General features: G+C 37.4%; 3 protein-coding genes across 4 annotated transcripts; 1 reads left to right on the top strand and 2 right to left on the bottom strand.

Annotated features, from left to right (window-relative positions):
* On the top strand, nucleotides 19,213–30,961 carry LOC109231920 (phosphatidate cytidylyltransferase 1). Of its 2 annotated transcripts, XM_019397507.1 has the most exons (13): nucleotides 19,213–19,530; nucleotides 20,662–20,807; nucleotides 21,136–21,389; nucleotides 22,956–23,107; nucleotides 23,332–23,473; nucleotides 26,857–27,013; nucleotides 27,292–27,339; nucleotides 27,430–27,516; nucleotides 28,705–28,833; nucleotides 28,934–28,990; nucleotides 30,055–30,138; nucleotides 30,223–30,330; nucleotides 30,514–30,961. In XM_019397507.1, the coding sequence occupies exons 2-12, from the start codon at nucleotides 20,733–20,735 to the stop codon at nucleotides 30,310–30,312; spliced, it is 1,275 nt and encodes a 424-aa protein (XP_019253052.1). In that variant the 5' UTR covers nucleotides 19,213–19,530; nucleotides 20,662–20,732; the 3' UTR covers nucleotides 30,313–30,330; nucleotides 30,514–30,961. The 2 variants fall into 2 exon arrangements, with proteins under 2 accessions (XP_019253052.1, XP_019253051.1); XM_019397506.1 differs by having other exon boundaries at nucleotides 30,223–30,961.
* LOC109231919 (magnesium transporter MRS2-I-like) lies at nucleotides 31,936–42,098 on the bottom strand. The gene is made up of 11 exons (XM_019397505.1): nucleotides 41,529–42,098; nucleotides 40,267–40,296; nucleotides 37,654–37,804; nucleotides 37,387–37,508; nucleotides 35,671–35,745; nucleotides 33,779–34,003; nucleotides 33,625–33,669; nucleotides 32,846–32,890; nucleotides 32,732–32,761; nucleotides 32,489–32,608; nucleotides 31,936–32,380 (listed from the first exon to the last, which is right to left on the bottom strand). The coding sequence occupies exons 1-11, from the start codon at nucleotides 41,778–41,780 to the stop codon at nucleotides 32,294–32,296; spliced, it is 1,182 nt and encodes a 393-aa protein (XP_019253050.1). The 5' UTR covers nucleotides 41,781–42,098; the 3' UTR covers nucleotides 31,936–32,293.
* LOC109231918 (protein transport protein SEC23) lies at nucleotides 48,015–53,731 on the bottom strand. Its single transcript, XM_019397504.1, has 2 exons — nucleotides 52,836–53,731; nucleotides 48,015–49,830 (listed from the first exon to the last, which is right to left on the bottom strand). Exons 1-2 carry the CDS (start codon nucleotides 53,502–53,504, stop codon nucleotides 48,175–48,177), a joined length of 2,325 nt encoding a protein of 774 aa, XP_019253049.1. The 5' UTR covers nucleotides 53,505–53,731; the 3' UTR covers nucleotides 48,015–48,174.

The following is a 63,041-nucleotide window of genomic DNA, read 5'->3' as shown; positions in this document are numbered from 1 at the left end:
TATATATAAGTAATCCATGATTTTGGAAGAAAATTTTGTTAGGGGAAGAAATTACTTTTAGAGGAGTCAAAAGAATGAAAGATAGACAACTTAAGTGCCGATGTAGAAAAAGCAGTTTCTTTGTTGGATAAAGCCCCATCATTAAAATTGGAAATGGATTGTTCAAACACTTTGAGTACTTCCTTTCCTTTAAGTAAGTTCACTATATATACTTGATGGAAATTCTTGAAACAAAAAAGGGAAAAAAAGAAAAAGAACCATTTAGACAGAAACTTTATGAAAAAATCTTTGTGGAAGCTTCAAAGATTTGTTGGGTATCAGAAACTAAAAAGCTGCATTACTATAGCAATAGTGAAAAGTGCAGATTTAAGTTTAAACCTTTTACTTTTCCTTTTCTCTTTGTTTTTAGCTTACATAGGCATGATGTTGCTCATGACATAAATAAGTAGCTCGACCAACAAGGGTTGTGGTGGAGTGGCAAGTACTCCTTCATCCTTAACCAGAGGTCTCGAGTTCGAGCCCCTGGGTATGGAGTCGCCTTTGTTAGGGAGCGCTTTACCCCCCAATGTGGGACTTTCCGGCACGAATCCGGATTAGTCGGGCCCCAATGTGGGTACCGAATACCGGGTGAGAAATCAAAAAAAAAAAAAAAGTAGCTCGAACTCTTCACTTTCATGTTGCGTAGACATGGATATGGATATGAGATTCGTACCGGATCTGGTCACTGATTGAGTACTGACCAAAATTAATAGAGAAATTCGCGACAGATGTTAAATTTTCTAAAATCAAAATAAAAGCTAGGTTTGAAATTGAAGAATATGAAATACCTTGTATATATAAATTTTTATGTCAATCGTTTTCTTTTTATCTCCTTTTCGGATTCTCCTCTTAATAATTTTTCCTTCTCGGAATAACTTTAAGTTTTACACAAAATGCCACATAATTTATACATAAATTAATTCTATTTTAAATATTTGAATACTTTTTAGCTGAATCTTCACATCCGTATCCGTGCCCGACTATTAAATTTTAGATTACGAAGGATTTTACCTCTAAATTCGCACTTGTATTAGATTCTTGCACTCGAGCCCGAGCAACTTAATTACAAGTAAAAAATTTACTGCCAAATCCTTACAGAATAATTGATTTATAATTGACAATGATCGTCAAATCCTTGACCAAAAAAAAAAAAAAAACCCTATATTTTGCTTCTATTTAGACCCAAAAAAAAAACATCAACTAGCTGTTTAGGCCATGGAATTTTAAAGATCATGTTAGCTTCAATTTAGGACGTTCGACTTAGTGAAATAGTCTGATTATGGCCATTAAATTATGAATAAAAGTAGTTTGAAACTTGGAATTATGGATACCATGAAGAAGAGCAACCGAAGTTGAGAATGAAAAAGACATCCATATTATTTATGTAAGTTTAAGTTTTATACACTAATAAAGTAAATACGTTTTACATTATAAGTATTTTATAACTTGTTAACAAGTTTGCTACCTATTTGTCAAGATGCTTGTTGTTTTAGTTACTTATAATTGCTTGTATTATGATTAAATTGTGTAAATATATTTGTTGCCCCGCCAATACAAACAATAGCAATAGCATGAATCCTATACGACACGCGAATGAAAGGTTCCTATCAAAGGACTACTATGACTACATCATCGCCGAAGCGTCCCGATCTGAACATGCTAGGTTGGTTGACAAACCCAAGGGCAAAGCTGGGGGGTGGGGGGTGCAGCCGGAAAGGATAGTTCCTAAGGTTATTCATAATAAAAAATAAAAAATAAAAAATAAAAAATAAAAAATAAAAAATAAAAAATAAAAATTATAAGTAGGGAATGACCACAAGCTTGGTAGTGATATTTTGGCCCTTTTAATGGCGTAATGTTTATCTATTTCCAGTAGGGATTTGTTATATAAATTCATATTTGATCATATTTTCCCATTTAAATTCATCTAGGCCAACATGCATTACCATCCATCCTTGCATTGAAATTAAATTAAAATAGTTTACGAGCACATAACTAGTAGATATGACACCAGATAGCCACTCTAAAGGTCTGCTATTTAAAAATTAGCCATTGCGTCCTGAATTTCAAGTTTTCAGTTCCAATTTTCAGGACATTGTTGTCCTGAATTATTCTGAAGTTACGATTTTTAGTTTAAAATTTCAGGATAAAATAAGTATTGGTTAATCTCTAAATAACATTCCTGAGAATGAATATCTATGCACTTGCCCCACATAACTAGGCTTTGGGTTAAGCCGAAGAAAAAGAAGGAAAAATGACACTGTATAGCCACTGTAAAAATAATAGCCGAACAAATATAAATTTGTATATTTTTTGTATATATATGTATATTTTTTGTACATATATGCATTATGTATGTTATATACAAAAATTACACAAGTTTTATATACTTTTTTGGTTACCAGATGTAAATAGTTTATGGCGCGGGCTAAAAGTGATAATAGCCCCAAGAAAGAAACCCAACAGGACAATTGACTATGTTACAATAAAAGCTCAAATCACTTCTGAAACCAAACCTAGTTATAAAAAGGGAAATTACCAGCTATGTCCATTTATAAGTAGCTCATTACAAAAATTAGCCAATTCATGAAATATTACTAATATTAGCCAAATATTACTAATATTAGCCAATTAGCTATTTGTAGCAAAATTAGGTCAATTTTTTGCTTTTTTTTAGTGGGTGTTATAGAATAGATTGGATACATCTTAAAGAGTTCGAATCTCAGTTTTGGGATGATTTGGTGAAGTTTTGAGGTGGTTTGAATTGAAAATTCGAACTAAAACTTGAACATGAAAAAAAATGATATGTGTATCACACTGTGTATCATTTGTGTATCACATATATATCATATTTGTATCAATTATGTATCACATATATATTCATGTATACCTGTGTGTGAGATACATGCGTGATACATTTTTGATACATGTGTCGCAGAAGAACTTTTTTGAACTCGATTTAATTACGAATTTTGATACAAAATCAGTCCAAATCACCTCCAATCTTTCTCAAATTTTGTATATTGACTTATCTATATGTTTTCAATAAATTTCAACTATACCCATTGAAAAAAGTTCTTTTTTTGCTTAGACTTTTGAAATATTATATTTTTTGTATTTCATGATCTTATTTGCTATCCCATCCATGAAATTTCCTTTCCATCTTGCATCTAATGTTGCTAATCACGCTTAAACATATGGAGGGAGATTTTTGCATGTGATTCTTTGAGATAAAGAACCTTATTTATTTAGTTTTTCAACTTTTATATGTGCTTGGCTAGTTTTGGTAAGTTTATGACTAATGGCTAGAGGTTGGTAAGTTGAAAGTTATATGGGACATTTGTGTAAGTTTCCCTTATAAAAATGCATGGACTGAACATTAATCAATAAAATGGTTTAAAATATTTGTATTTCATTGACTTTACTAGTAAAAGTCTCGTCTATTTATTCCATTGAGAAGTTGCTATTTAGCATCTCATTTTTGTGGTTTCTAATTAAAAGAATTTATTCTAAAGATGTGATTTGTGTGGAGAACACAATCTTAAAGTTCCTATAAGAATCTCTTACAATGTGAAATGCACTCACTCAATCTATAAATTTATAAGGTATATCAAGCACATATGAATTAATGGACTTCCGGTTAAAGGAAAGTACGGTGCACTAAGCTCCCGCTCTGTGCGGCTTTTTTCGCTTGTTCGTCAGCGAGAAAGGGTCTGATTACAAGGGTTTATTGTACGCAGCTCTGCATTTCTGTAAGAGACTGTTTTCACTACTCGAACTCGTGACCTCCTGGTCACATGGTAGCAGTTTTACTAGTTACGCCAAGGCTCCCCTTCAATTAATGGACTTCCAGTTATTTCGTCAAATTTCTAGCAAAAATCATAAAATGCTACTCCTGATCTTAAAACTCTAATCTAATTTCAGTAATATAGGATCACTTATTTCAAAATAATACGAAATTACAAATTTTATTCTAAATTTATTTCAACAATAAAGTCATTAAGCATTAAGCAATAAGAGAGACTTGTTATATAGTTCCAACAATTTAACCCTTCATAGATGTGTTCTGATGTAAATTAATCTTACTTTTGCTTGATTATAAATGAGTCAGAAAAATATTTTATTTTGATAACAAAACTATAAGAAAAAAGAGAGGAGAAGCATATTGCATTTTCTATTGCAATAAATATTGTGATTTAAGTCGCATTTGTAAATTGCGATTTATAAGTCGCATTTGACAAATCACAAATCTTGTAAATTGAGAATCAAGTCGCATTGGTCAATTGCGGTTATGAGCATTTGCCAATTGTAATTTATAAGCCGCATTTGTTAATTGCGAATACAAATCGCAATTTTAATTGCAATTTACAAGTCCCTTTTGGCAATAGCTATAATATAAGTCGCATGTGTTAATTTCGAGTATGACGTATTTGTCAATTGTAATTATAAATTGCATATGTCATAGCATTTTATAAGCATCATTTGTTTATGAGATTAAGCTCTTAGCTTTTCTAAGGATGGAGAAGTCAGATGCCGTGTCCATTTAATAAATTAAAATGCTTTCCAATAAATTAATTAACGTGAAAAAGCATGGAATTTATCCTTTGACACGAATAAAAGAAAGAAGAGAATAATGCAATATAATAGACACTATAAAAAGAGTGACATCCCTAAATGCCCTGTAGCCTCCTGCTTATAAGTGTGGTGCATGACACACTCATAAACAAGACTCTACTAGACACGGTTTGTAGACTCCCAAAACAGAACTGCTCTGATACCACTTTTGTCACGACCCAAACCGATGGGCCGCGACGGGCACCCGGTACCTTACTCAATCGAGTACCAACATAACATATCTTTCTTATTGTGCTTTCGTTGGCAAATGGGCCAAACGGGCCGTCATGGGCTAACCAGAATAAACATAAGGGAATACTCAATATAGAATGACCAATCCTGACATAAAAACTTATACATGTGACATACGGGCCTATAAATCCAACATGATCATTTGTGAACTCAAAACATAGGCCGGCAAGGCCATACAAGCATTCGTGTACATGACATCTGTCTACAAGCCTCTAAGAGTACATACTTATCACAAAGGTCGGGGCAGGGCCCAGCCATACCAAACAATACACGTCTAAATCATACTGACCAAACAAGCTACTCCGGAGCAAATGGAGCGCACCAACATCATCCGCTGATCTGATGACCTACTTGGAGGACTCTCGACCTGTCTATCGGAACCTGCGGGCATGAAACGCAACGTCCCCAGGCAAAAAAGACGTCAGTACGAATAATATACCGAGTATGTAAGGAACATAAATAAGTACATAACAGACATAGAAGAAATATAGAGTAAATGACTCAATCTGTAAGTCAGGATAACTTTATAAATCATGAAATAATTATAGTGTCATGCATATGCGTATGAATGTCATGTCATGCATAGGTACATGTTTCATAACATCATCGGGCCTCTGAGGGCATCCCATCATATCATCTCGGCCACTGTGGGCAAAATCATCAACGTATACCAGCTGATCAGGTGGTGGTGCGTGTATAATGCCACAACCTTTTCCCATATCCCATATAAATATAATATACATATATACGCGTATATAACGCCGTCTGGTCATGGGTCAATGTGGATATGTAAATGCATGAAATGCACGTGAAAATAAGTTAATAAAATCTCTCGGTACGTCATAAGATCATTATGCCTCTGATTAATATCTTGAAATACACTTTACCAACTTACGTATTTTTGAGACCCATGAACACATGATAGAATAATATGACAAATGGAAGAACAAGAATATACACATCTCTAGCATTTCTATGAATAGAGTAATTTATGGAAGTTGTGCATTTGCTCGTTTCGTTCGTTCGTATAGATCATGCCAAAAAGAAAGAAGGGATAGCCTTAACATACCTGAGTCGATTCTCTTGATAATCCCTCTAACACACGTTAATTGCGACAAAACACGTGACGACAAGATCAGAGTAGGAAAAAATACTTGTGAAATTCTTGGAAAAGACTGCACCGAACTTTCTTAGAATCACAAAATCCCGTTGCATTTTCACTTGCATTCTTGGACGTTGGTGGAACTTGTAGAAGTGGCCAATTGTTTGATTTGTATGTTATAGGTTGTTTCGTGGATTGTCTTTTTTTTTTTAGCTTGTGTAAATTTGATCCAATTCCACATAATGGATATGAGTAGCAAGAATGATATTGAGCAACTAAAGGGAAACAAGGTTGCTGCCAATTTTCAGTTACCTAATGTGACGTTATAGTGGCAATTAAGTGGCACCAACTTTGATGACTAAACCAACAACTTTCCATTAATGTGACACCTTGCTAAAATGGGTAAGAGTCACCTATTTATGCTTAATGTGCTGCCAGGTGAGACTCATTGGTCTTTATAGAAAAGACTTTAATTATCCACCACTAATTATCAATTAATTAGGTAATGTCTCATTATTCAATAATTAACCAATTACCCACATAATGAAGAATTATTCCAAATTACTCAAAGTACTACTTATTTTTAACACACCTTATACACTTTTCTATCATGGTCATGTGGTACCTTGTATGGTGCTATTCCATAAATATTGGGTATTAATGCTCAGCCCGAATTCTATCCCAACATGCCAAACTTGGACGAAAATTCATTTTCTTTGACTTGCTTCCCCTCTCACCTTCGCGAATTTACTCATTACTTGTTTGAAATAGCACAATCTATAAAATCCCTAAATAATCTTTTTCTTAGACTGATGCCAATTACCTTACGACAATTTCAACGTACAACACTACAGGGTGCAACATCATCGTAATGTAGTACCGCGAAGCGTAACATCATCGTAATGTAGTACTGCGGGACGTAATATCGACGTAATATTGCGGGGCGTAACACTACAAATGTCTCGTGGAAATGTTCTTGAGTTTTTGGTGACATGTGTAGCTTGGACGAGCTAATAGGATTCAGTCATGACGGTTTGGTTTTGTGCAAATGGGATTCGGAGAGTTCTTGATGGTTTTCTACCACGGTTAGAGATGTATATTTTCTGCTGGCGTGAGGAGCATGTGACGTATAGTGATTTTCTTCTAGATGAGATCAAATGGAATGTTCTTGGCTAGTTGAGTACATAATTGTTTGTGGTTTAGAGTGAATTATGAAGTTCTCACAATTATCATAGGATGTCATAGTGACGGTATGTTGTGTAGGATTGAGATTGGCATGTGTAAGGTCACAGTTCAGTTCTGAAAGGAAGGTCATAAATTCTTAGACAACACGAGCAGTTTCAGAGGATTAGGAAAATGATAGTACTGATTGGTATGACTTGATGAGGGTATACATTTCAGAAAGGCCGATGTGTTTGAGTTATGGATACTTTATTAGCATTGCGGCACTCTCTTGTTAGGTCGACTGCTGATATTCAAGTTTGCTTGGCGGCACAGAAGAATTATAGGAGTATCCCTCGTGGAATGATCGAGTATTAGATGTGTGTTAGATGTTCGGGCAGTGGAATTGGGATCGGATATGCTGATTCCTGTGCTATATGGATTTGGAGGCTGGGACTTCTCATAAACAGGCTATGTTGTAGTAGTGGGTCGCGTGTGTCGGCCTTGTATGGTGACTATCGGGGGTTTGGAGACCCGAGTGGATCATTTGTTGCTTAGTATGTTAGATCTTTATGTGGTATTGGGTATGGACTGGTTGTCTCCGTGTCGTGGTATTCTGGACTGTTACGCTAAGACGGCGACGTTGGCTATGCCAGGGATGCCACAGATTGAGTGGCGGGTTCGGCAGATTATGTTCCCAGTAGGGTAATTTCATTTGAAGACCCAGCGGATGGTTGGGAAGGGTTGTCTTCTTATTTGGCCTTCGTGAGGGATTTTTTTTCGGATGTGGTTCCTGCGGCCGGGCATGCCGCCAAACAAGGTTGTTGATTTCGGTATTCATTTGGCGTCGGGCACCGTATCGTATGGCACCGACGGAGTTAAAGGAGTTGAAGGAGCAGCTTCAGGAACTCCTTGATAAGGGGTTCATTGATAGGCCAATATGGATGTGTGTTCTGCATCGAGTCGGCTTTGTTGACTTCGAGTGGTTATTGTTGAGGGATATGTTAATTCGATTGCTATTGAATTTATTAGTGTTCGGGAGTGATCTATGATTTACCTTTCAGTATTGCGAGGCGTTATGATTCGTTGGTTATAGGCGCATATAGTGCGGTTCTATTGGGGTTTCAGAGTGGAATTGCGGGAAGAGTATTGAGTATTGCTCGGTGGATGGCGTATCGGTTATGTCCTTTCGGGTTTGTGTGGTGTTATGTCATTTGTTTCACCGTGGTTATGATGATTTGCTTTTGGTACTAGACATCAAATTGTGCGTGGTTGTTGATTTTGAGCATAGTGACTTGAGATATTTCATATGGACCAGTGTTTGGATAGGGTCGCACGTTGCAGCGAGGTTATGTGGAGATATGATCCTTCGGGTTAGATTCATGTGTTATGGTTCTACGATGTGTGATGAGTTATCAGCATTGTATGGTGGTGATACTGGTGAGCTTGCGGTACAACTCTCTCATTTGAGCCATTTTTCCATGATTGGAGTACATTTGGGCTGTTACTTATTGGTGCGCGGGTCGCACGGGTTGTGGATTTAGATTGTATCGATATGTCATGTCACTAGAGTAGTCGTGTCAGATGAGATGAGGACATTGGGATCTAGGATGAATACTATCGGATTCAATTTCAGCATGTTGGAAGGATAATATCAGGATTCGGCTTAGAAATTTATTTCAGTCATTGCAGAAGGATAGGGAACTCCATAACTGGTTGATCTGAGGAATGGTTATGATTTCTGCGTGTTTGATTCATCATTGGCAGTATGTGAAAAGTGTTGGAGTAAAGCTTTAATTCATAAAAGGTTTATTACCGGTATTGAGTTGAATGAGCAGTTGTTGCGATTAGAAGTTATCACTATGGGTGTTGGAGTTGTGTGGTATATTATGTGATTTTCATCTTGGATTGCGGTTATGGCTTGATGCAGCGTGTTCAGACTTATTCAGAGTATAGATGTGAGTTTCTGACCTTATAGATAGTTTCGGAAGTGAAAAATTTGGTTCTAAGGTTTATGGGCTAGGTTAGATTGTAAATTTCAGTTACATGGTGTTATCGGACCTATATGAGATAGGGTAACGTGGGATCACCCCCGGGTATGGGCAAGGTAAGGTTACACAGCGATTTGATGGTTTTCGGAACAACTCTGGGCACGTTCGAGGACGAATGTATGTTTAAGTGGGGGAGGATGTAACGACCCGACCGGTCATTTTGAGCTTCTGCACTTCGCTCGCAAGTTCTCGGGCATGACTAGCCCCGTGTGATGTATTATGCCTTATGTAAATCGTCGGTTTTGGTTTTCAAGGTAATCGGAATAGATTAAGAAGAACAATTCTCAGTTTGAAGCTTTAAATTTGAAAGGTTTAACCAAGTTTTGACTTTTTAGCATTCGACCTCGAATTCGGATTTTTATGATTTAGTTAGCTCCGTTAGGTGATTTTGGACTTAGGAGCGCATCCGGAATGTGATTTGGAGGTCCATGGTAGATTTAGGCTTGAATTGGCGGAATTTGAAATTTAGAGTTTTCCGGTCGGCAGTGGAAATTTTGATGTCGGGATCGGAATGGAATTCTGGAAGTTGGAGTAGGCCCGTTGTGTCATTTGGGACGTGTGTGCAAAATTTCAGGTCATTCGGACGAGGTTTGATAGACTTTTTGATCGAATTCGGAAGCTTTGGAATCCTTAGGCTTGAATCTGAGGGTGATTTGATGTTTCGATATTGTTTTGGGCGTTCCGAAGGTTGTAACAAGTTTGAATGATGTTATGGGATGTGTTGGCATGTTTTGTTGAGGTCCTGAGGGCCTCGGGTGTGTTTGGGATGCTCAACGGGTCATCTTTTGGACTTAAGGAGTTGCTGGTTTGCTGGTGTTCTGCAACTGGTGTGTTCTTCATCGCGATCGCGGGAGGAGGTTCGCGGTCGCGTAAGGCAAACGGGAGGCCAACTAGGTTAACTCTTCGCGATCGCAGAGAACGGGACACGTTCGCGTAGGTTAGTCAGGTTGTGCAACGCGAACGCGTGGGCCAGGCTGCGTTCGTGTAGAAGAAATAAGGCGGCAGAGGAAATCTGGTGTTACCCTTCGCGTTCGCGTTGGGTCAAGCGCGATAGCGTAGGTCAGGGGAACCACTGCATCGCGTTCGCGTGTGGAGTAACGCGGTCGCGTAGAGTAAAATGTTGAGGCAGCGAAATTGTTCTTCGCGATCGCGAGGGTGTTTCCGCGATCGCGATTAAGGAAATAATCCTTGGGCATAATGTTTAAATAGAGGTCTTCGCGATTTTTGGCCATATTTCACCACTGTTGAGCGATTTTGGAGCTTTTTGGGAGAGATTGAAAAGGGATTCAAAGAGAAACACTTGGAGGTAAGATTATTGCACCTAAAACTCGATTCTATGTTGATTTTTAATTATTTAAACATGGAATTTATGGAAATTAGTGGTTAAAATTGGAGGTTTAGGGCTTGAAATTGGAGAGTGTAAATTGGGGATTTGAGGGGCCATTTGAGGTCCGATTTTGATGTTCTTGGTATCTATGGACTCGTGGGAGGATAAGGATTCTAGTGATGTGATTTTTATCGAAATCCGAGATGTGGGCCCGGGGTCGGGTTTGGCCAAATTCGGGATTTTGGAGTTAATTTGATTATTTTCGCTTGGGCTTTGTTCCTTTTTCGCGTAGTAATGGTATGATACTGATTTTGGTTAGATTTGGAGCATTCGGGGGCCGGTTCGAGAGACAAAGGCATCGCGGGCTAGAGTTTGGACCGGATTGAGGTAAGTAATGATTGTAAATATTGTCCTGAGGGTATGAAACCCCGGATTTCACATCGTTGTGCTATTTTGAGGTGACGCACACGCTAGATGACGAGCGTGGGATTGTGCACCATTGGGGATTGTGACTTGGTCCGTCCTGTACGAGTGTTAAGTCGCGCATTTGATTGAAAGCCGTTTGATTATCATTGTGTTTTGGAAAGTATTACTATGTTTTGGGCTGAATGCCATATTTGGGCCTCGTGCCAACTGATTTGGACCTTTAGAGGCTTTTTACTACTATTCCTCACTGTTTCGATTTATTATCTGTACTCAGTCATGCTGTATTTTACTGATTTCATAACTCAGCCGCATTTACTCCGTTTTGATGCTTTAAATGATATTTTGAGCTGAGTTTCCTGTTTTACTGTTGCCCGAGTGGCTTGAGATATTTTTGACTAAGTGCGGCCGAATGCCTGTGCTGTGAGGATATTATGGGATCGGGCTGCACGCCGCAGCAGGTTGTTACTGATTCATGATATTGTGAGGCCGAGGGCCTGATTGATTATGCCACGAGATGGCTTGTTATAGCACTATGGCTGTAGGAGCCCCTCCGGAGACTGTACACCCCCAGTGAGCGCGGGTACCCGTTGTGAGTGATGTGATGTAGCCCGAGGGACTGTTGTTGATTCATGTTGTTGCCCGAAGGGCTGATTACGAGTGATTGTGAGGTAGCCTGAGGGGCTGGTTCTGTTGATATTTTGCCCGAGGGGCTGGTTCTGTCGATATTTTGCCCAAGGGGCGGTTGATGGTATATGTTTTGCCCGAGGGGCTGTTTATGTTTCTATCATTTTCTTTTCTCACTGTTTTTTCCATCACTCGTTTGAAGCTAGTGCAAGATGTTTTAAAAGGAAAGGTTTTTACTGAAATTGAGTTGTTTTTACGAGAAAAAAATGGTTTTTTGTACTATTTTTGAGCAATGTACTGTATTTGTTGTAGTGTTATGACGTGGAACTATGTGTTTTCTTACTGCTCAGCTTTCATTTACTTTTATTACTTACTGAGTTGGCGTACTCACATTACTCCCTGCACCTTGTGTACAGATTCAGGTATTTCTGAACCCGGTAGCGGGTGTTGATTGCTCAGTGGCAGAGTCATCGGAGTTAGCAAGGTAGCTGCCCGGCGTTCGCAACCCTGCTCTTCTCCCTCTTGTCTTCCTTACACTGTTTTTAGTATATTTTCAGACTCTTCGTTGTATTCAGACTTTAGTAGATGCTCGTGACTTGTGACACCCCGATGTCGGGCTTGTGTATTTATTCCGCATTGGTCATTTAGACTTATATTATGAGATTTCTTGTTACTTAATGGCTTAAAAATGACTTTTAGAGAATAATGGTTTGATTTGGGGATTGTGTCGGCTGACCTAGTTTCACGATAGGCGCCATCACGACCGGGTCGGTTTTAGGGTCGTGCAAATTACCATCCATCCTTGCATTGAAATTAAATGAAAATAGTTTATGAGCACATAACTAGTAGAAATGACACCAGAGAGCCATTCTAAAGGGTTGCTATTTAGGAATTAGCCATTGCATCCTAAATTTCAGACTTTCAGAATATTTTTGTCCTGAATTGTCCTTAAGTTACGTTTTCTAGTTTAAAATTACAGGATAAAATAAGTACCGGCTAATCTAAATAGCATCCCTAAGAATAGTTATTGCGCACTTGCCCCACATAACTAGGCTTTGGGTTAAGCCGAAAAAAGAAACCCAATAGGACAATTGACTAAATTAATTACAATAAAAGCTCAAATCACTTCTGAAATCAAACCTAGTTATAAAAATGCATGGACTCATAAAATGGTTTAAAATATTTGTATTCCCTTGACTTACTAGTAAAAGTTTCGTCTACTTATTCCATTGAGAAGTTGCAGTTTAGCATCTCATTTTTGTGGTTACCAATCAAAAGAATTTATTCTAAAGATGTGATTTGTGGGAAAGCACAATCTTAAAGTTACTATATGAATCTCTTACAATGTGAAATGCACTCACTCAATCTACAAATTTATAAGTTATATCAAGCACATATGAATTAATGGACTTCCTATTAAAGGGCACTCTGGTACACTAAGCTTCCGCTATGCGCGTGGTTCGAGGAAGAGCCCGACCATAAGGGTCTATTGTACGCATCCTTACCCTGCATTGCAAGAGGTTGTTTCCACGGCTCGAATCCGTAACCTCCTGGTCACATGGAAGCAACTTTACCCGTTACGCCAAGGCTCCCCTTCAATTAATGGACTTCCAGTTATTTCGTCAAATTTCTAGCAAAAATCATAAAATGCTACTCCCACTCTTAAAATTCTAATTTAGTTTCAGTAATATAGGATCTCTTAATTCAAAATAATACGAAATTACAAATTTTTATTCTATATTTATTTCAATAATAAAGTTTTATTTCAACAATAAAGTCATTAAGCATTAGGCAATAAGAGAGACTTATTATAAAGTTCCAACAATTTGACACTTCATAGATGTGTTTTGATGTGAATTAATCTTACTTTTGCTTGATTATAAATGAGTCAGAAAAATATTTAATTTGATAACAAAACTAAAAGTATTATTAAATGAAAAAAGAAGAGGAAGAGTATTACAGAGAAAAGTAGAGAGAGAGAGAAATATTATTGTTTTTGGATAAATTACAATGGAATAGGACCCCTCTATTTATAGGGAAAGAGTGACTTAGCCACCAAGTAAAATCCCTAAAATCTCTAAAATATAGACATTCACCTTAAATAAAACTCTATTTATAACACTCCACCTTGAATGTCTATTCAACAGATAATGTGACTCGTTAAAACCTTAACTAAAATAAAACCTAGTGGGAAACAATTCTAGTAAAGGAAAAAGAGTACACATATCTAACAATACGCCTTTTGGTTGCCTCGTTAAAAAACTTGCAAGGAAAACCCAGTGGGACAAAACCTAGTAAGGGAAAAAGAGTACGACGCGTATTAACTCCCCCTGATGAGAGTAACAATTCACATCCTTGAGCCTTCACATTCCAATCTTGTGCACTAGCTTCTTGAAGGTTGACGTCGGCAGAGATTTGATGAATAAAAATTACCCATATTAACTCCAATGATTATGTTGCACCTTGAAAATTTTTTCTAGCACATTATCATGCTTATAACTATAGCAAGATACAAATGTGCACAAATTGTACTTAGGATGTAGTACTTCATGACCAAGAATTTTATATGCTTTAAGCAATTTAAATTCTTCATGGATTGTCATATAGTTAAATCATATAAGTCATATAATAGACTTTAATTCGATGCATATCAAGTTTTTATGTTATGCTAGACAAATAAGATATCAAAAACTGATTGCACATATCATTGACTTTATACTTTCAAGTGTTTGAACTATATGTCTTTCATATGAAATCAATTCTATTCGAATTGTGTCTCCTCCATTTGGCCAATATTTTTGTGTTTGTATTCGACAGACTTAAGATCCTCATCTATACTTAGCGCTATTTTATGTCCAACCTCCTTATTTTTATATAGACATAAAATAGAGATCTCTCCATTCATATATTCATGTACCTGAACCTTTCCTGAGATTTTATGAAGTATTACGTCATGTGATCTTCTATATCACTTGCCTCCTTTATTATAATCATTTCGATCATTTGCTCATCTTCTTTATGAAGAAGTTTATTTAAAACCGATTTGTCCATACGCTTTAAGCGTACCATAGACTTTGTCCTTTTATGACTCAATATGAGCATTTGCAATAAGAATAGTTACTTTCTTTGGGTCAGCAAATGCGCCCGGCATACTTTGCAATATATTTCAAATGAAATATCTTTCTATGAACTTCAAGTTCATATTATTTTATTCGAGGATCTAGATGTACACATGATAATTCCACATAACTTTTTCTCAACTGTTTAGCATTTCTCCCCCATCATGTTAGAAAAACTAACTTGTTTCCTCAACTTTGAGAACCCATCTTTGTGCATTATGGTGTTAATCAAAATATACACCGAACATCAATAATAACAAGATGAAATTATTTGGTTCCTGACCCTGAACCACTTGTGAGGGGAGAATGTAATATACTTTCGTATATAATATATATCAAACTGATATAGATAACTTTGTTCTCATAAGCAATAGTTTAGCTATTAAGTGGAGGCACTCAATAAATTATTTTGCTAAATCAGTTGTGATGTAAACCAACTTATCAAGATAAACTATCTTGAATGGAAAATCTGAAAATTATGCTCGAAATTAAATTACTGAGCAAGTCACCTCGCAAACACCAGGTTGCGGGTTAATAATAATAATCTCACATGTAACCATCTCATAGATGCATCTTATGTGGTATACATGGCAGATGAATGAGCCCATATTCACTTTTGATATTTCCAGCATTCATGGGATTCAATCCCAATTTTAATTGGTCTATTAATTAATGAGACCAACATAAGAGAATTCGAACATAATTTTCTAGTTATTTAATATTTACCCATGTGAATTCTCTTTTATTTTTGCACATCATACTATAATTAACATGGCTAAACCAATTATGTCAACTGAATAAATTATCAATATTGATAAACTTCAGGTTTATACCATGACGCGTACAATTATCAATAAACTCCAAGTTAATTATGATATGGGTTTTTATATCAATAAACATCCACTTTAGTGTGGTATTCTTTTGTTTGTGTAGTACAAACGGGAGAATAAAGCGGGTAGCTTTTCACATACATATTATCCCGCTACAAATTGTAGTAATAGAAGATATTAAATCTTTCCTTTATAGTCTCAATATAATCAACCGCTTTCGCGTATACTTTGGAAACTGAATAAGTTTCTTTGAGACTTACTACAACACAATACCTTATTGGTAATCAATTGTGTTTCTTCAAAATAATATAATTGGCTCTTGCAGAGTTCTCAATTAATTTTGTACTACCACGTATTTATCAACATCCATATGGTGAATATCTCTTTTAAAGAGAAAGTTATACCATTATGGTTACGGTCAAAATTATATGCAAGATAAGTTTCTTGCATTAATCTTATTATTTAATTATATATTACCAAAATATTTTGGCGTGCAAAAGGTACGTGACCAATGACCATTCATGCCATAATAATGACATTATTTCTTATATCATCTCAAACCTCCTTGTAGAGGTGAGTGTATTCACTATCACTAGCACGTTCATATTCTTCCAAGAATGAATATTATTCATAAATCAGATGTTGTCACATTCACATCATGAATGGACCATAATAATCTATATGTACATTATAAAATCTCATGTCAAATCGATGACAAATATTACTTTCATAGAGTGAAGGATTATTTTGAGAATCCTTATTATTCTCATTATCACAATGATGGCGATTATAATTTCGTCTATTGTCACGTCCACATCCATTGATACCTTCAGGGTAGTAATTTTGTCTCCTTTCAGACTTACATATTGCTACCACATTCTCTTAAGGGAATGAGAATGAAGCAAATTCAATGGGACAGATTTCCACTTCTTGTGCTCACGATCATACATGACTTTGATCATGGCAAGACATAGAATTTTTACCACTTCGAGTGGTTATAATTTCTTACTAACTCCATCAGAGTTATAATCAAAATTTATTGTCTTTTCTTGTATTTAAAATCAAATTATAGAATAAAAGAGAAAAATACAGTAAAATACATACTTAAATCTATAATTTAATCATGAAGGAAATTCATGAAACAATTGATAATCATTATGCTCAATCCCAAAGCTCCTACTCAATTGGTTAGAGTCTTGTGCTGATAACGTGTTGTAAAATAATAAAATAAGACGAAGAATATTACAGAGAAAAGTAGAGAGAGAGAGAATTATTATTGTTTTGGAATGAATTACAATGGTATAGGATAGGGAAAGAGTGACTTAGCCACCAAGTAAAATTCCTAAAATCTCTCTAAAATATAGACATTCACCTTAAATAAAACTCTATTTGTAACAAAAAGAAAATTTAAAAGAGGAGATAAACGGGCCAGGGTAAAATTTTGGGAATCTTACAGAAATATCTCAAATAAGTCTCAACTTACCAACTTCTAGCCATTAATCATAGCCTTAATAAAATTAGTCAAGCACGTATAAAAATTGAAAACTCAAATAAATACTTCAAGAATCACATGCAAATATCTCCTTCTATATTTTTAAGCGTGATTAGCAATATTAGATGCAAGACGGAAAGGAAATTTTATGGGTGAGGTAGCAAATAAGGTGATGAAATACAATATATATATATATATATATATATATATATATATATATATATATATATATATATATATATATATATATATATATATATATATATATATATAAAAGATTCAAAAATCCAAGCTAATAAGGATCTTTTTCAATGGGTGTGATTGAAATTCATTAAAAACATATATATGAGTCAATATAAAAAATTTGAGGAAGATTGAAGGTGATTTGAACTGATTTGGTATCAAAATTCGTAGCTAAAATCGAGTTCAAAAAATTCTTCTGCGACACATGTATCAAACATGTATAACGCATGTATCTCGCACACATATATACATGTGATACACATTTGATACATATGTGATACACAAATGGCATACAGTGTGATACACATATCATTTTTTCAAGTTCATCTTCTACTTCGAATTTACAATTCAAACTACCTCCTTCAAATTATCCCAAAACTGAGATTCAAGCTCCTTAAGGTGTACCCAATCTATTCTAATAACATCCACTCAAAAAAAAAGTAAAAAAAGTTGACCTTTTTTGGCTACAAATAACTAATTGGCTAATATTGGTAATATTTAGCTAATATTAGTAATATTTTATGAATTGACCTATTTATTTAATAAACTACATATGAATGGACTTAACTGGTAGTTAGCAGGGAAGACTTAATCTGCCCGCAATTTATAAGTTGCATATTGCATTGGTAATTGCGATTTATAAGTTATATTTGTCAATTGTGATTCATAAGTCACATTTGGGAATTGCAATTTATAAGTCACATTTTCATTAAGCCGCGTTTATTTCGATTTATAAGTCGCAATTGAGAAATAAGTCACATTCGTCAGTTTAGATTATGAGCAATTGAGCATTTGCCAATTGCGATTATAAGTCGCATATGTAATTGCTTTATAAGCAATGTGTATATATAAGTTATTTTGATTTGTATGTCGTATTTGTCAATTGTAATTATAAATTACATATGTCATATCGTTTTATAAGCACCATTTGTTTATGAGAGAGTAAGCTCTTAGCTTTACTAACAATGGAGAAGTCAGATGCCATTTTTATTTAATAAATTAAAATACTTCCCAGTAAAACAATTCAACGTGAAAAGCATGGAATTTGCCCCTTGACACGAATAAAAGAAGAGTATAACGTAATATAATATAGACACTATAAAAAGGATGGAGAAAGAAGAACGAATAATGCATCAAAAAAATTAATTCTTCGGTGTGAAAGGAATTTTTCGTTTGTAAATATTTTTTAAAAAATAAATACAAAAAAGCTGATAATTTCTAAAATAAATAATGCAAAGAATAAAGTAACATAAAAAGGAAAAGATTGAAAGTTGACAACTCTAGTTTTGAGTTTATAATATTGGAGATGAGTCATCTAACGATGAAAATTAGTTGTCAATAAAGTTTGAATAAAGATGATATCCAACGAGACATTAATATGTAGGATTAAATATAATTTTAATGCACACAATATATATCCAAAATAGAAGATTGAAAGACGAAAATGCCCATATAAAATTGAACAATCTTTTTACCCTAATCAAACCTTTTTCTAGGCTCAAAACGCGAGATCAGAGACTAGTAATTTAAATAGAGGGGTGAAGGAATTGAGTTAGTTTCAATAAAATCAGCAACCCAATTATAATTTAGGGGTATTATCACTTTTTAGCCCGCACAAGAAATTATTTATATTTAGTAGCCGAAAAAGTGTATAAAATTCGTATAATTATTGTATATAACATACAGAATATACATACATATATATATATATATATATATATATATATATATATATATATATATATACATACATACACACACAAAGTATAAAAATTTTATATATTTTTCGGCTATTACTTTTATAGCGGCTAGACAATGTCATTTTTCCTATAATTTATCCGATCAAAAGGTTGGTCCGCCGATAAACTAATCAAAGGACGACACATTATTCTCAAATATTATTCTATTATAGTTTACAAACTATTTTTATGCTTTTTATTTTCTTAAATTGCTTAATCCATTTTTTTTTAAATCTTACAAAACAAATCGGAACTGCAGAAGAAAATTTGGTTCCAGAAATTATGAATTCTAGGGCTTGTTACTTAAAAGTTATATTATAATATATATTATTTTGCCGTATATATAAGAATACAATAAATAAAACTTGGGTGGTCTACATAATTCAATTTTTCTGCAAAATTGAATTAATACCCAATATTTAGCCTCCAAATGCAGCCAAAAACGAGCTAACTGAGATGTGCTTTGGTGCCTTTCCTCATTCCTCACTCACAAACTTCCACTCGCCGATAGGTCCGATCTCTTTCTCTATTTCTCCTTTGTTGTATTCTCTCTCTATAATTCTCCTATATATTATATATAACTGTATTCAATTCAAGCAAAAAACCTAGTTTTTTTTTTTACAATTTTTTGTTAAATATCATTGTGCAAACTATTTAATTTTTTTTTTGTTTCTTAAGATTCAGTTTTTGAAATTCGTCCTTGTGCTTATAGTTAGTTTAATTAGGGTTTATTAGCTTGTTAATACTTTCATTTTGACTCCCTTTTGGACTAATTTATTGCAATAATTCTTATTTGTATTGACAGCTTTGCTCATGTAATACCTATATATGATTAGAGTTAGCCTTATGGATAGTTTAAATTGTAAATGATTTAAAGTATTTCTGTGTGATACTCTATTTTCTATTGAATTATCGAGCTTTGCTAATTGCCTTGTTGTCTTATTGTTTATTTATTTACTTTTTTACGGTGGTGTCGGATTAGCTTGTGCGCACCTTGACTATTCCACCAGGTACTTGCTACCTGCGTCCGGTGCAGGTATCGGGTAACTTTGCCCTTAAGACTTAGCTGGAAGAAAATCACCTAGCATTTAGGGATTTGATGATGGTGGTGTCCGGGCTAGCTTGACGGACCTTGATTAGTCCACTGGCATAGGCGGAGCCAGGGGCGGAAGGGGTCCGAACCCCCTTTGCTGGAAAATTACACTATATATACTAAGTCAAATTTCTATTGGTAGTACTGATATTGTCTCTTTTCGTCTTCTTGAGCCGAGGGTCTTTCGGAAACAACCTCTCTACTCCCTCGGGGTAGGGGTAAGGTCTGCGTACACACTACCCTCCCAGACCCCACTAGTGGGATTTACTGGGTCGTCGTCGTCGTTGTTGTTGTATACTAAGTCTAATTTATTTTTTTATGTATATATAGTAAATATTGAATCCCCTTACTTCTTTATATTTTGAACTCCCTTGCTGAAATATTCATGGCTTTGCTGCTGACCATTGGGTACCTGTTACCCTTACCATGTACCCAATATCTATGTCCATTAAGACTTAGGCAAATGAGAATAAATCACCTAGTGTTTTTTTTGCTTTCGCTAAGATTTGAACCTGAGTCCTCATGTTTTAATTGTTTATTTATGTTCAGGTGGTTTTAGGTATTCATGTGTTCTTTGTAAGTTGAATTATTAGTGGGGGTAAGGACTTGATAAAGAAAGTATGCACAACGATAGCAATTCCAGTGCCCCAGGAACGCCTTCAGGACGGATACGTCGTCGCAGAGGATCAAATGAGGTGACTTCACTTTTCTTATATTGGCTCTTTTAATGATTTGTGCTATCTTTACTTTTATGTTTTCGCTATGAGTTTTTTGGCTATTTGTTTGAGAATGAACAAGTACATTAATCAACAGATAGATAAGTAAATTAGAATTGAGATGCTTTAGTGTCACCATTTGGGATTGGAATTTTGTAAATGTTCGGAGTCCACATTTCTTGATAATCGAGAATTCCGCGGTTTTTTAGTTTTGAAACGCGGTGGATAATGAGTTGCCCCTCTACACTTCTCCACTTAAATACTAAATTTTCTTAAATGTTCTTCGCCCCTCTTCCGGAAATTACAGGTTCCTCCAGAAGTTGTCAAAGCAAATGGAAACCATTTGCTTGTTAACGATCGATCCAAGTACAAATCAATGCTGATCCGTGCATATTCATCTGTGTGGATGATCGGGGGCTTTGCTTTCATCATTTACATGGGCCATCTTTATATTTGGGCCATGGTAGTAGTTATCCAAATCTTTATGGCAAAAGAATTGTTCAATCTACTTAGAAGAGCACATGAAGACCGGCAGCTTCCTGGTTTCAGGCTATTGAATTGGTGAGTAAAATCAGTTTGATGTTAGCTTGCCTGCTTGCTTTTTCTCATCTTATATGTGCCATATCAAGATGTGCATGTTCGACTTATTTTAGATCTGACAGTGGATAGGGTTCATGTCTTACCCAAGTTTTAATTAAAAATGTCAGTTTCTTAAGATATTTGCTGAAACTATAGTATATAGTGTGGTTAACTGTGCAGAATATTTTGGATCTTAGTACATTTGCTTTTCATTTATTCAAACTATATAGCATAAGTTTGAGCCATGCAAGTATTTGATCCTCTGTTTTAAGTCATTTAGACTATATGATTTAGAACTGTTTAGAGGCATTAGCTACTATAAGGTGCGCAGAATCCTGCCTCTATATCTGACAAATGCTATGAATGACAATTATCTGTGTCGAGCCCTTTGAAGTTCATTTTCATTATATTAGAGCATGTGTTGTCCGGTTCTACTTTCTTGATGGATATGTCAAATTAACTTTTGTTGAATGTGCATAAATTACAATATTGAAAATATAATTAAGTACATAAAAGTGTGCCATCTCTAATAGTTTAAACTTTTAGATGGATTGATCACACAATTTAACATGGTACTAGAGCAAATAGAGGTCATCAGTTCAGTTCTCTCTGCACCATTATTAAAAAGAACTTCCACATGTTTGTTCTTGAAATCAAGCATGCACGCGAGGGATGTGTTGAAGATATAATCAAGTAAATAAAAGAGTGTCATCTTTTAACAATTTAAACTTCTAGATGGGTTGCTCACATACCTTAATATGGTGTAAGAGCAAACAGAGGTCATGGGTTCAGTTCTCACTACCACATGACATCTCTAATAGTTTAAACTTTTAGATGGATTGATCATACAATTTAACATGGTATCAGAGCAAATAGAGGTCATCGGTTCAGTTCCACATGTTTGTTCTTGAAATCAAGCATGCACGTGAGGGATGTGTTGAAGATATAATTAAGTAAATAAAAGAGTATCATCTTTTAACAATTTAAACTTCTAGATGGGTTGCTCACATACCTTAATATGGTGTAAGAGCAAACAGAGGTCATGGGTTCAGTTCTCACTACCACCATTATCAAAAATAACTTCCATGCATTTGAAAAAATCAAGCTTGTGCGTGAGGGGATGTGTTGAAGATATTATTAAGTAAATAAAACTGTGCTCTATCTAGCAACTTTTAAACTTTTAGATCAATTGGTCACACACTTAAACATTCAACATACAGTATTGGTGCAACGTGATTATTGACAAGTTCCTGTATAAAATATGCTTACAAGAGGAAAATATTGGTGCTACGCGACTACAAGAGGAAAATGACATTGACTAACTAAATTATTGGAGTGTGAAAATGTCGTTTGTTTGGTTTATACTCCCTTTGTCCATAATTAATTGCGCAACTTTGTTTTTGGTTGCAAAATATTATCCATTTTATATACAGTTGAATATTTTAGCTGACTCTATCCTGAAGCTTGGCACTAATTATCATATTGGCATGATGTCAAGGTGTTGTCGACCATTCTTCTGACTTTGCTATATTCCAACTTTGTTTCAAGGCACTTCTTCTTCACGGCAATGCTGTTCGTATATGGCCGCATGCTAAGCCAGAGGCTTGTCAACACAGTTACGTTAGACAAAGTCCTGTACAAGCTTGTCAGCAAATTTGTTAAGTATCACATGGTCACGTGTTATTTCTTCTATATCGCAGGTTTGTTCTATCTGTTTAAGCATGTCTTTTCATGCAGTGTTTAAATGTCGAAAGGATTTAGCAGTTTAACAATACCCAAGACGTGAAATAACAAGTTCTTTAATCTTTAGTATACTGCTGTCCCGGGGTGCCATTTTTCATGCCTTGGGTTGTTATAATACATCCTCATCTTCTGCTGATTGTTGAGCAATTTTACTGAAGTGCTCCCTCTCCTTTGGAATCAGGTTTCATGTGGTTCATTCTAACACTGAAGAAGAAGATGTACAAGTATCAATTTAGCCAGTATGCATGGACACATATGATTCTAATTGTGGTGTTTACGCAATCAGCTTTCACTGTTGCCAATATTTTTGAGGGAATTTTCTGGTAAGACACCTTCAGTTTCGTAGATATTATTGTTTTTCTTCCTCTATCCACCGTAGGTAATGGTGGTTTGGTGTGAACTTATAATGGAGTGACATGAATAGTGAGGATTCATATAGCCAACCACAACTTGCTTGCGGTCGAAGTGTAGTTGCTGTATCCAACTCAAATAGAGAAAGAAATTGTTGTATTCACCGATAAATCAACCTACCATAACTACCCTAGTCTACCGGCCGTTTCCTCTCTTGTACTTATTGGAGATTTCTATCTGCTTTGTCTTGGAAACTAATCATTGTGTCCAAGCTTCAAGTATTATTCTCTTTCCTGTTGGTGAATGTATCTAGTAGAAGTGCTTGGAGGGTATCTTTTAGTTCTTGGGGAACATAATATTTTTTGCCTGACCCGTTTTGAATTGGCAAGTTTTACGCTGTTTGCCAACCTACCACAACCCTCCTCCTCTATTCGATCTTGGGACCGGCAATGTGAGCCATCTTACACAGGCGGAGTATGGTGAGTAAATGTGTTAAAAAGGGATGGGGTAGACCTAAAATCACATGGAAAGAAGCTGGCTCGAAAGAACTATTAAATTCTTGAAATCAATGCAGACTTGGCTATTGGCTAAAGATAAGGCGCAATGGAAGAAAAGATCCTTATAAAACGATATTTACTAGTTTGGAAGAGTAGTGGAGACGCGAGCACTATGTGGTCAACGACGGCGAACTGTGTGAGGAAGGCGGCGAGAGAGGTGCTAGGTATATCAAAGGGTTTTTCTGGCAGGCACCAAGGCGACTGGTGGTGGAATGATGTAGTCCAAGGTAAAGTGGAGGCGAAGAAGGTAGCGTACGCGAAGTTGGCAGGGAGCACAAGTGAGGAGGAGACGAGAGCGAATAGGGAGAGGTACAAAGAGGCTAGGAAGGAGGCAAAGTTGGCGGTCACGGAGGCTAAGAATGCAGCGTTTAGTCGTCTATACGAGGAATTGGGGGAGAAAGGCAGGGACAGGAAACTGTTTCGGCTAGCTAAAGTGCGGGAGAGGAAGGTCCGGGATCTGGACCAAGTAAGGTGCATCAAAGACGAGGATGGTAGAGTATTGATGGGGGAGTCCCAGATTAAGCAGAGATGGCAGACATACTTCTATGGTCTTCTAAATGAGGAGGGAGACCGGGATATATCGCTAGGGGACTTGGGGCATTCGGAGAGTCTTCGAGATTTTAGGTATTGCAGGCGCATTAAGGTGGAGGAGGTCGTGGGGGCTTTGCGTAAGATGAGTAGGGGTAGAGCGACCGGGCCAGATGAAATACCGGCTGAGTTTTGGAAGTGTGTGGGTCGAGCAGGATTGGAGTGGCTGACCAGGTTGTTTAATGTAATTTTTAGGACGAAGAGGATGCCGGATGAATGGAGGTCGAGTACAGTGGTACCGTTGTACAAGAACAAAGGTGATATCCAGTGTTGTAACAATTATAGGGGTATCGAGTTACTTGGCCATACCATGAAAGTCTGGGAGAGGGTGGTGGAGGTGAGGGTGAGGAAGACGACGTCTATTTCCGACAATCAGTTGGGTTCATGCCAGGTCGCTCCACTACGGAAGCTATCCACCTTATAAGGAGGCTGGTGGAACAGTACAGGGATAAGAAGAAGGATCTGCACATGGTGTTTATTGACTTGGAGAAAGTGTACGACAAGGTTTCTAGGGAGGTGCTCTGGAGATGTCTTGAGGCTAAGAGCGTGCCGGTAGCCTACATAAGAGCGATCAAGGACATGTATGATGGAGCTAAGACTAAGGTTAGGACTGTGGGAGGCGACTCAGACCATTTCCCGGTTGTTATGGGATTACACCAAGGCTCTGCGCTTAGCCCGTTCTTATTTGCCTTGGTGATGGATGCATTGACACACCATATTCAAGGGGATGTGCCATGGTGTATGCTATTTGCTGATGACATAGTTCTAATTGATGAGACAAGGGCCGGTGTTAACGCGAGATTGGAGGTTTGGAGACAGACCCTCGAGTCTAAGGGTTTCAAATTGAGCAGGTCTAAGACAGAGTACCTGGAGTGCAAGTTTAGCGCTGAGCCGAGGGAAGTAGGCAGGGACGTGAGGCTTGGATCACAGGTCATCCCGAAGAGAGATAGCTTCAAGTACCTTGGGTCGATGATTCAGGGGGACAGAGAGATCGACGAGGACGTCACTCACCGTATAGGGGCGGGCTGGATGAAATGGAGGCTTGCATTGGGGTTTTGTGTGACAAGAAAGTGCCACTGACACTCAAAGGTAAGTTTTATAGAGCTGTGGTTAGACCAGCCATGTTGTATGGGGCAGAGTGTTGGCCGGTTAAGAACTCACATATCCAGAGGATGAAGGTAGCGGAGATGAGGATGCTGAGGTGGATGTGCGGGCACACTAGGATAGACAAGATTAGGAATGAAGATATTCGGAAGAAGGTGGGTGTGGCCCCTGTGGATGACAAGATGCGGGAAGCAAGGCTCAGATGGTTCGGACACGTGCAGAGGAGAAGCCTTGATGCGCCGGTAAGGAGGTGTGAGCGGTTGGCCGTGGTGGGTACGAGAAGAGGTAGAGGGAGGCCTAAGAAGTATTGGGGAGAGGTGATCATGCAGGACATGGTACGAATGCGGATTTCCGAGGACATGACCCTTGATAGGAAGGTCTGGAGGTCAAGCATTAGGGTTGTAGGTTAGGGGGTAGTAGAACTTTTCTTACTTCTTTCCGGGGGTGAGGCGGGGTTGGATTAGGGTTGGCCTTAGATGGCTTGCAGTTTATGTTGAATACACACTATACTTGCTGTTTATCTGAGCCCGGGCCTGGTTACTGTTATTGCATGTCATCCATCTTTTGATTGTTATGCTTCTGTTACTATTACGATTTCTACTGGAGTTACTAATGAATTGTCTTTTCTTGTTTTTCTTATTTCCATCTTTCTGAGCCGAGGGTCTATCGGAAACAGCCTCTCTGCCCTATCGGGGTAGGGGTAAGGTCTGCGTACACATTACCCTCCCCAGACCCCACTTGGTGGAATTTTACTGGGTAGTTGTTGTTGTAGAGAACTTCTAATATTATTGTTATTGTTAGTACTATTATTTATGCATATTTAACTTAAATTTTTCACTTTTATTTTATTTGGTATGATGGTGACATGAATTTAGCTTAAATGGAGAAGTGAGGATTCATATAGCCGATCCAAACTTTTTTGGGATTGAGTAGTAGTTTTTCACTTTTATTTTATTTGTTATTGCTTTACCTATTGTCCCATGTTTGTATTACTCTGTTTTACATATTTGTTATTGCTTTACCTATTGTCCCATTTTTGTTAAATTGAACATGCAACAAATTCAGCATGGATGTAGAACTTCAAATAGAGATTCATTGTAATGCAGGTTCCTGCTTCCAGCTTCTCTCATCGTGATCAATGATATAGCTGCTTATTTTTTCGGATTCTTCTTCGGACGAACTCCTTTGATCAAATTGTCGCCTAAGAAAACTTGGGAAGGCTTCATTGGAGCATCTGTTACAACCATTATCTCTGCCTTTCTGGTAACTGTTATTTGGTGCAAAAGCAAAGTGTGGTGCACATTGGTCTTTCCTTCAGTTTGGAATGTTTGCATGATGGGGCTATTTTCTTTATCCTATTCTTATGTGGTTATGCCAGCTTCTCATGTCAGACTCGTTAAAATTCTCATGCTTAAATTGTGTTGCTTTTATGTATGTTTATAGCAATACCCTGAATGAATTTTCTTCTGAACAGTGTTTGAGAAGGGTATATATGGTTTTCTTTTTGTAGATTTTCTAATCATTGTTTGTTGTTTTCTCAGCTTGCGAATATGTTTGGTCGTTTTCAGTGGCTGACATGCCCTAGAAAGGTAATATTTCTGGGTAAAGTTTCTCCCAATTGGCTTGGGAGACTAGCTGCACAGTTTCTAAAAGCGTAACTTCCATATTTTGTGATGCAGGACCTATCGACTGGTTGGCTTGATTGTGATCCTGGCCCACTGTTTAAACCAGAATATTTTACTTTACCAGAATGGTTTCCTGCATGGGTAACTTTTCTGTCAGCCCTGGAAACTTAAAGTTGCATTTATGTGTGCTATTACAGACCTGTTCTATCGCAGAAGCTTTTCTTTTAATCATCTCGAGCGTGCGTTTGCTTTGCTCATCTCTGTTACTCTTTAGGAGGCATCCACCTTTTTTCCCTTTTCCTCGTGAATTTGTTCTCGAAACTAGATATGAATTTGCAATAAGATGTGTGTGTGATTATGTGTGCGCGCGCACGTACACATTACACATATATATACTATGCATTATTTTGAATTGCTGTTAATTGCTTAAGCGATGAGTTCCATTGTTCTAGAAGGTGTTTTTGCTTTAACTAATTTATGAATCTACTTTGACTAATGTTCCAAAACAATATTCCTATATCTGATAAGCAATAAATATTTTAGGATATTCTTTAAAAAAATTTAAAATATTTAACTGAGAGTAGATCAGAATTCAAATACCAATAGAGACAAAATGTTAGGTTTTTCCCATCTGCCTAAACTTTGGTTGGCAGAGTTACGGGGTACTTGTGTTGGTGGGAAGGTAGCAGGAGAGCTGCTAAAATGGGCTAGCCCGCCCCAGCCCTCACAGGCCATGGAATTTGATGGGCTAGGAAAGGTCGGCCCCACTTTCAAAAGGGCCTTAAAATAGCCAGCCTAACCCAGCCCTAAGTGGGCTGCAGGCTAGGATGGGCCAACCTTTCATTTATTTCAATTCTTTTTTTTTGGTAAGGATTTTATTTAATCTAAATTCAAACCTAAAATTCTATGAATTTGTTAACATTTCTAACGTCCGATGATGTGCAAGTAAGTAAAAATTGCAAAAGCATAAATTCTTACAAGACAAAACCATGAAACAACTATGTTTGCTTAACTCAATTGTGTGTTCTGGAGTTCTGTTGGTTTTAGCAATGGTTGATATGGTTTTAGAAGAATTATTTTTGGGCTTTTCTTAGATTGCTTTTGCTTTGTTTAAAACAAAACTGTTTTACAACACAACAAATGGGGTAGGCATGTTAACTTTATGAACGATTTGAAAGTATTCACGAGATACTAATGCGATTAATATAATTTTGATACTTCTAATACTCTATTTGAGATTATCAAGTGATTTGTACTGAATTAGAAATATTTATGTTTTCAGCCAATAGCATAATAAACTGAAGTTATCTTTGATTCTTATTTCTGCAGTTTCTTTCGAGAGAGATCGCCGTTTTGCCTGTACAATGGCATGCTTTATTGCTTGGATTGTTTGCATCTATTATAGCTCCTTTTGGAGGCTTTTTTGCTAGTGGCTTTAAGAGAGCCTTCAAGATCAAGGTACGATATTCACTATTGTTGTCTTAATTTCTAGATGCCTTACTAGGTCCTTTACTGTTACCAATGAATAATATAATTTATATCTTTCTATTCGCTGCAGGATTTTGGTGATAGTATACCTGGACATGGCGGTATGACAGATAGAATGGACTGTCAGGTGAGCTACCATTAAATATGGGTTCTGAACTATTGTATGGACAGGTATTATTGACATCAAAAGAATCCTTTTTGGCACTTTGACATGTCTGGGCTATAAAATTGTCCTCCACTATTCTCTTGCCCTGATTTCATGAAATAATGTACAATATAAGTTAATTCAAGAAAAATTTAGTTCTGTCCAAGAAAAGGGTCGCGAATCTTGGAAACATGCAATTCTAGTTTGATGGATCCAAAGATGGAGAGTTGCTTGGCTTCCATTTTGATCATCTTCCTGAACTGTTAAATTCGAAAATTTACTTTTATTTAAAATACTTATTTTCAATTCTTGTAGTAATATTTTTTCCTGATTTCCACTTGTCCCCTAAACTAGGAATTAGGATAGTCTGTAAAAGAATCTACGGAATTATTACTTGGTGATTTAATATGCTGACTGATATAAATATTGCAAAATCCAGTGTCAAGCCTTTTCATTATGATGCTGAACCTCCTCCCGGAAGGGGTGTAGTTTTTAGGAGAGGAAGGCATCTTTTACATTTTTGTCTTTATGTGGAAGCTGGTGTGGACACATTATGTGTTGAACAGAAGCAACGCCTCAGTATGGTTGGCGTAATACCCCTTAAATTATAAAACATGTTGACGTGGGGAGGAATGCATTTACTAGTTATATCATCCGTATTGCTTGTATCCCAAGATCTCTCTTGTTCATATATCTTGAAACCAAATAAATATTCATTTCTCATTAGGTCTATTTATCAATAGAAAGACCTGGATAACGTAATGGATCTATAAAGAACCGACACTTGAAGGGTATTAGTGTGTAACCGATAGAAGGTTCTTACCCTGTTCCCGACAAATAATAATTTAGAAGGTTCAGCCTAAGAGATGATGTATACTGATTTCGACCTCTTACATTGTTACTGGAATTATTATTTTCAGTATTCTGTCTTGTGCTTCACCTTTCCCTCTTGCATAACGTCCCTCCCTCAGCAGTTTTACTTTGTAGTTCTAATGTGAATTACTGAGATTGTGAATCCCTTTTCATGACGAGTTATATTTGTGCAGATGGTGATGGCTGTGTTTGCATATATCTATCATCAGTCCTTTGTTGTGCCACAGAACTTGTCAATTGAGATGATCTTGGATCAGGTAAACTTCTCAAGTTCACGTACCAATAATATCTTGATGAAATTTAAATCTTAGTGCTAAATGTTCTTTTATGCAACGGTGTAGATAATACTGAACCTCACATTTGAGGAGCAGCTAGCTGTGTACTCTAAACTCGGGCAGATCATCCAGGAGAGGACGTTTGGAGAATCTTGAGTACTTCAGATAATCAATGTACGAGTGATGTAGCCTTTAGATAAGAATATCTTGTATATCTTCTCTCCTTTTGTTTTCCCCTTAGAACTTAGTGTTCCCACTGGCCTTGACTTTTCGCAAGCTGTACAGTGCTTGTTTCTCTTCTTTTTTCATTTAGTTGTTTCGATAGTTCAGTGAATCTATATCTTCCCCAAATAATAGGCACGATGAAGCATCATTTGTGAAATTTCCTGCATCGATCAGGAAAGTGAGCCGTTCCAAACCTAATTGATCTTGTTTCTGTGAGTATTGACGAGGATTGACAAGGCTAAATCTGCTGGTTGAAGAGAGCACGGAATCATCCGAAAGGGGAAGTTCCATTTTAAGTCATCTGCGACGACGTTCTAAAGATTGCTTTAACAGAAGAAATGCAATGCATGTTAGAGTGTGGAGTTTGAATTAATGGTAAAATTTCCCTTATTACTCAGGAGTCTGGTGTAATTGGCAGTTTTTGCATAGTGTCAGTGTTTATTTAATATTTGCTTCTACTGGAATTGCTACTAATTTATGTAAAACAGTTCCACAAGGTTTTTTCCCAGACTATATTTGAAACGCTGTAGGCATTGTGTTACTGATATAATCTTTGCATACTTAGTGCAATGTTTAGTTAGTATCCGTGTATTATTTTATACAAGATTGAATGAGAGATAATAATGTGAATTAGCAAAATGTGGACACGAAAAGCATCTAATGATGAAAGTATTTTTGATTAGGCAATCCCAACAAAATCCATGCATTATTATTTATCGTGTGACAATCTATGTATTATTATTCAATACATGACAATCACTATACATATTATGCACCGCAGACAATCTCTACATTATTATTCATGTAATGTAAAGAAATAAGTACTCTTAGATTTTTCTTAGAAGGGATAAACGAGCAATAAAATGATCTCTATGTGACCTTGAAGTCTATAAATGGTCACCATTGAATAAGATGTTTACTTGCCATCGGTACTTCCGTGGTTTGCATATATTGTCTTGCTATTTACTTGCTATCAGTACCTCTTTTATATTCTTTGTTGCTACCTTCGATTTAGTTTTCTAATTATGTTGTTTTGCTATTACTTGTTATCAAGGCTTCTTTCACCTTCTTTAGCCGAGGGTCTATCGGAAACAAACTCTCTTCCAGGGTGGGAGTCTTTAAGACTGCGTATATCCTACCCTCCTCAGACCCCACTTGTGAGATTACACTGGGTAGTTGTTGTATTGAATAAGATGTTTAAAAGCATAGGGATTTATTCATCCTTCATGCAGGGTAGGAAACAAATGAAGTCATTGCAAAGCAACTACTTTCTCTATTTCTTTTGAAAATACAAGAAGAAAAAATTGCCAAAAGCATAACTGAATCAACAGTATTTATCTTTTTGAAAAATATTCTTGATTAGACCTTTCGTCTGTGATTAACATAATAAAGTATAATTGTGAAGTTTTCATATATAACGAGAATATGACAGGGCAAGTCCTGCAGTAGACCTCCAAAAAGGGGCCAAATCAAATGAAATACTATTCTTTTTAGAAGAATTAACCCAAATAGCCACGCCATCCAACCGCTTAAACTAAAAATAGCCGGTAAAGGTATAGTATATGCATAATTTATGAATTATAAGTGTATAATTATGTATAATCAATGTATAAATGATGTATATGGCTAGAAAAAGTAAAATAGGAGGATAGGAACAAATCTCAATTTCAATTGAAGCTTGTTTATCCAAAAGAGTGAAGAAATGTCATAATATTGCAAAAAATTATGGCCATTCACAGCATGGATTTGCTGTATGGTTCCTTTCCAGAAGGGCCATCAAATGTATCTGCATTGTGTTCCAGAAATGGGCAAAAGCTTTTGCTCGCCATCAGATCTGCCTTCACTCGATAGAGCTCATGACCCAACAAGCCAGCTTTTGCCCGCCATCAAATCTGCCTTCACTCGATAGAGCTCACGACCCAACAAGCCCTTTGAAACGAGCGTAAGAGATTATAAATATGAAAAGCACGGCAGAGATGATAGCACTAATGATTACCACCTGCACAGCATTAAACCATCCATCAACCAAATAGCGTCTGTTTTTCCAATCAGGTATAGTACTCAGATAATCATACTGATGCCAGTCATCACAAAGTTTCAAACTTACCCATTTAAACATGTAACCATGACCAGTATTCCAAGAATATGGGATGTTCATCCCAAAAATCGCAGCAATCAAAGAGTAGATAGACAAACACACAGTTCCAGAACTGAGAAACAGTTCTAACTGCAGCCAACATGACAAAAGCACATGAGCATAGAGACAACTCTAATGGTGAGTTTCAACGAGATTGAAAAGAGATATAGTGAAAGATAGGTAGGGGATTTAGATATTTCCAAAGGAGAGAACCTGAATGAGCTGATTTCGATGATTGTCCAGCTGAAATAAGAAGCATAAGTTTTACATCATTACGTATTCAGATGAATCACATCAACCTGAAAATTATCTTGGCATTTCAACTACCTGAATATTTATGTAATCTTCTGTGTTATCAATATATTCTCGTAGCTGCAAATGAAAATAGACAAATGTTAACTGGAAAATGAAGATAAAGAACACTCAACATGTCACTCAGAGCTGAAAATTTCCAAAGAACAAAATCTAAAAGATCACTGCATTTCCACCCATCTAGTAGACATGTCAGAAAGGCCATTATTTGGAACAAATGCTAAGAAGTACAGGAAACTGAAGGAAGAGGCATAGTGTATTAGTGTTGAATGAAGGGATTCAATGAAAGCAACAAACACTAGTCCACATAGAGATCCCATTACTCAGACGACGGAACGTCTCCTCCCTATTCTCAAGAATCACAACCATCTCACAACTACTTCATTTTTCAACATTTGCTCAAGTCAGAATAATTTGACCTGATTTGTTGTGCATCTTAAGACTCTTCGTATCTTAAGACTCATGAAAGAAAAGGTAAAAGAAAGCAATAACAATTCAGGGTTCATAAAGAAGGAATATCTATATCTAAACATAAGGAGACTTGATTGCTCCCTCCGACAATCTGCACTATTCAATCGTTAACAATGGAACTTCAGAGGCAAGCATACTACTACTACTAAAGACTCTTATAGCCATCTGAAATAATGTGGTATCTCTACTATATAAGCACATTGACCAAATTTAAAGAAGACTGTCAAACATAAAATCCACAAAAACACACAAGGGACTAAAGGTTCTAAAAGGCTTCGCCAGCTTAATATATCCAACTCCACAAGAGGGCAAAACTTGCATACCGTAGTTAGTTTATTAAATGTGCTATCAATTTGCCCGAAGTAAGCCTGCAATAAAGAAAAACATTTCTTGTAAGTAGGGCTCAAAAGAAGCATGCTTTCTTTTTTCAACTTCTCCTTCTCTTAGGTATAACAGTGATGCCATTAGAAGTTATACCTCCAATAACATTTCAAGCTCTTCAACATCATTTTCATCCCCGCGAAATGTTGCAATACTAGCTCTACTAGCCCTGGATATCTTTGAGCCAATGGTAGGTGAGGCAAGAAACCAACTGGCTGCACCTGATCCACTTACAGGTGATGCACCAGCCAATTTTCTTGACAAATAAAGGTCAGCCATATCATCATCATCATCCAGAAGTTGCTCAAGCTCATCTCTCACCTGCAATTAAGTACATAAAGAAGCAACCATAATGAGTTGATGACTGTTCAGTGCACAGCGGACCAAAGGATTGCATGGGCAGGTGGGAGCGTTGATACTACATTGCTAATCTATTCTGCTGGTTGTTTAAACAAATACAAGGTCTGTCTAAACAACTGTATAATCAACCTGTGTTTTTCAAACTATGTGATTTCCTTTTCTTTTAAAGATTGTTTAAACAACCACAGAGTTTGTTTAAACAACCACGGATTGTTTATCATAAACAACCTGCTATTTTTAAACAATCACGTGGTTTCTTTTTTGAGTTGTTTATGAAACGGTTGAGGATTTCCTTTTTCTTTTTGGGTGGAATTTTGGTTTTTATATTTAGAGGCCTTTGTATAAATAAAAGAACTTTTAGGGTTTTTAGTTTTCCTTGAAATCAATGCATACTTAGCTAAAGATAGGGCACAATGGAATAGAAAAATTCATATAGGTGATACTTACTAGTTGGGAATAGGTTCTTGACTTGGTGGAGAACTTCTATTTTTTATTATTATTATTATTATTATTTATATATTTATCTTTTTTACTTACTTTTACTTTATTTTGGTAATGATGATGATGAGTCGAGGTAAATGAAAGAAATGAGGATTCATATCGCTGGACCCCAACTTGCTTGGGACTGAGGCGTAGTTGTTATTGTTATTATTGTTTTTAGTTTTAAATGAGATCAAACCTCATTAACCACTAATCCAAAAAAGCTCTTTTTACCTAAAGTTTAAATCTTAAGTCCATTTACCTTTAAAAAAGGACTCAATAGACCCTTGAAATTGAAGGACCCGCACTCTAACAGGTCTTTAATAGTAAAAAGAATATTATAAAGATATGTACATCAAACTCAACAGAGAACTATAATATTGACAAGACAAAACACTTTGGAGTATGCAAGGAGCGCAATAATCCAACTGCAATAACATCATTCCATTACAGATATTATTGTTAATAAGAGTAGAAATAACGGGGCACGCGTAAGTTGAAGCTATTCACATAGTATATCAAAATGGAGTGGAGCCCCAAGGCTTTGCTTCAGGCAAAAAAAGTACAGCACGAGAGGTGTTGTCAGTGCATTTCGAGTTTTAAAAACTTAGTGGTAACACCACGTCTGGCATTTCAGTGGAGAAGAGTGACGAATCCCATTATCCACCAAGTTTTGAGGATGAAACAGCAGATTTCTTGTTCATCAAAACAACATACCAAAATGGAGAAAAAGGATGTATGTTTCATATAATGGATCACGATTCTACTATCTACATGTTAATCATGCATGAACATTGAACTTATTCTTGCTAAATTTAAGATGATTACCAAGTTATTATTTCCCCCCTTTTCCTGGTGCGGAGGTGGCAGCTTCTAGACAATGATCTATCTCCAAGAAATTTAGTATCCTAGCCGCATATGTTTATATGGAAAAAAAGGCTGGATTCAGCGGTCATGAAGAGACATTTTTAATGAAATAAAGCTATATTATAAAATGTCTCTTTTAACAAAATATCCTCAAAAATCCAAAGAGAAACAAGTTCAAAGGATTTAAATATTGTTCAGTTAGTTAAAACACAATAACAAAAATGAAAACGTAAATAAGAAAGTTAACATCAATGTCGCTTAAATAATAGGTAAGAAATAACCTTTTGTACGCGAGCAGTCAACCGTGTCATTTGACTCTTTAATTTCCGCACTCTATCCAGATTACGGCTACTAATCTGCATTAAACATTATTTGGGAAAATTACCCCATGAAAGACAGATAAAACTCTAGCAATTAACCTTCTAAAGATTGCAGACACAGAGACATCAACATATATGTGCATGCAGGAGATTAAGGGTGAGGATCAAGAAAAGGGAACCACATAACAAAAAGAATCTCAAGATTCTTAACATGAAAAGAAACATTTCGAACTTTCAAATGCAGTACAAAACCAAACTTGTTGATGTTAGTAGCTAGCATCTAAGCTATCCCATGGGATCCAAACAAAACTTTACAAGGACAAACCGCAGGAAACGGACACAATGTCCAAGATGCCAAAAAACACCAGAAGGGACTGAAATACCAAAAACTAAGAAAACAATATATATTCTACTTTTTTTATAAGTAGAAATTATATGCATTCGTCCAATAGGGAACGATATTTGAGCAAGAAAGAGCTCTTTTTGTAAGTTTCGTGGAATACCTTCCATTGATGTTAGTAGCTAGCATCTAAGCTATCCCATGGGATCCAAACAAAACTTTACAAGGACAAACCGCAGGAAACGGACACAATGTCCAAGATGCCAAAAAAGGGACTGAAATACCAAAAACTAAGAAAACAATATATATTCTACTTTTTTTATAAGTAGAAATTATATGCATTCGTCCAATAGGGAACGATATTTGAGCAAGAAAGAGCTCTTTTTGTAAGTTTCGTGGAATACCTTCCATTGAAATACACAGAGGCGAGTAAGAAGGGGGGGGGGGGGTTAAAATAAAAGAAGACGCCTTACTAGTCCGTGATGAGGTAGTATGGCCTGTTCTAATTGACATCCTATTATCCTTTAAGAAGTAAATATGACCATGTTTTACTCCAAAAGCTATCAAAAGTTTTCTGTGATATAACATGCATATGAAGGATACTCATTCTATAATTAACAATAGCGGAAAGAAGTAAGAAGTAATGAAACTTTTCTTTGGGCATAGTTCAATCGTTCCTCATTTCAAAAGAAGTAGAAGAGAGTCCAAAGAATATTTCATATGGCAAGGAATTTACAAAAATAAAAATAACTACAATTGCTACTGTATAAAAAGGAATTACCTTTATGTTATTTACTGTTAATAATAAAGTGTTATCTGGGGTAGAGACAGTCCAACACTTTATGGTGTCTCGTTTTCTTTACCTTATAATTCCTAGTTGAATTTTATGGTGTCTTGTTTTCTTGAGAAGATAACAATGGCCAGAATCAAAAAGATAGAGTAACAAAAAGAAAAAGAAAAAGCAGACCAAGAATAGGATCTTGGTTCACATAGACAACTAAAAAACTTCAAAGTTGAAATAGAAAGTTCCCAGCATACACATGCACAAATACAACAACAACAACCGCCCAGTGAAATCCCACAAGTGTGGTATACACATGCACAAATACACATGTAAATTATCTTTTCGTTAATGTGTGTGCTGTGAAAAGTTAGGGATTCTGAGTCATCAATAAAAATATAACTGGAAATTTAGGATAAACAATGAAAAAAAGAAAAGATAAGAATATTTACTGAAGGATTTTCCCTCTAGGGATGGAAGACCTATGTCCTTTAGCATACTATAATGCAAATGTAGCAATGTAAACACTACACAGATTAATATTTCATACACGGACCTTTGATGTTAGCATGTCTAAAGCAGGGTAAACAGCAGTTTCCAATTCTAATGTGCGAGCAGCAAGGTAACTACAGATGGCTTCCAAAGCGACCTCTAGAGCTCGGAATTCAAATGGAGACTCTGCATTGTGTTTGGCACAAGAAAAAGAGTCAGCATACTCACCAAAAGAACATGAATAATATACAAAGAAATGAGAAGTGTGAGCTCGAGAATCGAATATGAGAAATTCACAAGTACAGAAAATTGAGAATGATAAGACGAAAACCATCTTCTTCAGTTGTTTCAATATCATGCTGAACATTCATATCTTTTTCCTCTCTCTGATCTTCACGATTTGCATTCATTGGTTTCAGCCGCCTTCTAAGTTCCTCAACAACAGGAGTAACATTTTCGTCCAATGGATCTCGAAGAAGAACCTGTCCATTAGAAAATTTAGAAATAGTCTTATATGTGGGGCTGATTTAATAAACAAAAGTTACTCAATTGTTTACAAGTTGATGTGAATATCCACAATAACCAGATCTAGCTGCCCACATGGAATTTCAATGAGCCAGCAATAGTAAAGATGTATGTAATTTTATACAACAACAATAACAACATACCGAGTGCGGTCCCACTACAGAAGTGGGGAAAGATGTATCTATTTTCTATGAAGATAGTAAAGATGTATGTATGCGCCTCACCCTTTTTACAAGAGTATGCATTCTCCTCACCAAAAATAAAAAATTTGGGAGCCAAGGAAGTTGGATCAAATCAGAATGGTAGGACCGAATCTGACTCATTTTGTCTAATTACAGAGATTAATTTTGTTTATCCCAAATAGATTTCACTCATGTGGCTAAGAATTAAAGGCCAGTGTACTCATTCCTGTTGAGTTGAACTCAGAAAAATATAGTACAAGCAGGAATTCTAGTCCTACTTGGGATCAAGGTTAATCTAGATTAAGATGCGGAAAAAAAAAACTCAGTTCTCATCTTCCCTGGATTCACCAAGACCTGAATTAAGATTAATATAGAATCACTCAGTTCAAAGTTTGTTTAGATCCGAAAGTAGCAACCAGGGTTCTAAAGTTGAATGAAGTTGCTTCCACCAAATATAGATTAGGGAGCTAGCCTAATCAATATGTAAGTATCATAAAAAGTGTTCAGAACCTAAAGGATTTAACTTTAAAACTTAATAATCCATTAGAATCGACCTTTAATATTTCAAAGCAGACTTTTTGTTGAATATCTACTTCTCTAATTAAATGTTGGAAAGTCTACTTTGCGGTCTTGAAAAGGAAGCTAAGCTGTCATACTTTCTCAGGGTTTAGTGGAACGGGAGATAAAAATCATTTTTCTAAGAATAACCCTATTGGTATTCCTCTATGGTGGACCGACCAGCATGTATATGACCAAATTCTGGAAATGAAAAAAGAGGACATTTGGAAAGAAACAACAGAAGATGATATAGTTTTGAGCTCAAATGAACATTTTAATCAATTTCAGACTTTGACCAAGATTTTTCAAGCAGGGATTATTTTAGTCGCAGCACAAAATCCCAACTGCCTATCTGAGTTTTGGAAAGCATAGATTGTCCCAAACCCATGTAAACAAGGATGGTTGCAGCAAGATGCCGGCCAGTAAAATAATAGTCTACTTATGATGAATTATCTGAGCTCCCTGTGTGTGAGCTTCCAAACACATAGCCCATCCTAAAATCCATATAAAAGATGAGAGTTTCTGTGTGTTAATGAATCCAATTGTGATGAATTTCATGAATTCTGAATTAACTGGAATATCGGCATCCAGGTTTAGTGTTAAATGAGCAACAGGTTCCATAACATTGTGGGGCCTGGAAGGACAAAGTATAAGCAAGGGTTCCTACACCATGAATGACTGTGGGTGAAGAAGTCCCACAATATAGACACCTGGGTGTGATGCTACAAAAAAGGGCTTTCACATCTTATTGGACATATGAGAAAATGAAACTACCACAAGAGAGTCATATTCGAGTAGATAGTTTCGACATAGGCTCGTTGATAGGAAAGTAACCAAAATTAGTGGATGCCTTAAATAGGAGGAGAGACTAAGTTGACAAAGACAACTTTTACAATCTTCTTACCGCAATGATATACAACACTCCCGTTACACTCGTAAAATTAGGTCTAATAAAGTAAAGATGCCATAAAAATATGAGGGTTAGAGAGCATGAGGTCTAGATGGTATAAAAAATACGGATAGTATCCTATAGAGATTTACAAGTTAAGACCAGTCAAGGTGATATTCTCAATGAAAGATTTCGGCATGTCATTCACAAAGACTTAAACACATTCAGAAGCTAAATCCTGCTACAACTTCTACAAAGTGCTTGTAATAGCATCCTGCTATCATTTTTCCTATAATAGCATATGTAGAATACAGTTACACCTCCTTGTATTATTTTTTAAAAGTACATGTCCTAGTATTATTGAACGGGACAAGAGGAAAACGGAAAAGGTAGCATTTTTTTTACTTCATACACAAATAAAAGTGAGCCTCTCCATCTGGACGATAAAAGATGATACACAAATTGTCGTTATCCAGTCTTTGACCCCTTGTGATGTCCCAACTCCTAACATGAAATGATGAGAGTCAAACACAAGATTTCGCAACACACAACAAATGCTATCGTCTCAGTAATGAGAAGCTGCTGGCACAACTATCATTCAGCAAATTGACGGTATACTAAAACAGTAAACCTCAAGTGAATTGGCAAGATCAGTGACTGCATCCTCACTTTGAAAACAAACAAAATGTAGTTCCATAGACTCCATAAATACAATTATTAGAAATTTAACTAACTTTGTAAAAGAGAAGTGCAGAAAACAAGAAGCTTTACCAAAAAGAACATAAATTACCTCTTCAGATGTAATAATAGCCTTGATATGCTGCCCTTAATCACAATAGAATAAAAGATGCAATGATCAGTAAACAAGACACTTGAAAATGAAAAATGAAAGTCAAAGTTAAAATGTCAACCAAAAAGCAAACTGGGAAAAAGCAGCTATGAATTGGCTTCCGTCTTTTACCAGAAAGGAGAAGAAAAAAATTAATTAGTTAATTTACTATAGTTATTTATGGAAACAAAAAGGAAACAAATTTCAAAAACTTTTGCATATTATCTCCTAATACGGAGTGCACATTCCAACAACTACATCTCAGTGACAAAATTGAGGACGGCTTTATAATTCTCAATATTCATTTTGCTGCATTCAACCCGTTTCATTCCAACAACAACTAAACCTCAGTCTCAAACAAGTTCAGTCAGCTAATTACTGCCCACATTACTCAATTTAAATCATCGCATACCAATATTATTCAAATACAAATAAAAAGTGTTAGAAGCTCTGTATATTTTCTAAATGTATAAATCTCCGAAAGGTAAAAATATTCAATAACTAGAGGTAAGTTCAAATCCAAGCAGAGGCAAAAAAATACACTAGATGATTTCATTCCATCTGCCTAAACCTTGGTAGGCAGAGTTACCGAATACCTGTGCGGATGGAAGGTAGCAGCTACTCAATGGAATATAACCCGAGCACCGCCGTCATAAAAAAATACTCAATAATTCGAGATAAGTTAACATCCCATCGGAAGCCAAAAATACTAGGATATTTCTTCTCATCTGCCTAAGTCTTAGTCTTGGTAGGCATACTTTCTCGCTATTTGTGCTGCTGGTAAGAGGTAACAGGGATTGAATGGAATATACCTCAAGCCAGCAGGGACACCACCATTATAATAAAATACTCAATAATTCAGGATTCCAGCAACAACAACTAATGTGTTTCAGTCTCAAACAAGTTCGGGTCAGCTATATGAATCTTCACTAACCACATTACTCCATTTAAATCTATCTCATGCCAATATTATAGAAATGTAAATAAAAAGTAATTCCTTTGTCCCAGTTTATATGTCACAGTTCAGATTTCAAGAGACAATTCCTTAGTTTTGACGGACATAGAATTTAAGAAAAAATTAAATAAAATTTACATGTTTGTAAACTACATAAAATAAGTCACAATACTTAACAATTCAAACTATTTTGCCACATAAATTGGGATGGAGGGAGTATTAGGCAAATAATTCGAGATTATGAATAAGAAAAAAATAAACAAATCACCTCTAAATTGAGAACAATAGCTCTTTCACGCCCCAGAATAGTGGAAGGGTAAGATAGTAGCGGATCAAGAATGCGAAGATCACGTGCGTGAATTTGCACGCGATGCATGATCGCATACTTATCAACATCTAAAACAGTCTCCAAACCGGAAGCATCCATCAGGAGCCAACTTCGTGACCCGGTACCTTTCTTCTTCAACCCAACTACTTGACCCGGATCCATCACCGGCACCACTTCTCGACCCATCACCATTAACCATTACCCAAAAAACCTCAATTTCAATATTCTATAAATTTACTCAACATATGTATATGCCAATTTTTTTTTATTTTGTAATTTGTATGTGTATGATATGAATGTGTATTAAATACTTTGCTCTGTTGCTTTTTTACAAACCCTAATTGAATGAACTGATTAGGGTTTCTAAGAGTATGAGGAAAATCTATAAAGATCACATCGCTATATATGCAGAGAGAGGAAGAATCTGTATTTTGATGAATGAGGAAAACTGAGAAGAAGCTTTATTTTTGCTGTTCTATTGTATACCTCTTTTTGTGAAAAAGCAAATTCCTTTTTGTTAGTATTTGAATTTCGTTTTCGGGCCAGAAAATGGCAAAACTTGTCCCTATTGTTTTGGTATATTTAATATAGCCACTTAAATATACTCTTAAGAAATTTTGCTCCTTTTATGTTTATCTGACATGTAGGTCACTAGTTCGAGCCGTGAAAGCAACTACTAAAGTTTATATTAGGGTAGACTGTCTATATCATATCCTTGGGATGCGGCTCTTCTCAGACCCTATATGAACACGGAATACGTTAGCACCAATTTGCCCTACCCTATTTATGTTTATCAAAAGTTAGTATTTGATTTTTATTAAATATTTAACAATTGTAGATTAGGATTATAAAAAAAAAATTAATCAAAAACATCACGAAATTTCCATCAAATTTCAGTTGCATAAAAAATTATACTAGCAAATACAAAAAATTAGACAAAAGTAATAGAAATTGCACCTTAAAAAATTACATCAAACTTCATGAATAGACCAACAATAGTAAAAATTAACATACTTCATCTCCAAATGTGAATTTCGGTTAATTTTTTTGACAATTTCCATTAAATGTAATAACTAGAGTTTGTTAAATATTTGAAACGAGACAAATCTAAGGACCAAAACAGTTCATATGTATATTTAAGGAACTATTTTAGACCTACTTCCAAATATAAAGGACCATTTTTGTTATTTTCTCAAAGTTTTTATAACATGTTCAAATGGGCCCGACTTCTTTTTATCAATTTTCATTTGGAACCACAGTTTTGTGTAGGGAAGGTATTTAAGGACTTAGATTCTATCTTTACTTAGGTCAATAATCATCATTAACAAATAAGTAATCAACAGGGTGAGGTCAAACTAGAATAGGTTTCGACTTAATTATACAAGTATTTCATTTCAAATGAATGCCTTGACTTGTCATCTTGTCGTTTTCTCCTAATTGACTCCTAATTGATCTGCATGTCTTGTCCTTTTCTTATTTTGTTGACTATTAATTTGGTTGTTTCACTATTTTAAAGTTTTTATTATAGTCCCTTAATTTGAAAGGTCTTTGGTTCGAGTTCTTAGTATGAAATGATCTTTCATATCAAGATCTTTATCCTCGAAAGTGATATTTTTCGATGTGAAATTCAGATTAAAGCGAATATCTTTTATGAAAAATAAAAAATAATAGTATTGAGTTAGGAATCCTTTTATTGGAATAAAAGCTTACGGAAAAAATCTATCTATGTTATTATAAAAGCACGAATGTTTCGTACTAAATATTGAGTGACTAAAATATCCTTAAAATATTAATCGACTTTTATACCCTTAACTATTTATATTAATTTTGACAAGAACTTATAATGGAAGGACACAACTGAAAATAGACACGTTAGGATGAAGAGTATTAATAGAACAAGGACTTAATAGTGGAAGAAGTAGAATTATGAATGAATAAGAAAAAGTGAATCCTAAAACTAAATATTTCAAATTTTCCTCTAGCTAAACGTGGAACAAATACCTTAGAATTGAAGAAAGTTAGTTCAATTGTATATAGTCAGATATTTTCAAAGTATTAAAATCAAAATAATTAGTGTACAAAATTGAAGAATTTCTTTTAGTTTTCGATTTGAATTCCAAGACGTGAAAAATAGTATTAAATAAGGAACGCACGCGTATAGAGACTAGTATTAAATTAATATCAATATCCATCTTTTTTCATATTATCAAGATGAATAAGGAATATGCTAAGACTAAATAAGCATTTACGTGAACCACTAACCTGAGATTCTCTCCGCAACAAATATATTCTTTTCTTCTTTTGACAGAACTCTTACATCAACCAATTTGTAAGCATTGTTATAACGCTAATGACAATCACTTATTTCAACATAGATTTGAAACTAACACTCAACCTCAGTGTCACATTAATAGATGCGCATACTAAGAATTTGAAAAATAGGCACTTAGTGGACAAAGTGATTTTGTATCAATACTATTGCAAGGTATAGTAAGCCGGGCGGAACTAGGTGGGCTGAAGGGAGTTCAGCCGAACCCCTTCACCCACATAAGATTATATTTTTACAACAACAACACAACCCAATAGAATTCCACCAGTGGGGTCTGGGGAGGGTATAGTGTACGCAAACCTTACCCCTACCCCAGAGAGGGTAGAGAGGCTGTTTCCAGGAGACCCTCGGCTCAGAGACAATCGATCTGTGACAACAAAACCTGAAAAATAATATCAGCAACGTGAGAGACAACGAATAAATGGAAAAGCAGTAACACAAATATTATGCAAAAGTATGAAGCACAATATAAATCGCTAGCAGTGCTAGACAAAACACTATCATACTCGTTGGTACAAAGAGGGAAACCGGGACAAAGAGGAAAACCGCTCGACTACCCTTTAACATACAACCCTAATGCTCGACCTCCAGACCTTCCTATCAAGAGCCATGTCCTCAGAAATCTGGAGTCGCGCCATGTCCTGTCTGATTACCTCGCCCCAATACTTCTTAGGCCGCCCTCTACCACTTCTCGTACCTACCAAAGCCAACCGCTCACACCTCCTAACCGGGGCATCTAGGCTTCTCCTCTACACGTGTTCAAACCATCTAAGCCGCGCTTCCCACATCTTGTCATCCACCGGAGCCACGCCCACCCTGTCCCGAATATCTTCATTCCTAATCTTATCCATCCTAGTGTACCAACACATCCATCTCAACATCCTCATTTCTGCTACTTTCATCTTCTGGATATGTGAATTCATGACTGACCAACACTCAGCCCCATACAACATGGCCGGTTTGACCACCGCTCTATAGAACTTACCTTTGAGTTTCGGTGGCACATTCTTGTCACACAGGACGCCAGATGCTAACCTCTATTTCATCTACCCACCTCAATACGGTGCGTAACATCTCCGTCGATCTCCCCATCTCCCTGGATAATTGACCCTAAGTACTTAAAAATTTTCTCTCTTGAGGATGACCTGTGAGTCAAGCCTGACTTCCACATCCTCTTCCCCCATCACGTCGCTGAACTTACATTTCATAAATTTCGTCTTAGTCTTACTCAACTTGAAACCTTTAGACTCCAGGGCCTGCCTCCATACCTCCAGTCTCCCATTAACGCCGCCTCACGTCTCATCAATCAGGACTATATCATCAGCGAGCAACATACATCATGGCACCTCTCCTTGGATATGATATGTCAGTGCGTCCATCGCCAGTGCAAATAAGAACGGGGCGAGCGCAGATCCTTGGTGTAACCCCATAACCACCGGGAAAGGTTCTGAGTCACCTCCCACAGTTCTAACCCGAGTCATAGCTCCATCATACATATCCTTTATCGCCCTAATGTAAGCCACCGGCACACCTTTCACCTACAGACACCTCCAAAGGACGTCCTTGGGGACCTTGTCATACGCCTTATCTAGGTCAATAAACACCATACGCAAATCCCTCTTCCTATCCCTGTATTGTTCCACCAACCTCTTGATAAGGTGGATAGCTTCCGTAGTAGAACGACCCGGCATGAACCCGAACTGGTTTACCGATATAGACACCGCCCTCCTTATCCTCCCTTCCACCATCCTCTCCCAAACTTTCATGGTATGACTTAGTAACTTGATACCCCTATAGTTGTTACAATTCTGGATATCACCTTTGTTCTTGTACACCGGAACCATTGTACTCTACCGCCACTCATCAGGCATCCTCTTCGTCTTGAAGATAACATTAAACAACCCAGTCAGCCACTCCAAGCCTGCTCTATCCGCATATCTCCAAAACTCTACTAGAATCTCGTCTGGTCCGGTCGCTTTACCCCGACTCATCTTACCCATCGCACCCACGACCTCCTCAACCTTGATGCACCTACAATACCTAAAGTTGCAGTGACTCTCGGAGTTCCCCAATTGCCCTAACACGATGTTTCCATCCCCCTCTTCATTCAGAAGTTTATGAAAGTATGACTGCCATCTTTGCCTAATCTGGGCCTCTTCCATCAATACTCGACCGTCCTCGTCTTTGATGCACCTCACTTGATCTAGGTCGTGAGCCTTCTTCTCTCTCGCTTTGGCCAACCAAAATAACTTCTTGTCCCCACCTTTGCCCCCAAGTTCCTCATACAGCCGACCAAATGCAGCAGTCTTAGCCTCTGTGACCGCTAATTTCACCTCCTTCCTAGCCTCCTTATATCTTTCTCTGTTCGCTCTCCTCTGATCCTCGTCGGTGCTCTCTACTAACTTTATGTAAGCCGCTTTCTTGGCTTCCACTTTACCTTGGACCACGTCATTCCACCATCAGTCGCCTCGGTGCCCGCCAGAGTAACCTTTCGAAACTCCCACTGCCTCTCTTGCTACCTCCCTTATACAGTTCGCCATCGCCGTCCACATAGCGCTAGCGTCCCCACCACTCTTCCAGGCACCCATAGACATCAGTCGCCCCTCTAACTCCCGCGCATTATCCTTAGGCAAAGCTCCACACCTGATCCTCGACCGACCCCGTACAAACCTCTTCTTCTTCTTCATCGAGATACCGACGTCCATCACCAGGAGCCTATCTTGAGTTGCGAGGTTCTCACTCGGGATCACCTTGCAATCCTCACACAACCCCCTATCACACCTCTTGAGGAGGAGATGGTCAATCTGAGTCTTAGCCACCATACTCCGGAATGTAACCAAATGTTCCTCCCTCTTCGGAAACATAGAGTTCATGATCATCAACTCAAAAGCTCTAGCGAAATCCAACAGTGAGGTACCACCCCCGTTCCTATGGCCAAAGCCGAAGCCACCGTGCAGCTCACCATAGTCATCGGCAGACGACCCAATATGACCACTGGAATGCCCTCCTATGAATAGCTTCTCCGTAAGCGGAATGCCCCGTACCACCTCATCTAGCGCCTCCCAGAAGCGCCTTTTGACCTCCTCGTCCAAGCCCGTTTGCGGCGCGTAAGCGCTAATGATATTCAGAGTGCTCCCTCCAACTACTACCTTAATCGCCATCAATCTGTCATTCACCCGTCTAACCTCGACCACCGACTCTCTAAGCTCCCTATCCACCAAAATGCATACTCCGTTCTTGCCCTTCACAACTCCGGAGAGCCACAATTATACCCGTCTACATTCCTCGCCTTCGATCCTACCCACCTAGTCTCCTGCACACACGCTATATTGACCCTCCTCTTCTGGAGAATTTTCGCCAGCTCTATAGACTTACCCGTCAAGGTCCCTATATTTTTATTTATACATATTAGATGTCGAATCCTCTTAGCTTCTTTGTGTGTTTATTTTGTAATATTATGAATCCCTTTAGTAAAAATTTTGCTTTCGCCAATGAAATAGTTAAAGTGCATGCCAGATGGCCAGACACTACTATCATATAAATAGAGAATAAAAAACAGGAAATATAACTATAAAGATACGCAGCCATCTTCTGATTCCTGATCTGCAATATACAGCTAACTCCACTCGGACACTACCATTGGCTATATGCACCTAATTTTCTTCATTGGAAAGGCCAAAAACTGAAAATCAACATATTACTGAAAATACTCGAAACCATTTGGTACCATACAACTATACAAGTCAACATAAATGAAGTCTAGGTCTCAACTACTAAACTTAAATGTCAATTATTTTGAAGCTTTTTCCGATTTCTCACCTAGTGTTCGCTACCTGCATTAAGGTTCTAACTAATCTGAGTGCACACCGCGTAAAAAGTGGATTATTTGGAGTTGATATACAACATAATAAAACTTTTCCACAGTATAAATATACTACTCTCTCCATTCCAATTTAAGGCGATGTTCAACTCGACAAGGATCTCTCCCTCTTCCCGTCTTCTATTACTCCCTCTGTCCCAAATATTTGTGTGGCCAAGAAAATTTTAGGTCCCCTTCCATGTTTTATGAGAAAAACCATAAATGATATTAGAACTTCTCGTACCCAAGGCAGCGGGAAATGCTACTTTTCTTTTCACCAAAAGAAAAAAACATCAAAATGCCGAAGATACATTTTACATTGGTTCTAACTTCTAATGTACAACAACGCTTCTGTATAACTACTTAAACAACTAACTCTCTCTATACAACACTCAAAATCAACCCTGCACTGCTAAAGTTTGCAAGTGCTCAATAAAAACTTGTAGACTCAGTTCGTCCGTAAATATAAGCTCTTTGCCTTCTGTGTATGTTGAGTTGTGTGTAACCGATGGATTCAACTTGGCAAGGAGAAACCTAGCCTGACTACTATGCTGATCACACTTTATAAGCTTTGGCACAGGAATCCTTTCCGATACCAGTTGCTCTGCATCAATCTCTGGAGCTTCTAACAGTTTGCGGAAACTGTCGTGGCTTGGATCCTTGTCATAGCCAAGTTTACGCCATTGTACAATCTTAGAGCCATAATGAATAACCACATAAAAGTAGGAGTCAAAGAGCAAGATAACATCTGGAGAGACGGAGCAGATGTCCAAAAGAACGGGGATAGGGGGACCCTCGAATGAGTACTGGAAAAGGGTTGGCTGGACCATAATAAGTGAGCCAACTACCCCCTCACGGTTCAACAACAGCCGGAAAAAAGCAGCCTCGTCTGGAGTGCTGTTGAAGACATCAATAAACTGAGACCTCCTTAAATAATACATGAACTGTGGGAAAAGGGATAAATTAGTCGCGAGACGGAATGATGAGGGGTCTTCCTGGATATAATCCCCAAACTTTGAAGCAAAACGTATCAAACATTTATCTAGCCACCGCACAACATCTTGAGAAAAATTGCTCTCTGCTCTATGAATGGCAAGCCTAGCCATCACTGAAGCTGCTGCTTCTTGATCAAAGCCAGCAGCAATTTCCGGAGAGTGGTTCCCAACCCACCTTCTTGCAGCAGTGGTCACCCTCTTTCGAATTCCCGTGTTTCCATATCTATAGTGTGTTATGAACTGTATGAAAAATGCAGAGCTAGGCTGGGCTTTCTGTTCATCCCCTACTTCAAAAAAGAAGGCAATGCACGTTTTGTTAGTAAGTGCCCCCAATTTCCATGTATAGGTACCTCCCTCGCCAATTTCCTTGTCACTGACTGAACCATTCTTCTTCTGCAGAGAAACACATGGACCAAGAGCCCCACAAATTTTAACATCCTTTGTTGTTACTATCTCTACAGTTGCATCAAGGCACATTTTCAAATTACCAGCCTCGTCATGGCTAAATATGTGACGTAAACACTTTCTGAACTGGTCCGAGTCAAATGACTCTGTTAACATCATGAACCCCCCTGAGCTTTCAACTGGAGCTCTAAGCTCAGCTGCTCCAACTTGATCCAATGAACAAGCAAAGAGATCAAGTGCAATGGATGAATTAGACAATCTTATTGATATCTGCTTATAGAATTCACTGGACTTCTTGTAGTAAGCAGCATAACCATTACCGATGTCTCGATGATTTCTAATGGCATTGCCAAGATCAGAGCTTACGATCATCCCTGGGCCAATTGTTGCTGGCCCTGAGGTAAAGATCATGATACGTGAACCTGCAGAGACCAAGCATCCTTCTAGTAGTCCGACAGCAACTGATACTGCTACTCCTGTAGCTCGAAAAGGTCTATGCCCTTGCATAACCTGTGCTGATGATTGGATATCTTCAATTGCTGATGTGATGCTGAACTCCCCTTCTGATAGTGGTATCAGGAATCCCTGTTTTGGAGCCATAGGCACCTTTCCTGCTTGGTACTTCACATGATGAATTCCCAGGAGTTGCTTGGTCTGATGATACAGAAAAACACATGGAAAATGATTAAAATTTAATGCACAACAAATTTCTATAAATTGCGGTTCGGGCACTTATCTTCTTTGCAATTAATTCTATTTTATTTTTAATTTTTTTATGTTTATTTTTTGTGTGTGTGTATGTGTTTGGGGGGGGGGGGGGGGGGAAGGCACTGAACAAGTTACAAAGAGGTACCTTACTTTAATTTGATTGGTTAATCTGCTTGAAGCTGACAATTTAATGCTATTACTTTTTTTATGGTTCAGATATTGATCAGAAAAATTGGTTATCCACAAACACTAACTGCTCCAAAGCCCTTTAATTATTGTGAGCTTAGGCAACATACAATTAAACTAAGAATTTTTGGCATCTAATGCCTTGAACTACATAACCCCTTTTTTTACAAGTATAATTTAATTGATAATGGTAAAGACGTGCATGAGAGGTATACCAAAAAGTAAAGAATCTACCGTAGATATGTTTCTCTTCAAAAGACACACAATCTTCTATACAAATAGGAACCTCATGGTTGCACGTACGTCTTTCTTTATTTACCAGGAGGCTATTCCTCGTGTACAAAATCAAGCTTTTTCCCTTCAAAGGCTCTCCTATTTCTTTCTATTCATACTACCGACATAACTTCTAATAGTGCATCCTTCACCCATACCCGGCATAACCCATTGTATTTCGAACCATCTTAAAAGCTCCACCACAAACGTGATGCTACCTGGGAATGCAGTAAGAGATTATACATGTCATCTCCAAATTGTTTGGACATGATGAAGCAAAAGCTAGCATATGTAATCCTCCTCTTCCTCAAGTTTTCGGCTGACATAATCACCCCTAGCCGTCAACCAAGCGAAGAAAATACATCTCGAAACTAACTAACCCCTTATAAGAACATTTTTGGCAGCAAACCTTTGAACTTACAAACAAGAAGCAACTGTTCCATTGCATTAGTTTTCACTAAGCAGAATTAAGTCTAAGGGTGCAGTACGAATACTGTTTTCCTGTTTTGTTGTCTTTGTACTCAACTACAGACCAACATTGCTAAGCATCAGTCTAGAGCTTCAAATGCATTGCTTCTCCATCTTTTTTTCCATCATTCGGGTTTTATCTTTTTGTGCTTTCTCTTTATTTCTTCAACTCCTACTCTTGTTAGGCATTGCTTCTCTGGCCAATTCTCTTTGTCCCAATGAAGAAGAAGAAGAAGGAAACAATCCCGACCACCACTACCACCACCAACCAACAAAAAATTACAAATTTAAAAATAAGAAAAATAGAAAAAAATGGATAAGTTGCTGGAAAATAAGTTTTTGCCAGCCTGTGCAGGTGGGGTGTCCTGCTGGCTGTCAATAAAAGAGGACTGGAAGAGATATGAAAAAGAATGAGGTGGCGCCAAGGAAGAGAAAGAGTTGTAGGGTAATAGTAAAGAGGATGTTGAAGGAGCATATACTCATTAAAGTAGGGTCGAAGTAACATAAATAAAGTGGGGGAAAGCAGAAAATAACGAGGAAGCACACGAAGTGAAATTAGACCTTGGGGTTAGGGAAAAATATGAAGAATTGAGTAAGTAATTCTAAAGAAAAGAAGAGAAAAGAAAAAACATAAGAAAAAATAAAGGGGAAAACTAATGAAGTAGCTGACTTGGTACTCCAAAATGGTGAGCATGACAAGAAGAAGAGTATAGGAGAAACTGGAATCTCCGATAATTCTCTCAAAGTTGACATTGACCTTAGTTAAGAACTGTCGGAAGGGATTAGTTGCTACCTTTTAAATGTTTAGGTGGTTATATGTCATGAAAGATGGTGTATAGGGTAAGCTGCCAAATTTGCAACTGTTATAAGGAGCTCTGCAGCACTTTAATGTCCCAAAAGAATATTTAATTATGTTAGGTACATATTCATTAGTTAGCACAAAGTTTTAGACTAGAATTAAGGCATAGATATGTTATACCAATGAGATCCCTAATCAAAATGACACCAATATAAAGTTGTAGAAGGAGAAGCTATAAATACATCTCAATCTACTAAATGCATAGCCTTGTTGGCTACAAGGCTACCTAAGACACCAAAGCACTTCCTCTTAAGCTAACTACCTCTTGCGTGTCTCTCATCATAACATATATTCGAATACCATTGTTTGACCATAAATTCTATGATCAGTTGATCAAATGCACTATACAAATTGGAGAAAACAGGCCCAGCTGACGATACTAGTTATAACGGCAAATATCATGTTCTGTACAGATAAAAAGTGAACCATATATTCATCTGCAAAACCAGGAACTTCAAAATGGCAACCCTTCAACTTTCATTTGACACTTCTTTGCTGACAGAAAAAACAGATTAAAAAACCTAATGCGTAGTATTCTTATCCTCCTTAAAAGTAGAGTGCACATCCCCACCATACCCAAAGGTTCCTCTTTTTTATTCTCTTTCACAAATTCCGAGAATCACAAAGGCTCATTCCTTGTATATTTCCCATTTCTCATTGAAAGAAATTATCAGCGTGTCCCCTACTTCATCAAGGTTCAATCAGACAGCTACAACTCAAAGGCAAGCACGCAACATGCATAACAGCACTAATACAAAAAATTCTCATGTTGCTTTCTGATGCATAAAACATTTGGGAAGCTTACACATTTTAAATTGTGTCATTTTTGCTATAATACGTGATATGCTATATTTCATCAGAATTTATGCGTTTCAAAAGTAGCTCACTATCGATAAATTGGATATATTAGTGAATTGAACTAGATAGTAAATTGAACTGGATAACCCCATTAGCAAAGACTTGGATGATATTTCACATTCAGGATTTAAGTTCTATGCAGTGACAATGTAAAGATTTTTTAAACCATCAAGTAAGATTAACCTACCATAGTAGGTAACTCTTTCTTTCAAGCATGTATAATAACCTAATAAACAAAGTATGAGCTTGTTATAACCAATTACCGTCTTTACATAGTCAGTGTATATAACTAAAATCCACATTTTACCTGCTCAGACGAAAGCTCACGCTCACCGTGGAACATCACAACCCTACAGCACTCTCCAAACCCGAGATCATGAACTCTAACCATTGAATCAAACACCACCAACCCAACCAATGCAGTTTCAGGCAATTGAGCAATCACATGAAGTAGCTCATTTTTTACCACCCTAAGCTCCTCGTCACTAGTACAGGCATCAACCACAAACACAAATGCCGGGCCAAGCACATAACCCGCCCAATCCAAGCTCGAAAATGAAGGCATTTTTGATAACATCGACACATTTCCAAAATTAGAGCTGGAATTCGGGTTTTGGATCAAACCCTTTTTACCCAAATGATATTCAACAGTACTATAAGTCGGGAAAAGCTCAGCTGGCACATTATTTTCGTTAATTCCGAGGTACGATCTCGGAAACGGGTTTTTCCGGTAACAAAACGGGCAATTCCAGATTCGCGACACGTAATCGACACGGGCGTAAGGGTTTAACACGGCACCGCATTGAGAGCAAATAACAGGATCGTAATTAAGTATAGGGAGCTCGTTAAATTGCATTAACGGATTGGACATAATTGATAAAGGGATAATTAGGGCTGAAGATTCGGATTTTGAAATTGGCCATGAATTCCATGACCACCGGAGACCTTCAATTGCCTCCAGTTCCACGAAATCCATGGGGAAATGAAATAATTTAGAGATTTAATAAAATCTGAAAGGAAAAAAGGAAATTTTGGGGTAATTAATTTACATAATTTAGGGTTTTTAAAGAGAGATTCCGTCGGACGGCCAACGGAGAAAGAGAAGAGGTAGGCCGCCGAGTGAAGAAATGAATTTAACGGAAAAAGAAAGATTCTTCTGATAGTGAAAGTGTGTGAACACGTGATAAAGTCATGTGACAGATGTTTTTAGGACTAGATTTTAGGTAGTTTTTGTTTTTGTGTACGTTAGTCGGATCCTTTAAAAGTATTATCGAATATATAAGTTTTCATAAAGACAATATTCAAATTAATTTATACGTATCTCGATTAATTTCATCATCACCTATCAGTCCAAGTATTGTATATGGTAAAAATCGAGGATACCCGATTCTACGGGTTCGAGGGTATGTATCGAGAGTGAGTCGATATCGAAGCAAGTTCGGGCTCAGAGAATATGAAGACTAAGGGATCAAGATCAGGCTAAATCGAGACCACACTAACAGGATCGCGAGATATCCACGATCGACCACTGATCTCGGCGAGAATCTCGGGACCGATAGAACCATTAACGGTTAATGATATCAATCATGTATTTTACTTCTGAAATTAGAGTCATACCTTATTTAGGATTCCTCTACTATATAAAGAGGAATCATGTTCATTTGTTTGGAGCATATCATCATCATTATCATCGTACACGAATTATCCCTTACGCTACTACTGAGAAATACAAGCACTCTGCTCTTTTACTTACTCTTAATTCCTGGCCGTTCTTACTGTTCATATTGTTCGTGTTATTATTGTTACTCTTACTGTTTTTCACTTGATCCCGAGTCTGATCCAGATCGGGGTCGATAACTTACAATTACACGGGTTTGATCCATTTAAATCGTTTAATTCCTTTATTTATCTAGCTATTTATCAATTGACATTGAATTAGATCACGTATCCTTATAACCACATTACAAGTTTAATTGTTACTCGTATTTCGAGGTAAACAGTTTGGCGCCCACTGTGGGGCTAAAGATAATAGTGATTGTTCAGTGCTAATTCTGGTATAACACACTATTTTACATTTATTTCTTGTCAAGAATTTTGTTTTCAGGTTGAATCATGTCAAACTCACAAAACGCATCTACACACGGCGACAACGGCCTCAGACTCAATGGAGAAAACGAGGATGTTATCGCCCCTGGAGTCGAGGTGCCACAGGCTGACCTCGGAGGAGCACCGCCCGTCAACCCAATTGATGTCAGTTCTCATGTTGCTTTGGATGCGGATTTAGGCGCAGACCCCGAAGGAAGCGTATGCAGAGAGGGTCGAACTGGCGGTCGAGGTACACATGGCAGAGGAGACGAAGGAGTCAGTCTCCAAGTAATATTTGAAATGCTACAAGCCCAACAAAACGCCATTGCCCAGTTGCAAAATCAGCACGGGGCACCAAATAGGGTCGAACAAGAAGTTACTCTCCGTACCGAGCCAGTGCCTGAAAGATCGGGTGATAATACTTTGACAACCGATCCTGTTATAACGAGGATGCTCGAGGAGCTTACTAAGAGAATAGAATCGGGAGAAAAGAAAATAGAGGCCAACGACAAGAAGGTGGAAACTTACAACTCCAGAGTCGATCAAATACCGGGGGCACCACCAATCTTAAAAGGAATGGATTCCAAAAAGTTCGTACAAAAACCGTTCCCTCCGAGCGCGCTCCGAAGCCCATCCCAAAGAAGTTCCGTATGCCCGATATACCTAAATACAACGGAACCTCTGACCCAAATGAGCACATTATTCTTACACGTGCGCCATAAAGGGAAACGACTTGGAAGATAACGAAATCGAATCTGTACTGCTGAAGAAATTCGGGGAGACTCTATCGAAGGGTGCCTTAATATGGTATCATAACTTACCCCCTAATTCTATTGATTCGTTTGCTATACTTGTAGATTCCTTTGTAAAGGCACACGCCGGAGCCATTAAAATTGCAACAAGAAAGTCGGACCTTTTCAAGGTAAGGCAGAAAAATAACGAGATGCTCAGGGAATTCGTATCTCGATTCCAAGCGGAGAGAATGGATTTGCCCCCGGCCACCGATGACGGGGCTGTTCAAGCTCTCACTCAAGGTCTCAACGCTCGGAGTTCCATAGCTTCACAGCAGTTGAAGCAAAGTTTAATCGAGTACCCGCTGCCACTTGGGCCGACATACATAATCGGTATCAGTCGAAGATTAGGGTCGAGGATGATCAACTGGGACTCCTTCGGGGTCCGTTTATCCTAGCAGGTCCATGGATAGGATCAAAAGGGATATCGATCGAGGGCCGAGGTCGAATAGAGATCGATATCAACCGTACAATGGAGACCATAGAGGCAGCGGATCCGGGTAAAGCTTCGCACGAGATGAGAGGAGAAATGATCGAGGTCGAAATTCACGGGGGCTTGATACCAAAGAAGATCACGTTAAGTATCCAAAATCCGAATAAAGGTACGACCCCAGTCCAATCGTTTCTATTTTTTCGACTAACACTTGCAGCCTATCGACAAGGATCGACACGAAGCTTTGGATTTTAAAGCACGTGTTGCACTCTTTTTCCTTTGGACCGGTTTTTGTCCTAAATGGGTTTTTCCGGCGTGGTTTTTAACGAGGCAACCATTGTTCGTGCTAACTTAATTGTTCATACTAACTTAAAGCAATTCAACAGTATCCGGGGTTCCCTACAATAAGCCTCGAGTACTGGGGGATATTACCCTCGAATGTCTACTTTGTTGCAAGGAAATCACTTCGTGACAGCGGGGTCTCGATAGGAAAATGTTGTAAGGGTCAAACGGTCAGATGAACCGTGCCCGTATAGGTTACTCGGGCCCTAACATCAAACATGCGCGCATGTATAATCATCTATTAAGAGAAGTATTTTCCCTTGCCGATATCCCCTGCCTTTAGAAAATTCTCATATTTTATACTCTTGATCTATTGTGTAAACAGGCTTAAGGGCCAACCAAGACGGAAATTCGAACAACTGACCCATGCTTGAGGACTGCTGTCCCAAAAGCAAACAGAATCAAACTACTAGCTTTTCGAGACCGTAAGACCTTAAAGGCAATCCTCGACTTTACGTGGCCACGGCCACCCCACTCCGGTTCTGACACTTCGGGCAAGCTCGAAGTGAAATGGAAGATAAGCCCAAAGGGCAAGTTCCGAACTAAAGAGGCTACGACCAAATTAACGCGGATCGGAGACATCCGAAATCCGTAACAAATACAAAAGCCCAAGGCTATCTTAACCCGAGTTCGACCAAACTCTCACTCGGGGACTACATATAAAGCCTAAGGGCTAACTTTACTTCGAGTTCGAGTAAACCCTCACTCGATCATAAAAGCCTAAGGGCTATCTTAACCCAAGTGCATGCATACCTTGAACACTTGGGGACTACCTACTCGAGCTATCTAAGATCGAAATAATAAGACCTCAAAGAGGCACCACCCGACATACAGGCCAAGGCCATCACACTCGGGGACTAACATTTCAAACAAGTTTGAAATATTATCGGGAAACAAATCCAAGAGACATAACCGAAGGCTACGACCATATTAAAGACTACGGTCATATACAAGGGCTACGACCGAAATAATGCAACTCGGAGACGTCCGACTTCCGCCATAAAATAAAGGCCTTCAAGCACTTCGAGAAACCGGTTAAATAAGGCTACCCTCGGCAATGCAAACAAAAAATGGCTTCGATAAAGTCATCCCTCGAATAATTTAAAGGCTTCGATAATATCAGCCTTCGAAAAAGCCTCAAGAGGTTTTAAATTATCTTAACACAAACGAGTGGAGGAAAAATTGGGTTCCGATCGTTGAACCCTCAAAAAACCCAACGGGTACAAAAAACACATGCTAAGGCATAAAGAAATTTTCACCAAGTCTTTTAGCCGAAAAGAGGAAAAAATTATAGCCGTTTTTAGAGGCCGAATTGGCCCAACTTAAAGAGCCTAAGGGCCAATATAAAAAAGCCTAAGAGCTAACTATACTTCGAGTTCGAGCAAATCCTCACTCGATCATAAAAGCCCAAGGGCTATCTTAACCCGAGTTCGAGCAAATTCTCACTCGGGGACTATCTATAAAGCCTAAGAGCTACTCAAAATCTAGTTCAAATGGTCATTTGGGGCCCATCGATCTCGGTCGAACGAACAAAGCCCCGAGTATGGATTTCTTCAAAGGTCTCCCTCTAAGACCGACACTTGGTGCGCTCCTTAGCCCGAACCTAAGCGGTTTCCCTTTGCAGAACAATTTTAGATATTTTGGCCATTTTGTTTTCGTGAGCAAGGAAGAATGGATATTGGAATATTTGATATTTTGGGAGGAACAAGCAAAGAAGCTCGTAGACTCAAGTCGTTTCTTATCATTTCATTCTAAGAAATGTGGGGACTATCTGTATACGGTAAAAATCGAGGATACCCGATTCTACGGGTTCGAGGGTATGTCTCGAGAGTGAGCCGATATCGAAGCAAGTTCGGTCTTAGAGAATATGAAGACTAAGGGATCGAGATCAGGCTAAATCGACACCACAGTAATAGGATCGCGAGATATCCACGATCGACCACCGATCTCGGCGATAATCTTGGGACCGATAGAACTATTAACGGTTAATGATATCAATCATGTATTTTACTTCCGAAATTAGAGTCATACCTTATTCCTCTACTATATAAAGAGGAATCCTGTTCATTTGTTTGGAGCATATCATCATCATTATCATCATACACAAATTATCCCTTACGCTGCTACTGAGAAATACAAGCACTCTGCTCTTTTACTTACTCTTAATTCCTGGCTGTTCTTACAGTTCATATTATTCGTGTTATTCTCGTTACTCTTACTATTCTTGTCACTTGATCTTGAGTCTAATCCAGATCGGGGTCGATAACTTACAATTACAAGGGTTTGATCCATTTAAATCGTTTAATTCCTTTATTTATCTAGCTATTTATCAATTGGCATTGAATTAGATCACATATCCTTATAACTACATTACAAGTTTAATTGTTACTCGTATTTCGAGGTAAATAAGTATACGTCGCGCCCCCTTTTTCCCTCCGCGGAGAGGAGTCCCGGTTTCGACATTCATGGAGGTGTAATGACTCATTTCCTTTTGGGAATTGGGTATTGCATTTTTTAAAGAGTCGCCACCTAATGATTTTTAAGGTGCGTTAGGGCACCTACAGGGTTAATCTACAACTACGTTTGATAACCAGAGATAGGGTAAGGGCTTGAAATTATCCTAAGGGGAAGGTGTTAGGCACCCCTCAGGATCCACTAGTGTGGTTCCCGGCCAGACAGTTTTTTTGTGAATTTGTGCAATTAGCAAGTAGATAAGTAAGGCTCACATAGCAAGGGATTTAGGTTAAAATACACAAGCGTTTTAAAAACGATTAATAAAAGCAAGGTTTTGAAAAGAGTTATAATCTAAGCATGCTTATGAATGTAAAGTGGTCCTAGGTTTGTTTGTAGTGTGGATCACATCAATGAAATACCCGGTATGACACTCATCAAAAAAGGGGATACACGTGGTATTAGCGCACCGGTAATCATATCCATATCTACCCTTTCCCGCCCGTGAAGTTAATTAAAGCGAGGGCTGGTCTCAATTCTTATTGCATACTGTTACCCGTCCCTTCCTATCAGTCCCGGAGGAATTTAGGACTCCTATTCCTATAAGATGGAGGTTCTAGGCAGACCCTCAGGTTCAAAGGCAAAAATACTAAATCGACATACAAAACATATAAGACTGCATTTAGAGGGGGAAACATATAAGCAAGTAGAAGGCTCATGTATACCTCCGCAGATAATGCACATAGACAGCATGACTTATACGCAGTTAAGGTCTGAATTTAAAATCTTAAAGCAAGGTGTTTGAGCGATAACATCATAACCAGATTTATCACATGACTCAGAAAAGAAGTACGAATCAGGTTTTGCCTACTGATTTTAACAGTTGATAATTAAACAAAAGCAGTTCCAGTTTTATTAAAGTTATTACCTAAGGCTTGCCTAGGCACAAAGCGAGATGCGGCAGTTGTTCCAAGTCATTAAGACAATTTGGAGATTATTTTTATTTACCTAAAACATGTTGTTCTAGTTGCAGAGATGGTTACCAATTTTATTCAGAAGCATCACAATGTGAAAAATTATTACTTTGCTACCTTTTCATGAATCAGTAATCAACTAGGCGCTTTAAACGAAATGCAAATAGAATCGTAGGACATGATATCTAATATGCACATGCAAATGGCAGAGTCCCTAAGGCATGATTTCTGAGTGTACATAATAGTTGCAGGATTTTTGAAATAACAGCTTTTTATACCAAAATAGTTGTTATTGCCCTAGGAGCAGGATTTCTAAGTGATAGACATAAAGCATGGACTAATGAATGAAGTGCTGAAGCAAGAAACAAAGGTCCTAAGAGCATGATTTCTAATGCATAATGAATCCTAAACATGGTTTCTATTGCACAATTAGGAATATAAACCAAATAACATGCTTTCTATCCTTTAACAACTATAGCATGCATATTTTCCATCCCTTTTCACTAGCGACCCCAAGTACATGCTTCAGCAGTTACAAACAGGGGAGTAGGGGTTGGGGACATAGAGGACCCAAAACAGAAACACATAATTAGTCATGAATCAAGTACATTAGAAGACGTGCTAGTTAAGGGACATAAGTAGGAACAAGTAAACATACTAATTACATTTGAACAAAAGAGGGCAGAATTTTAAGCATGCTGAGTAAAGCAGTAAACAAAAAGTGCAACAGCATGAGCCATTAAGTCAGTGCAGAAAGAGACAGTGATTGACAACAAGGGAACACATAGGGTTGAGTTTCAGAATTTAAACTAGGGACATACCAGTTGAAGAAGCAAAGTGCAAGAAAAGAAAACTAAAGCAATCAGAATTCCACAGTCTAGCCTTGGCTTTCAGCCGACCAGACAAGGCGGTAGCACAAGTAGTAGAGAAAGAAAGAGAGTTTGAATGTGTAAGTGTGTGTTTTGAACTCAGTTGTTCCTCTGTTTAGAGCTGAGAGGATAAGGTATTTATAGCTTTGAAAACGAGTAGAAAACAAGGTAACAAGTAAAGCTTTAACATAATATGGAAATAATCACAATCAGAATCCCATTAATACAAGTACTTCCCTTTAGTCAAGGAATTAATACTTAACGGATACTAACAGGGATAATTAAGGAAAGAAAATCAACTTGAGGAAGATTGATTTCTGACCATATGAGGGATAGTAAGAATATAGAGTATGCAATTGAGTCTAAGTACATAATATATTTAATTTGGGGAAAGGATTCAGCGGGGGTGAAACATCACAGCAAATAAAGGAATGGGAATCAATCAGCTTAATCAAACGAGTAAAATTAGGGGTTTATAAGAAAACCTTTGCAATCAATCGTAATTTGAGGAAATCAAGATCAATCAAGAAGGAATCATAATTCTGCAATTCAACATATAAATAGAAAAGAATGAACAGGCATATCATACATGCAGGGTAAAACATATTGACAAAAAGGAGCAAACTAGACGAACATAAACGTATAGAAGTGACATGAATAGGCTAAGGACTACTCAAAGCATGGTAATCAACAAGGTCAAGCAGTCATGGCTCACACATAGAACCAAAATGAAGAAACCAGTCTAACACATAGCAACAAGTAAAAGAGATCAGACCAACACACGGAAATAAGTAAAGGAAGTTTTAAAAACTCACAGTAACAAGTGAGAAAAGTTTTAGGAAAATTAAGGTTTTAACAAAAACTGTAAGAACTCAGACTCAGTTAAGACAAACAAAGGAAAGGGTTTAACCATGAAGAACCCAATCAAAGCAGGCATACGTACAAAAAGGACAGTCTTAGAACCCCGGATAAAACCAAAGATACTTGGGTTTTTAACACGATGAACCATGTAGAAGAAAAAACATAAACAAATCGTTTAAACATAGTAAAATCATAAAACAACGCTGAAAAATCGGAGAAGAGATCTTTTAAAAAAGGTTAAGAAAACCCTAATCATTGAAGACGAAGAGTCGCTTTGAAAAAATCGGAAAACCTTTAAGGAAAACACTTAAGAGGTTCATAACATACACAGATCTAAGACAGATCTGAAAGAAAAATCAGAAAGCTTTTAAAGTTAGGGTTTCGGAGAACCCAGAAAAAATGAGAAAGCCTTCGAAAAGTTACCGATATACCCGGAAAAGCCATGGATGGCCGGGAAAAGACCATAGATAGAAGTTGAGCAAAGACTGAACTAGATCTCTTTGAGATATTTCCATGAAATCACGAAAACAGGCAACCAGGAGACATAAGAGACCGGTACACATCTCAAACAGCCATGGGAGTCCATGGATTGAGTGAGAATCGAAGGGGATTAGGGTTGGTTTGGGTGGCGGCGGTTAGGGCTTGAGTGAGGTTGCAGAGGGAATTGGAGAGGAAGGGGATTCAAGGGCGGCGGGTTGGTGGAAATGAACTAGGTTAAGGGGGTCGTTTGGGTTTATTTTAGACAGGTGGAATGGTGGCCGTTGATCTGAATGATCAACGACCCAGATTAAATGGGGTAGGTGGGGATCCGGTTTTGGGTAGGGTTTAAAAGGGTTAGGGTCGGGTTTAATTAGAAATTGGGCCACGGAATTGGGGGTTTGATTTGAGCTAGATTTGAAATACAAAAGGGGCTATTATTTAAATATCCAGTTTTCCCTTTTTAATTTATAAAAAATAGTAAATGGCTTCTAAAAAATAAATTGAAAGTACTAAAGTGATTTATAACATATAATTAATAATTTAAAAAATACAGGATCTAATTTTATGCGTCTAAAACATAATTAAACTTTAAAATGGCTAATATTGCAATTATGTGTAATTTAGCTTTAAAAATACTGAATAAAATTGTAAAAAATTTGTAAAAATTACTTTAGCCATATCTGGAATAAATATAGAAATACAATAGATGAATATTGAAAAATAATAATTTTGGAAATAATTATTGGGATTTTATGGATAAAAAGGGGGAAATAAATCAATTAAAAACCCTTTAAAAATATGGAAAAATAATAAAACCCTTGGACATGCTCATATATGCATACATATGCTATTTTGAAGGTGTTTTGCATATTAAATATATATAGGAAAAAATTGGGTATCAACAGCTGCCCCTCTTTACCCGGGAAGAATGAAAGAGTTACCAGGTAAAGAAATGATGGCCAATTTTGACCGAGCGAAACGGTTTGAAGAAGATTTAAGCCGCACCCTGGCTTTTGAGCTGCCTACATATCCCTGGTTTTACAGGAATCGGGCCGTATGTAGTTCAGGATCCGCCGGCTGAGTATGCCGATGAAGACTTTTCAAGGACGGACACAATATCTAGAGCCGGGTGAGTGATAGGTTTACGGGAATGGTTAAGTTTGATATGGCTGTGGGCACTGAAGCGGAATTGCTCCTGCCGGGATGGCCGTTGCTCGCCGGTTTACC

The sequence above is a fragment of the Nicotiana attenuata genome, chromosome 9, assembly GCF_001879085.1.
Source record: "Nicotiana attenuata strain UT chromosome 9, NIATTr2, whole genome shotgun sequence".
Lineage (NCBI taxonomy): Eukaryota > Viridiplantae > Streptophyta > Magnoliopsida > Solanales > Solanaceae > Nicotiana > Nicotiana attenuata.
Note: the sequence above shows the minus strand (reverse complement) of the source record. Positions and strands in the feature narration are given on the sequence as shown.

Bases quoted from the DNA above. Each gene is read 5' to 3' on its own strand.
- LOC109231920 (XM_019397507.1), top strand. From the start codon at position 20,733: ATGCACAACGATAGCAATTCCAGTGCCCCAGGAACGCCTTCAGGACGG. The intron at 27,517-28,704 runs GTAACTTTTCTG...TTATTTCTGCAG, and splicing joins CAGAATGGTTTCCTGCATGG to TTTCTTTCGAGAGAGATCGC. The intron at 28,991-30,054 runs GTGAGCTACCAT...ATATTTGTGCAG, and splicing joins CAGATAGAATGGACTGTCAG to ATGGTGATGGCTGTGTTTGC.
- LOC109231919 (XM_019397505.1), bottom strand. From the start codon at position 41,780: ATGGTGATGGGTCGAGAAGTGGTGCCGGTGATGGATCCGGGTCAAGTA. The intron at 35,746-37,386 runs GTCCGTGTATGA...TGTTTAATGCAG, and splicing joins TAGACATGCTAACATCAAAG to ATTAGTAGCCGTAATCTGGA. The intron at 34,004-35,670 runs GTTATTTCTTAC...ACTTAATTGCAG, and splicing joins TGACTGCTCGCGTACAAAAG to GTGAGAGATGAGCTTGAGCA.
- LOC109231918 (XM_019397504.1), bottom strand. From the start codon at position 53,504: ATGGATTTCGTGGAACTGGAGGCAATTGAAGGTCTCCGGTGGTCATGG. The intron at 49,831-52,835 runs GTAAAATGTGGA...CTGTATCATCAG, and splicing joins GTGAGCTTTCGTCTGAGCAG to ACCAAGCAACTCCTGGGAAT.